The sequence below is a fragment of the Haemaphysalis longicornis genome, unplaced genomic scaffold (genome assembly GCF_048455015.1).
Source record: "Haemaphysalis longicornis isolate Haplotype H1 unplaced genomic scaffold, Haemaphysalis longicornis Haplotype H1 scaffold_2, whole genome shotgun sequence".
In the NCBI taxonomy this organism is placed as follows: domain Eukaryota; kingdom Metazoa; phylum Arthropoda; class Arachnida; order Ixodida; family Ixodidae; genus Haemaphysalis; species Haemaphysalis longicornis.
The window spans coordinates 50,053,679-50,124,874 of NW_027526295.1; the positions used below are offsets into that span (position 1 = coordinate 50,053,679).

Consider the following 71,196-nt stretch of genomic DNA (forward strand, 5'->3'; position numbering starts at 1 on the left):
ATGTGAAACCCTGTCAAACGCTTTTGAAAAATCTAAGAAGATGCAATCGGCATGAGATGATCGATCCAAGATTTGAAGCAATTTGTGAGTAAAATATATTAGTTGGGTTTCACACGAGTATGACTTACGGAACCCATATTCAGCTGGGGAAAAAAATGAGTTAGTCTCAAGAAAGTCAACCAAGTTACTGTAGATAATGTATTCTAATATTTTGCAACAGTTACTGGTGAGAGAAATAGCGATAATTTAAAGGAGAGTTTTTGCTGCCTGATTTAAACAGTGGAATCACCTTCCCTATTTTCCATTGTTTAGGGCGTACACATGTCCAAAGACTGTTGGAATATTTTTGTTAATGTAATACTATTAAAGCCGGGAAATGAGGAGTTCTTCAACCCGTCGATAAGCTTAGCAGCACCAGATACATACATTCATAGTGGTGGTGTATATTCATAATTCCACGCTTGTGATGGGGGAATTCGCTTTGAAGAATCAGAGGAAACGTTGCTGATAAATGTTTCATTGAGAAGTGTTGCACCGAGATTGTTGGGGATGCGTTTGTCAGATGAATAATGCAAGGCAACAGTATCATGAAGGAGAGGGTTAATGGTCCACCGAATTTGCTTTTACATTTGAAGCAAGCATCGATGGAAGGACGTTAGGTTGAAAATGTTCTTTCGGCGTTTTGATAGCTGCAAGATATGCTTCAGTTTCAGTCTTGTACGCATTCCAATGCAAGCTGGAAGGTGAATGTTTAGCTGCACAATAGAGACGCTTCTTCTTGTTCGATAACCGTTTATAATAAACGTTATAACGGCTGTTGGTACCCTTTATGTCGGTTTAGGTGCGGAGGCAGCCTTACAACACACTTGACTAATGTTCTGCCTCGTGCCTTAGGTGCCGAGCTCAGTCCCTACACGGGAACGGAACGTCGTTACAACCATATCTTTCCGAGTCTGTCCCGACAAGAAAGAAAAAAATGCGCGCCAATCCACTCGGTGAATGTAGTTCGAGAGCAAAACTCCAAACGGCACCCACAACGACTACCCATGCGACGTCACTTGGATTCACACACGTGGCTCTACAAAAAGTGAAACGAGAGACAATAGCCCTGAACCACACCCTTTATTACTTCAAAGATAATCATTGGTAAGGTTAAAAAGCATGATTTATGAACGGTGTTTGGTTGAGTTGTTTTGAAGAAGCACATGAGTGGAAACTCTTTTTCATAAAATTACAGAAAGCTCAAACCCGGCGTTTGACGATCTCACTTCTCCTCCGTCTCTGCTACCGCCTACGGAGGTGAAGAGACCGGCGGCAGATACATAGGACAAGTGAGATGCTATGCGTTGGTGTGGGCTTTCTTTACTTTTTATCACCCCTAGACCATCCCCAAGGCGCGTCCACGGCTGCTACACGTCACGTGGTGGAAGCGTACAGCAGCGTGAAAGGTCGCGTGGCGCTATCACGTGGCATTCTGTGAGAACGCAGGGGGTAGACATGCAGATGGGCTCGGTGAGTGCACCGTCTGTCTCCCCGTCTCCGCCTGGGCCCGTAGCTCAATAGGTAACACAACGGGCTCTCACTCCAATTCTCTATACATTCCAGGTTCGATTCCTGACACTGCCAGTAACTTCTTTTATTTGTTTGCATGAGTTTTCTGTTGACGGTCACGGCAGAACGTTTGGAAAATAGAGGTCTTTCCACCTTAACCAAGCCTTAAGTCCTTAACCAAGCCCAGATTTATGTGGCCAATTTGTGTAGCGCCTGCTTGTAAGGAGGACCGTACATGCTGTGTAACGAGATGTAAACCTGTTCTCTTACAGTTTCCTGGCTGCAAAGTGGCGTGCAAATTCTGGCAGGCCGTCTCACCGGGTACGTGGCGATCATTTCTGGGCGTCGAAAACAACTGGGCGCGTTACCGCATTTTCTGCCGCACTAATGCCTCACTATAGAAGCCGATCGTCATCGTTCAACGGATTTTTCTTCCAGCTGCTCGGACAGAGAGCGCCGACAAAAGCTTGTTCCCCGAAGTCCCGCGGCTGGAGGATCAAGGCGAGTACGTGCGCGTGTCTTGGTCGAGGCCCCTCGGTCCAGCCGACTCGGAGAGGCGGCCACACGAGGCGCTGGTGTACGCGGTTCTCCTGCGGGGACTCGTCCACCGGGAACACTGGGAAGGCGCTGGACAGGTGCTTCCGGCGTTGTCCTTTTCTTTTCTACGCTGCCTTTCTTTCTTTGCTACCCCCATTGGCCTAAGTGCGCTAGCAGAGGGTATGTGTAGCGCATGCCTTCATGTTGACTCAGTCACGCTTCCATCATGCTGCGGCCTTTGGGGATTTCGGAGAACGAAGAACTAACTTAGTGCACCGTTCAATCGTATAAATAGAAAGCTCCCTCTTTCTACTGCATCGGTAATCCTTTCGACTGGCCACATTGCACGGTGGGAGTGGTGTGCGGCGCGAGACGTGAAGCCTTAGGGTCCGCAAAGGATTATATATGCTCTACTTTTCAAACAATCAAATGGTGGAAAGCGGGCTGAAAGGGGTCAGCCGGCTAGGAAGTTTCCTTCAATTTCTGTATATCCGTCCAACATGACGGTAATTTTCGATAAGCAGTATGAAAACAGGATAACTCGTGCTGCAGCACACGTCAAGGGGGACACGTTCTCCGATCGGCCATTGATCAGGCGGAAACAAGCCCCACTGTGGACTTGCACTAAAGTAGGATAACGGAAGTGTTGCTTTCGGACATAATGGCTTGTGGTTTGGTGGAGGGAGCGTCACCATCTGTAATTATCTGTATCTCAGAGCTGTTAGGGAAACAACCTATGACGGGCGGTTGTGGGTAAAACGTGACGTGCAGACGCCGCACCGCAACACGAGCCTGAGCCGGAGCCAAGTGAAGCAGTCTTCGGAGCTCGTAATCGTCGCTGTGGGACAGCACGGGCAGTGTGCCAGTACGAGGCTCCCTCTGGGACCAGAGCTGGACCTCAGCGAACCCGCGGATGAGGGTTTCAATTCCGACCTGGTCTCCATGCTGGCGGACGAAGCCACTGCGCTGACGTCGTGCGCTCCACCGAGGCTGCACGCGATGCGCCTCAGCAGCGGAGGAGCCAAGGTGGAAGCCGACATCTCGTGGAACTGCGCAGTGTCGCCGCGGGTCAAGTACGAGGTGCGTGAACTCTAACCGTTTTCCAAAGTACTGGCAGTAACAAAAAACCGCTTTAACGGGATGCGGTCTTGGCCCACTTGGCGGCGCCGTAGATGCACGCACCTCCTGCCTTTTTGTGAAGAGAGCGCAGATGGCGTGGATGCCATCTCAGTAGTGAACTGGCGACAAGGTCACTTACGAACATTCGGGCAGTTCAAATTGTCTGCAGTTCAAGCGAGAGTGTACCCTCTTGTTCCACAGTGCATACCCGCAGTGAGCGGAGCACCGGACGATCAGAGTGCGATTTGTGCAGGTTACGTGGAGGATGCAGGACACCGGGGTGGACGTGACGGGCCGCCTGTACACGTCGCGGCAGTCAGCCACGCTGCCTCTCTGGCCGGAAAGCTCGTACACGGTCTACGTGCGGGAGCTCTCTTCTTCGGGGGACACGCACGCCGAGACGCAGCCCCTGTTCGTGAACACGGCCGGCCTGGTGCCGCCTGCCGCACCGCCAACCTTTCGGGAAAGCAACACGCGTGAGCCGAGTTAATTGCAATTCCTGTTCACCCTGAAGAGCTGGGCAAGAGGTTCCACATAAGGAAGAAGCCCTTACCCCTCTCTCTTCCTCTCTATGTCTCTGTCTCTATCTCTTTTTTTTTTCTCTCTGTCTCTCGCTCTCTCTAAAAGAAAGACACTTGAAGGTAAAACTACCCTGGAGAGCAAGAGGTACAGATAGAACGTTGGCTTGTGCAATTGCGGAAGGGGGTGCGGGTCCAAACAGTAAAGAAAGGGATAGTGTAGGGCACGAAGCAAGAATAAGATAGGAGGCGAAACTAGGCTTCCTAGGGCGGCCAGATAACGTCACAAGCGCTCGTCATACGTTAAGCTAGCGGCATAGGCCGTGGTTAAAGAAACTGCGCGGCCGCCGCAATCGGCATTTCACTGCTCAGCCGCGGAATAAGTGCGGCCGCTATCACTTCGTCCATTAGGTGCCGCTACCCTCTCCTTCGCCGTCGCAGCCACGACGCTTTGCAGTCCGCCTTGGTTTTCATTGTGACATTATCTGGTCGCTCGCCCGCGCTTGTCGCAATGGGCGGTTTCGCCTCCTATAAATTCTTGCTCTATGGTGTAGGGTTAATGTAATTTGCTGATTTCAACTTTTCCGTTCCTGTACTGTGGCGGGTCAGGCTTTCTAAACGAAAGAGTTAATGCTCACACATTGCTGAATATTACCCTCGACACCCATGAGAGAGCACTGACGCCGTGGAAATTCAAAATGTTGAACACATAATGTACGCCTAAATTATACTTGGCTCTTTCGTAGTCTGCTTTTTTTCGCACAGCGCTATATCACGCTTAGAAAACCATTCTTCGGTGGTCTTTACGTGAGGAAATCCGTCTTCCGCTGCCATCAGTGACAGTGTTATTAAAGTAGCCAAGTTAAGTGTAAATTTGCTTTATTAGGCGCATACATAGGGGAACGGAATCTGCCCATGCGAGTGGTAGTCCGCACTTTCTTGGAGAGGCGGATTCTGCAACACCAAGTTTACAACCGAGAACAGTTCTTACAATACCAGTTATTCAGAGAAAAAGGTGCAGGAATTTGAGCTTAATTGCTATAATAATACAAACAGAAAGCGAACTCGACCTCTTTGTGTAACTAAAGTCGAGTTCGCGTGGATTTTTTTTCGCGCCCACGAAGGCCTCTTTCGTTCTTTACAGCGCCCAACTGCGTGCGCCTTGATATCGTGACCGGCTGTGCAGCGGCTGTGTCCGCGCTAATGCTGGCCTTTGGGATCCTCTTGGTTGTCACGGTGTTGGGACGCCGACGTCGATCAGCCCAGCGCCACAAAAGCTACACGAGCGGACTTCCCGTGGCGTCCAAGAACAGTGAGCTTCTTTCTCGTTTGGTGTCGCTGGCAATGTTATTGCATGCAGTACGCTCTGATGGGACATACGCCGGTACTCACTAGTGGCACGCGTACTGTGTACAAGTTTTCATATCAACGCGCACTCACTCGGCACCACGTGGATGACAGAAGCAAATGCATTAATTCAAACAAAACCAAAGCAGCTCTGATGCGAAAGATAATGCGCCCTTCATTGGGTGCTCACTGCACGTCTAAGCATTGTTTAAATATATGCACGATATGAAGAGAAGAATCAATTCAAATCCAGATCGAGTATAGGGTGCAGCTTATATAAAACGGTGGAAGTGAAATAACGCTGGGGTGGAAAGCCGGCGAGAATCGCTATGACTACAGGAGAAACTTTATGGTATGTATGCGAGAGAAATTAGTGGTAGTCACACAAGAGGAGCAGCCACTGTATTTGGCCAGAGAACCGGCCTTCTTGTAGGTGGACAGCACGACGTTTTAAATGCAGAGCATTTCTTCAACTCCCGATGTCACCCGGCGTTGGCGTGCCTCGGCGTACGCAACAGCCGTTCCAGGTGCGCCCTCTCCTCCACTCCTCCTCTCCGGCATCACGCTACCCTCCTCGCTCTCAACAACAGGTCCGCAACCCTCCCCCTACACTATATAAAAAATAATACTTACCGGCGCCTGGTTTCGATCCCACAACCCTGCGGGCAGAACGCAAGGTACATGGTGCTCTACCCACTGCGCCACAAAGCCGACACAGAATGGAAGGCTACGAACGCACCGTATATCCTTGACTCATTCAAACTACGTCAAGAAGCTGCTGATACAACGCATTCACTGCCACCAACTCCCCAAACACTAATCGTTAACGCAATACACCCACCCCCTATGCGACGCATTTACTCGAGTCCCCCTCGCGGGAGATGGGCCCTTTAATTTTTTTTGACTGCTCGCCTTTACGACGGCGGGTACACAAGCCCTACTGAGTTGTGGGCGACGGATTCGGGATGTGGAAAAAGGAAAAAATTTTGCCAGGCGATGAGAAGTAACCGTAAACGGTGTTTATTAATTCGAGCGTATATCTTCGCCGCAGGCTCTTACGAGAGGCGCAGTAGACGCGGTTCCCAGCACTGCGGCGGACCCAGGGCCCTGTTCAGCGGAGTGGCTCAGACCGGCGGTCCTGCGAGCCCCGTGGGCGAATCGCGCGAGGACTTGCTCTCCGCTCACGAGAAAGACGCCGGCGCCAAGCACTTTGTCTTCGAGCCTCGACTGGAGTGAAGAAACCCGCACCATTTTTGATGGCGTGCAGTGCTAGAAAGAAGCGTGGGGGGCGTTGAAACGGGTGCATATTGTCAGCGTCTTTGATGCATTGCAAAAAATGCCCTCGCTTCTGAAACGCACACCACTGAGATATTTGTATGAAAAGAGCACTGAAATCTGCAGTTCGGTGAGGCATGCTGCCATCTACAGTGTGCACGTTAATTTGTATTCTATTTCATATATTGGGGATGTTTTTCTATTTCACATATTTATTCTTCGCACAGTGTTGATTATCTGTCAGCGCTAAGATGGACATTCACTTTTCAAGCATTGCAATAAGAATGCTATACCTTATAAGGACCAGAATTTATGGGGCAGCAGGACGGCACGCCTGCAGGCGTGCCGTCCAATCTTGTTCAAAGTTCATCAGGCTGCTCATATCGTGAAACCGCTTTCGTTTTCATGTTCCACACAGCAGTAAGACTACCCCTTACGGAAGAGGCGACTGAGGCACGTAATATTGGAATGGGAATATTCCCTGATCTATAGGTTTAGCAGTTTACATACGCCTGTTAATCGTTCCATCCAAATGATTAAAGAAGAGACATACCCACCTAGTGGCGAAAGTGTGTTGTGGTATCTTTTCAAGCAAAACCCTCTTATGACACCCATTGAGATATTCCCCAATCGTTCCAGGAACTACGTACATTCGAAAATTGGTAGCGGTAAAACCGGCTTCGAGGGGAGAAAAGAACACTGCATCAGTGGTTTCTTTTGCGTAAACCCTATTGCTGTCCGAAGCCTCAACTATTTGTTACTCTGCGTGTATTCGTGTTTTTGTGGATTTCTCTAAAGCCTTCGACCAGCTCTGCCACAACACGTTTTTCGAGAAACTTTGAGGATAAGGCATTCATGGAAAACCACTTCTTCTGATAAAATGTTATTGCTGTCGTGAAGAATGAGTAAAAAAGTAATTTCATATGTGCGTTTCAATCAATCATCATTGGGGTCCCACAAGGCAGCATATTAGGGCCATTGTTAATTATGTTGTAGATAAAAGATATACGCGTGGCACTGTGTACGCTGATGCAACGACTATATATTTTACTGGTAGCAATCTGCGGCGTTAAAATCCACCTGTTAAAAGAACACTACGGGACCTTAAATAATGTAGTAAAGCGATCTTCTGTCTTCTTAATACTAACAACACAAACGCGATTCTGTTTCATACGCGACAACTTGCTGTTTCAGTTGACGGTCGGTCATATTTGGGTAACACTCCTATTGCGTTTGTGGATTGCGAAAAACCCTTGGTGTGCATTTCCTTAAGAATATTTCATGGAATATTCACGCTTATTCCTTTGTAAGCAATCTGTGTAAATGCGTTAGTGTTTCCGCCAAAATCAGTCCCTTCGTTTCAGAGTCTATCAAACTACAAATTTATAACGCGCTATTTTTGCCGCATCTGACTGACTTTGTTTTGGGGTGGAGAACTACCACAAATAACAAACATAAATAAACTTTATACGCTTCAGATAAAAAAAAATTACACCATCTACCCGTAGGGGAACCCTGAGTAGTATGCGAAGCAGCCATGGGATCGACTGATGTTCCCATTAGTTTTCAGTTCGTCGTTTCCGGTGACGTTCAGCTTTGCGTGCCTTCGTTGTATCAGTAGCTTCCTGACGTAGTTTGAATGAGTGAAGGACATAAGGCGCGTTCGTAGCACATGCTCCCGTCTCGATTTGTAGCGCAGTGAGAAGAGCGCCACGTACCTCCCGTTGCGGCCAGAGAGTCGTGGGATCGAAACAGCGCTGCCTAACTATTTCTTGTTATAGTGGACTGCGCTGACGTCAGTCCAAACGCTGGCGGGGCTGAAGAGACGCGCATGCGCAGTAGAGTGCGGATGGCGGACAACGACAACGAGGGAGGGAGGGACACAGCCAGAGCATGAGATGCTTCGCATCTAAAAAAAAGAATTACGTACATTACAAACATTGTATACTCTGCGCCCACAGATGAACTGTTCACTCGTTTAAAATAGTGTCAGTCTATAGAAGTTTTCAATGTTTCTTGGCCCTTCGTTACATACGATCTGTCTATAAAAGGATGAAAGTTCATAGTCCATTTCATCTGAATAGGTTCTTCTTTTTATATTATTTGGAATTGAGTATATTTCTGGTCTACTCCTTTTTGTAGAACGATTTAGGTCGGCAATTTCCTCGCTACACTGTCCCACATGTAATTAACTACTCTAAAAGAAACCTATAGCCCCCCGCACGGGGCACCTTGAGCAATCTTGGTGACGGTACTGGCGATACCGCGGACCCCGAGCCCCCAAACATAAGCTGGATCCAACCGTGGCGATGTGTTTATAGGTGGAGGGTTAGAAACCACGAACGGTGGCCGTCGGAGCCCAGGTCAAGCTCCGGCGGATGGGCTCCCTGTCTGTTCACCAGGCAGGGAGCTCCGGGACCTCTTTGGCTACCAGGGTAAGGTCAAAGAAGAAAGTACCCCCGTCTCCCTGCTTTTATACTATGCTATATGGCATTTTCAATACCCCCCCCCCAAACGTGATCGGCCCCCTAAAAGGGGCCGCACCGAAGTATCGTTTCCTCCATTGCCATCTTTGAAATTTCCTGAACCAGATCATTACTCTCGATTTCTTGTCATGGAGTCCCTGAATCCAACCCACCCTCTTGCATCTCAGTCAGTCTTCTTGATCGCAAAATATCTTGAAGCCATAATAGGAAAATCATATAAGTGCAAAAAACAAAGGTCTGGTGAACTACTAATCGAGGTAAATGACAAGCAGCAGTCCACGAAGCTTCTAGCTCAGACTAGACTGGCTGATCAGGGTCACACCCCATCGGAGCCTCAACAGCTCGCAAGGTGCGATATCCGAGACGGATCTCTTGAACGAAACGGATGTGGATCTCCTTGCCGGCTTGAAGGATCAGGGCGTCACTGCCGTGAGACGCATCACTATCCTCAGAGACGACAAGGAGATTCCCACCAAGCACATTATCTTGACTTTCGACCGCGCAGTTCTTCCACAACACATCAACGCAGGTTTTATCCGTTGCTCCATCCGTCCGTACATCCCGAATCCGCGGCGCTGTTTTAAGTGCCAGCGGTTCGGGCACGGTACAACCTCTTGCCGTGGCCGAACGACGTGTGCGAAATGCGCGGCGCACGATCATCCGACTGACAACTGTCCATCCGAAACCCTCACGTGTGTGAACTGCGGCGGTCCGCATGCAGCGTACTCCCGCAAGTGCGAAAAATTTCAAATGGAAAAAAAGATAATTAACATCAAGGTCACGGAGAACATCACCTTCCCAGAGGCGCGAAAGAGGTTCGCCTCTTTCCCTCTGGGGAGGTACGCCGACGCGGCTCGCCGGGGGGCGGAGCGGCGTCTGGTGTCCACAGGGACCCAGTTCAGCGAGTCTGACCTGATCCCTGCCCCGCCCCCCCCCTGGGTTGCCTCTGGCCGCCCAACCCGCCACCACGCCGCTTGCTGAGGCAGCAGCGGTTGTGGTGCAAACGTCTTCCGTCGGGACCGGTGCCGCTCCCGCCTCTGTCTCCCCGTCCTCCAGTGCGTTGGAGGGTACCGAGGTGATGGACACCACGGGCCCCGCACCGGTTCCCACCGCACCGCCCGTGCCACCTCTGGCGCCCCGGACGCCCTCGGCGGTGGTGGCTCAAACGAAGGGCTCCCGAGGGGGGGCCAAGTCCGGGGGGCCCGGTCCGTCGGGCACCCCTCGGACATCCGACGACGACATGGATGTCGGGCCGTTCCTGCTTGCAACGCAGCGCAAGGAACGCGTCCCGACGCCAAAGCCTCCCGACAAGCCAAAAAAGGCGAGAGTCACAGCCCCAAAAGACCACACATAAACAAACACACACACTCCAGTAGCTCTCACACTAAATAATGGGAAGAGAAAACATAATTCAATGGAACTGTAGAGGCCTTCTTAAAAATCTTGACGATGTATACGAACTACTGCATGCTAATCAGCCAAGTGTAATGTGTGTTCAGGAAACACATTTGAATTCCAAGCACACAAATTTCTTGAATAGTTACATGGTCTTCAGAAAGGACAGGGATGGCTGCACACACTCTTCTGGCGGTGTGGCCATTATCGCCCGGAAATCCTTAGCCTGCCACCCTGTCACTTTAAACACTATCCTTGAGGCTGTAGCAATACGCTTGATAATATTTAATAGGTTGATAACGGTATGCTCCATATACATTCCTCCTGATGTTTCACTTTCGAGCTCTGACGTCGAGGCGCTGGTTGACCAGCTGCCCGAACCGTACATTCTAACAGGCGACCTTAATGCTCACAATTCTCTTTGGGGCTCTTCTCGTACGGATGCCCGGGGTCGCCTGATAGAGAGGTTTCTTACATCCTCTGGAGCATGCCTTTTCAACAATAAACAGCCTACATATCATAACATAGGACACAACACATACTCATGTCTTGACTTGGCTATTGGCTCCGCAGTTCTCTTTCCTCTTCTCGAGTGGGGTGTGGGAACTGACCCATATGGCAGTGACCACTTCCCCACCTCACTTACATACATAGGTAAAGGCCCATGCAGTCCATCTTCCCATAATAGGTTCAATGAAACACGAGCTAACTGGAATACATTTACAGAGACATCCAAACTACACCACACATCCATAGGACACCTACACGTTGAAGAATCTACCCAACTCCTCACGGCGCACATCCTCGACGCCACCGAAAAGTCCATTCCCCACGCCTCTGGTGCCCCGCGCAACCAGCGGAGGCCGTGGTGGAATGAGAACTGTAGGCGGGCGCGAGAGGCCCAGAACAAGGCGTGGGGTATCCTTCGTCGGTACCCCACGCCACTGGTGCCCCGCGCAACCAGCGGAGGCCGTGGTGGAATGAGGACTGTAGGCGGGCGCGAGAGGCCCAGAACAAGGCGTGGGGTATCCTTCGTCGGTACCCCACGTCGGGAAACCTCCTCTTGTTCAAACGGGCCAAGGCTTTAGGAAAACGTGTGCGCCGTGAGGCAAAACGAGAGAGTTGGCGTACATTCATAACATCAATAAACTCCTACACAGACACAAGGAAAGTATGGACACGAATACGCAAACTCAAGGGACAACAAACACACAGCCTGCCTCTGGTCAGCACTACAGGGGACACACTCGAAGACCAGCCTGACACACTCGCACAACACTTCCAACACGTGTCCAGTTCAGCACACTACACAAACACTTTCCTGAAACATAAAGCCTGTTGTGAAAAGAAGTCCCTACGCGACAACAACCAATCACAGACTTCTTACAACTCCCTGTTTTCACTACATGAGCTGAGGGCTGCTCTAAGCATGTGTAAACCCTCAGCTCCAGGCCCAGACAACATTACATATACAATGATACAGCACTTACACGCAGACACTCTTGTAACACTCCTTCACCTCTACAACAAGATATTTCTTTCGGGGCACATTCCAAAGTCTTGGAGGGAGGCCATAGTTGTAGCATTCTTGAAAGAAGGGAAGGACCCTTCCTCTCCTGCTAGCTATCGACCCATTGCCCTGACCAGCTGCCTGTGCAAGCTTCTCGAGAAGATGATAAATCGCAGGCTCGTGTACTTCCTTGAGTACAACGGTCTTCTCGAGAGCTGCCAGGCAGGCTTCAGGGCGGGGCGATCAACGAACGATCAACTCGTAGCTATTGAAACATATATAAAGGATGCCTTTGTGCATAAACAATTTTGCCTGACGGTGTTTTTCGACATAGAGAAAGCCTATGACACCGATTGGCGGTACGGTATCCTCAGTGACCTAAAGTCAATCGGTGTTGCGGGCAACATGTTGTACATCCTTTGTAGTTATATGTCGGAGAGAACCTTTCGCGTCAGAGTTGGTCGTGCACTGTGAAATGTTCACGTGCAAGAAAATGGCGTGCCGCAAGGTGGAGTGTTGAGCTGCACTCTCTTCATAGTAAAAATGAACTCTCTTGGAAAGGCACTGCCACCTACAATCTCTTATTCCATGTATGTAGATGACGTGCAGATATCCTTCAAATCGTGTAACCTGTCCATCTGCGAATGTCAAGTCCAGCTCGGCGTCAAGAAACTTGCCGGCTGGGCTGACAAGAATGGCTTTAATCTTAATCCCGCGAAGAGCTCTTGTGTTCTATTCTCCAGGAGGCGTGGCGTCCACCCGGACCCAGACATCACTCTTGCGAATGTGCCAATTCCTGTGAACAAGGAACACAAGTTTTTAGGTATTTTATTCGACGAAAAACTTACATTCATCCCACATATCAGACAGCTCAAATGCAAATGCTTAAAAACAATGAATATTCTTAAGTTCCTCTCACATCAATCTTATGGGGCCGACAAACAACTCCTGCTGCGCCTGTACACAGCGTTGGTGGGGTCTCGGCTCGACTACGGCAGTGTCGTGTATGGGTCGGCGACAAAGACCGCACTGAGATTGCTCGACCCAGTGCTGCATCTTGGCCTTCGCCTCTCATGTGGCGCATTCCGCACTAGCCCCGTTGAAAGTCTTTATGTCGAGTGCGACAAATGGTGCCTAGGGCATCAGCGGGAGTATGTTGACCTGTTGTATGCATCCAAGATCGTGTCACTGACCAACCATCCTTTTAATCCCATCATGAACGATACATCAAATTTACAACTCTTTTTTAAACAGGCCATCTATTCCCTTACCGTTCTCTCTCAGAGTTAGGGAGGAGGCTTGTGCTTCTGCACTCAATGTCCCCCTTTCAGACACGCACAAGACACCCATTCATAATTTTATCGCACCATGGCATCTTCGTCCTGTAACATGCGACCTGTCATTCATTCGTGTAGAAAAAAATAGGGTACCCAGGAATGCAATTCTGCAGCACTTCCTGTTCCTGCAGGACAAGTACAGGTGCGCAGAATTCTATAGCGACGCGTTCAAAACTAATTCTACTGTCTCTTGTGCAGCGCACGGACCAAATTTTAGAGTTATCAAAACAATGAATTTTCACAGCAGTATTTACACGGCAGAAGCGTATGGCATTTTACTCGTGTCAAATGACATCCTCGAACATAAGATTCCAAAGTCCATCGTCTACACAGATTCTCTAAGCGTTGTGCAGGCACTGTCATCAGGAAGGTCGTCAAAAAACTATGTAATCAATGTTCTTTTAAAGGTTATAATGACTGCATATGCTTCAGATTTAGAAATAACCATATGCTGGGTACCAGGTCACTGTGGGATCCCTGGCAATGAGACCGCTGATCAAATGCCTAGTGCTGCTGCTCTCATGACCACAGTTGACATAACAACAGTACCTTACACCGACCTAAAGACACACATCAGACGACAGCTTCGTAACACATGGCAACTACATTGAAGTCAACAGACAGACAACAAACTACACGTAATAAAACCACAACTGGGACGCTACATAACTGACTCACACAACAGATACACTGAAGTTGCCCTGGCTAGGCTGCGGATAGGCCACACACATGCGACGCACTCCCACCTCCTCACTGGAACTTCGGGACCCACGTGTAGCAGGTGTGGAAAGGGCCTATCCGTAGTCCACATACTAATCACATGCAGAGCACTTGACACAACACGACACAAACATTTCCCTGAATTATACAGACGACACATTCCTTTGCACCCATCATATTTTTTAGCCGACGAACCAATGTTTTCTAGTCAACGTGTTTTTAAGTTTTTAGCTGAGGTAAACTTCCTGCAGCTCTTGTCATATCATGTGTAATCACCCTGGCCCTATACACCAGCCATCTTCATTGTCTTTTGTTTTGCATCACCTTTACTTTTAGTTACATGTTTTAGTACTTACGGTGTGATGAAAACTCAATAACTTCTTTGGCGCTCTTTGCCCTCGTTGGCCTTGCGCCATAAAACACCAAACATCATCATCATCAGAAACCTATAGCCTGTAATGCAGTAGTACACCTGCAATTAGGTGAGCTACGTTGTAGGTCGTGTGAGAATAAGCCCTTTTTTACATAAGTGCTTCGTGTGAAAACACTTTCTTCAGGCTGCTTTCGATTAATGTATTTTTCCCAGGCTTTTAACATGTGTCCAATGTTTATTTACTCGTGCGTCCCGGCATTGCAGCTCAAAATCTCTATAATCTTCTACCAGCGCAATCGCGGTATTATGTTCCGGCTTATATTCTTCTTGCACGATTTTTTCCCTGTAGGTTTTTCGCAGGTCTTGAATTCTGTATGCGATGTACGAAAGTCTATGTTCGTGGTTGTTGTGTGCCATGTAACAATGGGACGCGGGCCTTCCTAAGTGACACCAAGTCGCTTTTTTCCCGTTTCTACCCTTATCTTTGTTGTGAAAAGAAATAAACTGAATTGACTGAAATTTAAATTGCATTCCAAGAAATTGTCGCTGTCGAAATGGTCGCACGTTTCCCCACTCAGAATCGATTCTTAGGATAATGATGCTGTCCTCTAAGTGTCTTACTCTGCACTAGTACAAAGGCTTGAAAAAAAAAACTGGCCGGTTGTATCAAGGTTCATATTTTGTGCGTGCCAATAAACAATTCAATAATAAAGAAATACCCTATATCGACATAGTGGGCCCAAACAATGTTGTAATGTTTTTGTGTGAATGGACATTTTGTGCAACCAATCAAGCCTTCTTATCCGTAAGACGACTGTGTTGTCTTCCGAAACATGACGTTTTTTTTTTCTGAATAACAGTTTCTAAAAAGTGTAGTTGCGAAAACATTAAACGTCTTTTGGCTGGCCTCGTTCACGCCTTCATTGGGACCCTACAACCGGGTTGTGGTTCCAGAAACGGGTTGGTCATGTGTTCTACGGGTTGGGTCTTGATACCACCTATTATGTGAAAGTATAGGTGGCTTATGCAGCACAAGAAAAAATTGGCTCCAATCCACGCTGTGAAGGTGGTTTTCAAGCAAAGTTCAAACGACACCCACAACAACTGCCCATTCGACGCCACCTGGATTCAAACACGTGGCTCTACAAAGAGCGAAAGCAGAGATTCTGCCAGCCGTTACCTGAGATTAGCGTCGGTGGCGTTCTTAACGAACGTGCGTCGGCGAAAACAAAACGGGGAGGAACGTCCTTCGAAGGGTGAGCGAGAGGCCGGCGCATGCGCTAATGCGTCTTCTCTCTCACTGCAACCCCGTTACCGTTGTTTCATGTGTCGCCTCCAAAGCGTCTTCCCCTCCCCAGGCACTGAATGAATACCAGCCCAAAACAACCGTCGTTAAAGCAGACGACAAAGCCGGCACGCTGACGCGCCTGCCGCTGTGAGCGAGCACCTGCGCGGGGAGCAATGGGTAACCATTCGCCGCACCACCTACACTGTGATCTGCGAGTGAACCCCCCCCACCCCTCCGTCGCCGCCGCCACCGCCGCCGCGTCGGGAGTTTCTTGTCTCGCACGTCACGAAAGAACCTTTGGCTGCTACAGGTAGAAAGCTTTGCTTTAATAAAGCGGGTGTGAGCCGGCCCGACGTCCCGGGTCACTGCGACACATCATGTGGCCCAGAAATTTGGTTACAAATATTTCTGAACGACACTTCACAGCGGAGCTATAAATACAGGCAAGACAAAAGGTGGGGCTAATTGGTTACTTCAAGACACATCAAAAGCGACACAAGGACGAATACGAGCAAACGAGCACACTGTACGTTCGCTAGAGTTCAACTGAAAGTTTTACTTTGCTAAAGGCAAACATAAAGTGGTCGCACAAAAATAATTGCTCGCCCCAGATGCGCACAACCCAACAAACATATGTATCATGCAAGCTCCGTTGCAATAAGCACAACTTCTTTTCTGTGAGTAATGGAAGGCGTGCTCACACATTCGTCTGCTTCCGTGTAAATGTGGTATCCCTCGTTATTTTCCCGGCTGGTTCGGCCGTGTCCACATCCTAACGAACGTGCTGCATCATATACTGGGCCACACCCACACCGTTTACAATGTTAGGCCAGGTGGCCCCCGCCGCAAGCAACGACAGCACTGTTCGGTGCTCCCCCACTCTGACATTTATAGACACTCGGTCTGTCCTACATAGCAGTCACCACAGCACAGTGTGATGCGGTAAATAACTTTCGCCTTCTTTGTAGGCGACAAACCTGGTAGCATGTTTGTGGATGCCTGATTGGATTGGCTTCACGTCTACTCCGAGCACGATGAACGCGCGAAGGGCGAAGGCGAAGGATGAAGGCACGATCGAGGCGGCAAGCAGGCAGCGCCAAAGCTTAGTCCGAAAGGCCAAAAGTGAAAATGACTATATTCGTTGTTGTGTGTCTGTGTGTTCAAGAAGGAGGCGTGTTTAGGGCGGCATTTCGTTTTATGAACCGCGTTGTTGTGGGGCCGAGTTAGAACCACGTCATGCGGCCGCTGCTTTATCAAACTTAGGAGATAAAACGTTTCAAGAAAGTAGTGTATATGGTTGTCGTTTACCATTCCATAGTCGTCCTAGGTGTCTTAAGGCATCTGTAACGTGCGCCGAGATTTCTAACACACGGGCGTTTTCGGTTCTCGCCTCCATCATAAAAACAGCCGCTGGAGCCGGTGTGATCTGCCGTGCCCCACACCTAATCCCACCTAAATGATACCAAACCCAAATACCAAAAAGCACTTGATTCCAAATGATACCCTTACTGAAGAAAAGAAAGAATGCGTGCGATCGAGCCAAGAGAACATTTAACAGTAAAAATACGGGTTCTTGCAAACATTTCTGCACTGATGCAGCTCTAACCCAGCCGGACCGCTCCTGAAACCCTGGTTCTACCAAGGCCTACATTGTGGAGCCTCTTTCAGCCGTCGCTCGAAGAACCTCAAGAAGTGTCCCAAAGGAAAAGGTAGGGGGATTTGGGTGCATACGGGAAGCGGCGAGCTTGTGGCCCTAGTGAACGTAATCACGTGATTCAGACCCCATAATGGACGTGGGTCGCAGTACCGTTGAGGAGCGCGAAAGGTCCTTTTTTATGCTCGTCCGACGCATTTTCTTGGGGCTTGGATTAAAAGAGAAGTTCGTCAAGTTATTCCTTCTTCCACCGCTACCAAATTCCCTTTAATGTTTATCTCGCCTGCTGCACTTTTCGCTCAACCAGGTTGATACTGATTGGCCACCGGAGAGGTGAAGGACACGCGGCCATGGTGGTGACTACGTCAGTCTTTTTCAAACAAGAAAGCATGCTGGTGATTCCCAGGCAGGTTCTGAACTCTTATTGAACTTATTGAAAACAAGCGTGAGCAGGCGACAAATAAGAAGCGTGTCTACCTCCGTCACGATGCTAGCCATTTCAGCCAAGTTCTTCAGTCACCGCCCGCAGATAACCTTCGTCCCAAGCTAGATAAAATATACAAATAGATTATTTTTTATCCCGGTAGTTAAACAATCTATTAACCAAATGATGTATTAACGAAAAGCCCTCCATTAACCAAAGCCTCATCCACGTGACGTATGTTTTTTTTTCTTTTTCTCTATATACATCTGGGATGAGGTAAAAAACTAAGAACCTCCCACTAGCGCGTAAGGCTTGAAGGTGGCGAAGCTGCACGCAACCTTCACAATGATCACGAAGGTTTAATTCGCTGGCGTGCGCTGTGCTCCAACCACGATTGGTTTATGAAGCCCAGTTTCAGCGTCTAACCGCATCCCAACATGCTAAACTGGAAGCTATCAATAGAGAAGCCATGCGAGCCATCACCGGTCTCCCTCGCCTCACCCCGATACCGGTCCTTCAGGAACAAGCTCAGCTCAACACAGTTGACGAGCTCATAAATCAACGCCGAGCTGTGCGACTGTCAAAGTATGCATGTCTGCAGGCAACCCGGGCAATTTGGCACCTCCGGAAAGTCAGGATGAGCTTCCACCCTGGGGTTATACGATTATAACCTCCAACAAAACAAGCCATCTGCAGAGAAGGCGGACCAAGGAGGGTAAAGCGCAGCTCTTTCCCCTCCCAAATCACCCGGGACCAGATGATCAACGCCTCCTCTACACCGACGCTTCATGCACAGGAACGCATGGAGTCACTGCGTGGACCAGTCCCACTCATCCCAGCATCGAAGGCAGTATATTCCCTACGCCTCTGCCACATGCACCCCAATCCTGCTGGAATTGCAGGCTGTCCACGACGCCCTACTATGTGCAGCCGCTTCCAATGAAGACTTGAATACTATCAATCTTCGTACCGACTCTACGCAAGTGATCCACTATTTGAAACAGGTTGCGCAGACCCCCATCATCTGCCGACGCATCCACCAGCTCCACAGTAAAATGCCATCCAAAGTGGTTGTGACATGGGTTCCCGGTCACACCAGTATTGCAGGAAATGAACGGGCTGACTTTCTGTCACACAACTGCCCGGCCCCATCATCCCCCGCCCAGCTCCCAAGTGACCCATGGGCCACAAGAATGGCTGCAAAGGAGGACCTTCGACGCCGAACGCGTGCTCTCATACCTCCGTGTTCGGTTCTCCTCCCCCTCAATCTTACCGGGATGGAGGAGGTTGTACTACGAAGGATCCGACTGGGCGTGGCTCTTACTCCTGCCCGCACGAGTGGATGGAAAGGGGACTGCCGAGGACATGTGAAATGTCTAACCTGCTGTGAGGAAACGCTTCCGGCAGACCTTCACCACCTACTATGGACATGCCCTGGAACTAAGGACATTCGAAGAAAATGTTTGATGGCAGCAGGCCTACATTTGCAGAAAGACACGCATTACCATCGGTGGCTCCATGGCCCTGCCTACCGTTCCCTACTGGACTATATCCGGGAGGCCAACCTAGTTTCCTGGATATAGATCGGACCCGCTTGGTGTCTACTAAGCCTTGAGGCTATTAAATAAACGAACAAACAACAACAAGTCCACAACTGCATCCGACTTTCTTCTCCTTCGCTGCATGAGCTTCGTGAGCTTCTTTCATTTTTTGCGGAAGTGATAATCATTGGACACCACCCTGGAGGGGCGCACGCTATGACGTGCCTTTTTCGCTCCAAGAAAGTGTTGGAACGATTACGGCGAACGCTGGAGTCTTTCCCGTTCTAAGCAACTGTTGCGGCGATTACGGCGAAGTCTGCAATTTTTTTGGTCATTCTTGGCCAATCTCCCTAAGATGGCATGCTTGGCTCGACAAACGTGCGCAGGGGACGCTGGGGAGTCGCCGTGAGGCACGCACACTTAAGCGCTCGGCATTTTCTTGGTTTTTTTACGCGGACGGGCGGTCGCCGCAATCTTGGCCGATCTCCCTAATTGGGTATGCTTGGCTTGACAAACGTGCGCAGGGGACGCTGGGCGGTCGCCGCGAGACACGAACACGCGAGCGCTTGGCATTTTCTTAGTTTTGCTACGTGCCGGGCGGTCGCCACGAGATCCGCGCTGACGTGTGCGCGCTCAATCGTTTTGCGCTGGGAACCTGCAGCTACAACGGACTTCCCGACTACCGCTTCTGGCGGATCTGGGAGACCACCGGCCTCCTCGCAAATGTCTGGTCTGAACCCTTCAACCGAGTGGTTCGAGAGGAGGGCCCTATAATGGTGGAGAATAAACTGTACGGTCGTCTTTACGACGATTTATGTCTATTGACACCTGAGCCCCCCAACCCGCGACCATTTCGTAGAGCAGATATGTTAATAAATAAATAAATAAATAAATAAATAAATAAATAAATAAATAAATAAATAACACGCATTCACTGCGTAGTGTGGCTTTCGTATTTAGCGTAACTTACAAGTTGTAGGGATTTTCCAGGACTACTTTTGTGTTTGTTTGCAGGGAGTTATTGTCACCATATAAGACAAAACCTTTAATATTAAATTAAATCTAGACGCCTTTAACGTTCGCAACCGCGACAGGGCGATTACTAGTATACGCCGTAAGGTGTGGCCTTTGGAAATATCTGGTTGAGAAAGGGATACAGATGGAAAATTACGAGGAAGCAATAGTATCAATAGAGCACTCGGCAAGCACGACAGTTATGTTCAGTTCAGTGACCCTTTTTGTGAACCAACGATGATCTATTTTACCCATCACGCTCACGGTTTCTTGCATCAAAGAGCTCTACATCACGTTAACAGTAAGCTGCATGGAACGAACGCAGGATGGAAGGTCTCTGTTCTTGTTTCTTTTATTTTTTTATTTAAACGTGAGGAAGTATTAAAGCGCATCTACGAGCAGCAGGATATCATAGGTACTTATAAACGGAAGTATTGTGAACGAACGAAACGCAATGCAAGGCATCGCCTTCTCACAACGGCTTCTTGTCAAGTAGGTGTTTTGCACGCTTGTGGTCTGCTCCTCCGCAGCTCCTGAGCAGACGACACACGCGCCGACTTGCAGTGCCTCAGCGATTTCATAGCAGATGGTCGAGGTGTTTCAAAAAAAGAAATTCTATAAATTAACGTTAGCAGACAAAAAAACTTTACTTAGATGCGGTGAGAGAATGTTATTTCTACAAACATTTACTAGAAGCATTTTAGCGCTGGTCAGAACCCCTCGGACGTCCGTACACCTCTCCAGGTAGCAAACTGTAGAGACTACTACTTTATCGTTTGTGCAAAATAGAGTTTCAGCGTTTGAGATTTTTCTTTTTTTTTGTTGTTTAAACATGCGATTGCACAAGCGGCACAGCTCATTTCATTATCATCATCAACCAGCTGTGCATGAGTTTTCTGCGGGTTTTCGGATGTTCTGTTTGATACAAAATCTCCCTGTTCTGTGCTTGGTCGGCTTGGTACAGCGTTGCTGTTGTCGTCCGTAGAACACCACTTGGTCGCGTAATATGAGGTGAGCGCCTTGCACGAGCTGGCCATGTTCAAATCTGAGCACTGTTCGTTCGTAAGGACGCACGCGCGGACGACAGTGCGCTTGCTACGCGCAGCAGCTCGAAGGTGAGCGCGAGTGCTACGATGCGCTCGCACGCGCTGAGGGGCTTTTTCCTTGTTGCTGCAGGGTGGTTCCCGTGATCGAGGACGCCGCCGTCCCTGCCACGTCGGTGCCTCCCCGCGAGCCGGCCGCGAAGCAGAGCCAGCCGCCCCGAACAGCCGACGACGAGCGAGAGACGGCCGAGGCACGCCGTCTGAAGCTGCGCGAGAAGTACCGCGCCGATGACGACAACAAATGCGACAAGTGAGACACGGTGCCCTAGGGATCGCCGAGGCCCAGGTGCGCTCTTTCACACTCGAAAAATTGGTTTTATTAGGTGTGTAATCAAATATCAGTGCTTTCTACTGGTCTTATTTTCCTGTCCATGGCAGTTCCTGGCCAGTCCAAAACTCCTCCAGCGATAGAAATTCCACGGGGAAATAAAATACACAGCTGCTTTCGGGTAGTTTTGAGCATTCCGAAAGGACCAATAAAAGAGGCCTTATGAATCCTGTATCAGGTGGTGCAGAGTTGTCAAAAGGGTAAAAAAAAATCTTAACCTCATTTCTGGGAACTGAGTAACGACCACCGTTGCCGGCGTCATTAGAGCAGGGGGACAAACGTTAAGCACCGTCAACAGCAGAGTCAAAACCAGTAAAATGTTTTCGGGAAAAGCTCGCGCCAGGTGGAATATTGCTCTCGGTGTCGGCCACATACCGCAGGGTTTTGACATGCTGCTGTGATGCTTCCAGGCCATCTCTAATAACTTAAAAATGATGAACGCATAAAAAAATGAGCCAGATCGCTTCTCTGTTCCCACTTGGCCTACCACAGGGGCTGTTTTCAAGGGTTTCGAGGAACAGGGGCTCCTCAGGCCCCTCCTGTATCCATGGACACCATTGTCAATGCAACCCTCTCTGCAGTTGCGCTGTTCTTGAGCAGGTTTCTCATCAAGTTAGAGGAGAGTGCTGTGCTTCTAACAGGCAGAACTCATTGCGTTGGATGCAGTAAGAGATGTGACAGTGGCCTAAAGCAAAGCAAAGCCAGTCTTGGGCAGTAACTAGTTACTAGTAACGTGTTACCGGCAATTAGTTACTTTTTTAGTAGCATGTAACTGTAACAGTGTTACTTTTTACAGAGTAACTGTAACAGGAAATACTGTTACAGTTACTTCCTTTTTTATAGAAACTATCTAATAGCAACACTCATTAAGTCCTGTATACAGTTTGTGCTTTCTACTGTTCCAGACTTCTTTCTCTACACCATTTACCTTTCCACAACACGACTCCCCTCGCACTTTAGGAGCGAAGGTCGCTGAGAGGATGAGGTCGGAGTTTGTTCTTAGAGATGGTGTCTTAAACTATTCTGTCATCTTGAGTGAACAGAAACAAGAAAAAAAAACTGACAAAAGGAAACTAGAAATTAGAACTCCGAGAAGAGGGAATCTCTCGGGTATGCCAACTTTGAGCAACAACTCACCCAAACGGTCCGTTCGATTCACCCTGCACCTCCTGAACCAGTTCACAGGAGTGCAAAGCCGGTTCCGCCATCCCGCATTATCGGCGGAACCAGACCTGCACTTTTCTCGTTTGCTTCTGCACCTCCTCCGCAGGGAGTGCAGGCAAAGCCATGGACTCGTTCTGCACCCGTCGGCACCACTGGTGAATCGAGTGCAGTTCAGGTGCCAGGAGCTGCACCAGTGAAACGAATGGTGAAGGGCTGCACCTCCTGAACTGGTTCTCGTGGTGCAGGTGACACGAACGGACTTTATGCTACAGTTAGTTTTTCTAATAAATTCCCCGACACCTAGTCTGCATCACCAAAAAGGCTCATGCAACAAAATGAGGCGTACACAATGATTGGTGTTCGGCTTGAGTGCGCCCTTCCTAGGTTTTCTTTGTCTAGGCTTTTACCAAGTGCAATTTTGACTACCTGCGTGCCTTCGTACATTTAACCAAATAAACTCTACCATTTTGTTTGTGATATATTTATTTATTTTTATACAGTAACAGAAAAGTAATGAAGTTACTTTTGCATAGTAACTGTAACCGTACCATGTTGCTTTTAAAAATTCTGTAACAGCGACTGTATCAGAGTTTTTTTTTTGGCTTTGGTAAGTGTAAGTGTAACACTGTTACTTTTTACTGGTAATGTTCCTATGACTGAGCAAAGCCTTCCGTAATGCACCGCTGCAAGCAAAGGATGGTTTTCCTTTTTTTATGCGAGCCTTTCAATGTACTCGTGGGTGAGCAAATTTTTTGAGTGATATTGTTATTGAGGGACTATGCAGCCCCTTGCAGATTGCTTGGCAGCTTATGGGTGGCGTCAGTGGTTCCTTGGTGCCAATATGATAGAGAACTCTGGCCCTGTGAAATGTTTTATGGGACTGTAAGAGGTGTTCGTCTGCTAGGTGTCCTGCGCAGCGGTTGATGCTGGCATCATTGAAACTTCCCACACCAGTGGTCTCGGTCTAGGGTGCAACCACAACCTTCACTGCTCACGAGTAGGGCTTGGTAGCGGGCTTGGTAACCTTGTATAGCTGAGCAAGGCACGGCTTGAAGTTTGCAAAGTACAGAACAGGAAAAACACAGTTGCTGCATAATGTGGGTGAGCTCTGCCACTGCCACTGACCAGCCCTCCTGGCAGCTCACTTTTGGCCACTGGTTCGTGCCCCAGAAAAAGGCCAGTTCTTTTCTTTTTTCTGTAGAAATTCGGGGAGTCAAGTTTGCTTCTGTGAGGCTTGCCATTCAGTTATAAAATTTATTTGATTTTATTTGTGCATACTGGGGCTCTTCGTGGGTGCTTACAGGTGTGCTTACATGAATGAACATGGTAGAATACTTAACGCAATTTGAAAAAATTTCAGTTGGCGTGTTCCTTAGAAAGCAGTCAAGTGCAAGATACGTAAACATGAACCTTCTGACTAATAAGAAAACAAACAAGAATACATACACTGCCCTGCAGCAAGCTTCTTTCTTGACATGAGTTTTTGGGAACAGTTTACAGAGAAGTCAAGTTTTTTTGAATGCACAACATTGCCTCGCAATTTGTTTCAATTGGAAATGGCTGTAAACAGAAAACTGATATCAGTGCTGTCTCAAAAAGAACTTTGCAGTCAAGTGCACAGGGCTTTCCAACTGACTGAGTGAAATTTGGGTTAGCTGAAAGTTTGGCAGCACGGTACTTTAGCTGGATGGTAGTGTTCTGCAAGTTTATGTTTACTGAAGTTTGTGTAAAACTCAGTACGTGTTCCTTTCGAGCAAATATGATGCACTTGGTTTTGGATGCTTTGAGTCTCTGACAGCATGCATGATATTGCACATGAATAATAACTTATAGCATTGCAGCGCTCATTCAAGATTATAGACGCGACACAGTCATCTGGCACATCCAAATGGTGATTGGATATGGCACGGGGTATTACTAATAAAATTTAGGAAGTTGAACCTGGGGGCACTCGTGCTTGTGGGTCCAAATGATCAGGATTGTACGTACTATCACAGCACAACTCTGACATGCAAACAATTGAGTGCATCACTTTTAGTGCATGCTGTGTGGTGCAGTGACGGGAGGCATGTGGGGATTCCTGTGCAGCCCCGAGTATGCCTTGACAGTTCTTCAAAAAGACACTGGCTTGCCTATCTTATCAAAGTGGCCATCTTAAACAAAGAGTAACAATGAAGTTGGTTGGGGTGACGCCAACATGCTGCCCAGCCGTTGTGGGGACGGCCTGGGAAGTTGTGCCGATTAGTGTGTTGTGTGCCCTGACATTGTTGCGTCCGTGTTGCTTTAGGTTGGCCGTGGTGGCGACACCGCTTGAAAAGTACCCCTGCAATGAGCTACTCTTGGTGAGTGGCCCTGTTTAGGGGTTATATGTTGCGGGTGTAAGATGCCGGGGACATTCTTTTCTTCTAGACGTAGATGCCTTTGGCAGTGCCCTGATTGCGGTCACGTGCGGATGCGTTCTAAGACAGAATCGAAAAATAAAAGGCTTTGTAAAGATGTCAGTACTGGGCGTTGAATTTGGCCATACTGGTCTCACCAATGTGGAAATTGTAACCAGTTGCTGGTAAAATGTGATTCAGGAAAAGAACTTTGTGACAAGATGGCAAAGCAGGGTATAGAAACTTTTGTAGAAGACGAAGAGGAAGCTCGCACCAAGCTCAACAGACACCTGGACGACGAAGAAGAAGACGACCAGGCGAGGCGACAAGATGGCTGTGCATTGAACGGTTCTCTGTAAATAGTGTGAATATATTTGCTTTCTACAGACGACGCCCTCCTCCCTTGCCTCCCTGGACGTTATTTCACAGGGGAATAAAAAACTGCGGATGTCGTAAAAAAGGAAGGAACTTGCTGAGCATTGAGGCAGCTGGCGTCTTGTTGCAAGCACAGTGCACAGACACTGACTCGGGGGACCTCACTCGTGCTACACTTTAAAATACAGTTTCTTCCTTAGTTTCTTTTTTGTTACAAATTCCACGTTATGTACCTTAGGTAATGCATGCCAGAGTTTAGCACGTGCTTGGTCTGTGTGAGGCTCATGAGTGGTAGCCTTTCTGCACAGCTGTGCGGCCGTGTGGAAAAAGCCAACTGACGGGTGTGGTGCGTACGACAAACCTTAAGGAGACACTAAAGGCAGATTAACTCTTGGTTCCAACTGAAAGATCACGATGCCTTGTTTGCTGAGAAAGAAGTAATTAGAGCTGGCATTTCTCTCTGCCATTGCCCTTCTGTTTTTCCGGGGCATTTCCGAGCCTGTCACAAAGCGGCCGGAGTCGGCCGAGTCTGGTAATTACTCGATCTGTGCCCTTTTACTGAATGCCCGTTCTCATTGGTTTTTCACTTGCGTAGCAGCCCGTCAGGAAGGGTTTATTTACTGCCATTTTGGTGCGATGGCATGCAGCAAAATTGCCCACCAAGTGCACGCTCGTTATTGCCGGGGAATGGGGATGTCAGCGAGGCCTTCACAGGAATGTCCAGAATGTGAAGTCCCCGTGAAGTCATTGTGAATGTGAATCCATGAATGTGTGTGCAGTTCAAGTACGAGGACCTGCAGAGGTGCCTGCAGAGGCTGGGCTGCACCAGCCCAATGCAACCTTCACCCCCTGACCCCCAGGGGCTGCCCTGCCTCCTGTGACCAGTGCTGCCCTTGGTGAGTGCTCCCCTCGACCCCCCGGGTGACTCCAGCTGGAAAGTGTTCGGGGGAACAGCCAACCCTTTGGCCCCAGAGGTTTAGAAGACACGGTGTCAGGTCTCCACAATTCCTTTACTGTGAGCGCGTGTGCGCTTGAGGTGCTCGCTGAAGTCAGCAGAGTACTTGGGGGTGGGGATTCGTGCACTTGGGCCGGTAGCTTCACCACTCTGCTCTGGCACGGAAACCTGTTGACCAGCAGAGCTTAGATGGGGGCTAGCACGTAGGTTAAAATGGAAGACTAAGAGATCACTGCTATGCGTGCAAGCAGTCACGAGCCCACGGAGTGCTTGTGGAGCACTGCAAATAATGCAAGTGTGTCCTTTTGTTCGATAATGTGTACATGTTGGCAGAGAGTACAGAAAACATGGAGAGAGGGACTACCGAAGCTTAGTACGTTTGCACTGAAGCTGATGACTACATCAGTGCACCCGCTATTGGCTTGTTCCAGGGAGAGACAAAGCATGTGGAAAACAACATGGCATAACGAATGGTACGTGGGAACAAAAATTTATTTAGATGTTGTTTCCTCACTCCCACCTCCACCTTCTTATGGTCATCAGTGTTTTGTGCGAATAAATCAATCGATAGTGTTTCACTTGTCTTGTGTATGTTTCTGTGTTTTCTTCGTTTTGTTTAAACAGTAACTGCAGTCAAACATGAGCATGAATAGAATCCTGGTGTGCAGGTCTGTTTGTGTTGCATTCGAGTGCATCATCTCTATGAATTGCAGTTTTCAAACAAAATTGATTGATTGATTGATTGATTGATCACGTGTTTCAGTGTGTTTCATTGTTATTCCTCGGGAAACTCTACCGGCCATTTTGAGTCAGTCCAGTGTGTGTGACAGGGGCAAAGGCAGGCATCCCTGGAAGCTCCTTAAAATTGCCTTGGATGCAGCATCTTTTAATGAAGTGTCCAGCATCCCTCGTGTAGCTGCACTCTGTCCTCATTCCACTGAGCCACAAGAAGGGCTGGCCAAGGTGCTGAGAACTAAGTCAGTGCCCATTTCTTTTCTCTGTGCTTTGCAGTTGCCTCAAACTGCAGGCATGCATCGTGCATCCTGACATTGCGGTCACATCCTTATTGGCCGTGGCAGCTGAGGTGCTTGTTGCTGGGTCTTGTGTGCTGCCTTTCTAGACATGGCTTTACTTGACGGGAAAGTGTGATACTTTTTGGGCCATTTTACCGAGACGTGTCCTTTCAAGATGCCGAGGACAGTCAGTAGTGTCTACTGATAGCTAGCAACTTCGGTGCTTTGCTTCTGTCACTACCCCCAGCTGCACGTGCACGCATGCGTCGAGGCTTCAAATTGCGAGGCCTGAACACACTGTGCATTAAAAAGTGTCCGGCATGCTTTTTTCCTGGCAGTAATGTTTGGTGGTCTGCGCTCTCACAAACGACGGTGACTGCTCTGTGCAGCCCATGGTGGAAGGGTACGGCAATGAGGACAAGTTCGCTGTCTGTTAGAGGCCGCATGGGGAGCCCAAGACCGTCGGCTTCCTGGTGGGAAGCCCCACCGGTGAGTGGTGAGTGCCTTCTGCAATGCAGCCACCTCTACATATATATAGAGGGGCCATGAAAACAAAATGCAAGTTTGGCTCGTTAAAAGGACTGCATTGTCTCGATAACAGCGGTACCTGTTTCTACTGCACACTACAGACTAGTAATTGACGTGTTAAGGAATACATGCAAAGCAGTGGTGACTCCCTAGCAGCTTGCGGTTGACTTCCCTACAATGTCACAGAATTCTGTTTGTGCGACTGGCAAGCCGCCCACCAAAGCCACCAGCAGGAGTGTGAATGTGTGATTGAAGTCGGGCCTCCAGTTCGTTTGACCGTATCACTTGGATGCTAGCAGGCAGTGAATACATGGAATGATAACTACGGTTTTAGCGTGGGCCCATATTATGTCACTCCTGCGTATCGCAGTGGCGTAAACTACGAAAGTTTTCCAATATTTCTCGCTTTCTTTTTTCGGCTAAGGAAGCGTCTTGCATGGTTGTAATTGAGCTGAGTGAGTTACCAAAGGCTAGCTCTTTCAAATTGAAGAAAGGCGTATTTTGCCTTCATGGCCCCTTTAATTAAGGGGGACTCACCTGTTAACATTCCTTTGCGATTTACAGCTTCATGATGTATCGGCTGAAAAACCATTGTGCACCAATATGAAAGAATTTACAAATGCATAGAAAGGGCACAACAGGCTAGAGTACTTATTTAAAAGTGTATCACTTCTGTGCTGAAGTAAAGAAATAGAACTCTCGCATGGTTGACACTGAGTGCCATTGAATGAAGACTAGAGGAACTGAAAGGCATTTCTTGTTTATTTTTTATTTCAGAAAAGATGTGCTCTAGTTGTAAAATAAGCAAACTAGGCTGCTAGGAACATTTTTGTGGATCTTTAGAACTTTTCGTATATGTACACGAGGCTTTTTAAGCCCGTGGGTGACGAATTAGTGAGTCCCATGGGAATGGGATCAGGTGAGTCCTCTTTAGGCAGGCCTAAACGTAACGGAAAGCAGTGTGCCAAAAAAGTTGTCTCATCCTGGGCTTCGCGAGGAAGGGAGGATAGTGCAGCTCTTAATGGACATGAAAATGTGCACTTGCAGATTTGGACCGTGTGGTGTGCGTGAGCCCCGAGCACGATGTGGTCTGATAGGAGAGCCACAAGCAAGTCGCCAGTGTGGGTGGCTTCTTTTTTTACTTTTTAACATAGAGTGCTTCAGTGTGCTTGTGGCAACGCACACTCGCACTGGAATTGCACCAGGAACATGGATCCACATACATAAAAATGCTGGTGGCATGATTTCTCTGTAGGGGTGTGAAAATACTTGTATATTGGAATACAAGTCCAATAGTACCTCCGGAAATTGAATATCTACTGCAGCCAAACCTCGATGTAGCAATGTCGGTAAAATTCGTAATTGTCTACGTTACGTGGAAATTTCGCTACAATAAAATTTGCAGTTAAAATGAAGTGTTAACTGCGTGAAGCGCTTCCTACAAACGAAAACGTGGTGTGCACACACGGCTGACACACTGTTTCTGTTTCTGTCAGAGCTTAATTGTTTACGCGGGCATCAGCGTGAACTGCGTGGAGTGTTTTCAGCACGCAAAAACGCGCCTTGCAAGCCACAGGCGCTGAAACGCAGCACGAAGAGGCAAACAAAGTTGTTCATGCGGCAAAAAAAGCTGATAATGCAGGCGAAATTTCCCCTCTTAAAACGTCATACGTTCCGCTTAAGCGGGATTCACACAATGAAGAAACCCTGTCTTTGTGGCCCGCGAGACCCGCTCACGTGACCGGTTTTAGGCTCCGCCGCTCGGTGGGGACCACCCGTGGATGCTCCGAGAAAGAAAATGCCTCCACACGTTTTGGCTCGACGGCGGTGGCCCTCCACGGGGAATGGAGCCTGATTGTGGCACATAGGGCGGCACGGACCGTGGCAACGCGTGCTCACTGCGGTTACGTGGTTTTGTGTCGTAGCACTCGTAGCAGGTGGAAGCGGGTGGAAGGGCGGCTTTTTCGACGCGGTGTGGTCGACACGTGGTGAAGGGACAGGTGCTGGTGCCGCTTGGGATATCGCTATTACAGTCGAACCCTGCTACAATGAACTCAGCTTCGACAAAATTTCCGCTTCAACGAAATATTTCCAATTCCCCGTCAGCTAGCCATGGAAGTCAGTGCAACAAAGTCCTCGCCACAACGAACCATTTGCCAGTGACAATTCCTTTATTTGAAAGGACTAGATGGAAAAACAAAACAAAACAAAATAATAAAATAAAAACAACATTCCAACACTGTTGCTTTGACATTACATGCTGCTGCACTAGTGTTGGAAGAATTTCTCACGTCACGTGAGATTTTGGCCAATGCGGAGAGGCTGCCAGTATAAAAGACCAGGGTTTGCTTGCCTAAAGCCCAGTAAGACCAACGGGTGCAGTCTGATTTTGTGGGCAGACTATTTGGGGGTCTAAGCTTCCCTAGCTGCTACTAAACGCTTTCCATAAACGCAAAAGACAGTGAATGGGACTCTGAATAAGAATGTGCTAAGAGTTCAAACTACCAAGCCCTGCGTAGCCTGGTTCACAGACCTATGATCGATGCTTATGATAACTTGATCAGCCATTTCATCGAAAGTCGGAGCCTCTTTCGCCACTGCATGCATCATGGGCGGGTTGCCCCTCCACTCCTTTCTGAAAGGGGCGCGCAGGGCTGGAGGGAGTGGGAGATTGTCTGCGGCATCAGCAGTCACTACAGTGGCTAGAAAAGGGTGGCACGGGAAGGACCTCACGGAAGTGTATCATAAAATCACGCTCATTAACTCAGAAAAAAACAGTTACGCATTCAGAATAAAGCTCGTTGGGATAACGAAAGTGTACATTACAGCAAAAACTTAACAGTCTGCAATCGCTCTGCCCGTGAGCGTTGAATAAAACCGCATTTTCAATGAGAAAGCAGCTTTCCTGGCTTTCCTTCACTATTCTCGAGGGTGGCGGTTACGTCACTCGGCTGTTTGCGTTTGTGCTGTAGTTGTGCATTTGGCTTGGGCAGTGAGGTTGTTGTGCTCGTAGAAGCATGCATGATATCAACAGCTGCTGACCTGGCAGTGAGAATTATGTGATGTCCCACGCTTTATGCACGTCATGGGTGCACTGGTGCAGTCGATGGAATTCGTAGTGTACTACTTCTGCCGGTAGCTTAGAAAAAGAGGGTCCTTGCGACCATGTTGCAACGTTGCTGGCAGCCAGCGGCTGGAGTGCTCACTGCGTCTGAGCCTACGACAATGAACCCGAAGCCAATTCACAACTGTCTACTTCACAGCAAGATGAACAGAACGATAAGTTTGCGACATTGCGAGATCTCGCTCCGAGAGCCTAGCGTTATTCTGGCCTCCTCGGGAGTAATTGTACAACACCGTAGCTCCTTTTTCTGTCAGTCCAGCGGGCTTCGCAGGCGCACGCCACGTAGCAGGCAATCTTTGTTTGTGACTCGCAACAGCGTCTGTGGCCTATCGAGGCCTACTGCGTGAGGTGGCCTACCAAGGGTGGTGGGTCAATGCAACAAGTTCACGACAGGGCCTAACTACGCAGCCTGATGAGCCACGTTTCTTGAACTGTTTTGATCATGCTTCGAAACAAACACTTGGCAGACACTGGTGACACCAAACAGGCAGTTTTGCGGCACATTCCTTGTTCTTTCTTGATTGATTGATTGTAGGGTTTAACGCGCCGACGCAACGCAGGCGATGAGGCGCGCCGTAGTGGAGGGCTCCGGATTAATTTTGACCACCTGGGGATCTTTAACGTGCGCCGAAATCTCGTATACACGGGCGTTTTTGCTTTTCGCCTCCATCAGAAAAGCGGCCGCCGCGGCCGGGAATCGAACCCGCGATCTCTTGCTCAGCAGCGCAACGCCTTAGCCACTGAGCCACCGCGGCGGGTCCCTTGTTCTTTCTTAGAGGCACCTGCCGTGCACAGCTATTTACACGTTGTCCCTATAGTCATCACTAAGACTGCTCGGAAGCCTAGCCTGTGCACTTTCGGGAAAGTGCAGTAGTCGGAATGTAACTCGCAGACTTATTGCAGTCCATAAACTAGACTAGGCTGCCTATAAGGCTGCTGCCAGAAAGTGGTTTGTTCGAGCAAGGAAGCCCAGGTGTTTGACAGTGCTTCTCTGAATCACTAGCTGTGAGCATAGGTGCACCAAGAGGCTCACGTCCGTGATGTGTGTTGGCTCTGACTGACAATCATCAAGGCTTCCCTTTGGATTGCCAATCAGTCCTCCTCACTGACTGGCCCCAGCCATTGCAAGCAGAAAAGGGTCCTTAGAAGACGGCATGGTTTTTAAAGCATGGCGGCCAGTGCAGGGTGAGCTGCTGCCTGGGCCACGTAGTGAAAACGAAGGATGCTAGAAAGACACTCTGCGCCCTCGTAGGGAATCTGGCTTAAAGCGAGGAGTCTTTAACTTTGCTAGCCGCCAGTGCCACCATGCAAAGTGTACACCATACACTTTGGCATGGACTGAACGAAGCCTTCCTTCAATAAAAAATGCTCCATGAGTAAGCAGACACTGAACCAGTTGCTGCCTCAACTGAAAAATAAAAAGGAAAATGAAAATTTAATAGGATGGATCTGTTCTGCACAATCAACACTTGAGCCCAAGGTCTATCGTGCTTTCAAGTTGTGTGCACTTACAAAACTTTTTTTCTTTTTTTTCCATATTTGGCTTCTCTGCATAGCTGCGATGTTGTGCAAGAAAGCCATCACAACGTCGCTACCATGAGGGGAATGAAGCAAAGTAAAGCTGTATAGTATTATTCTTAATTTTGTAATCCTATTTGTACAAATCAATGACTTTGAACTGTAAAAGTTCTAATTTTACAGTTTGAGAAACAAAAGAAGTAGGAACTGGATGACTTCGTGTGAAATATCTGATGTTTATCAATACACGAATTGAAGCAAATGCTAAGTAGAGGGGTGCTCATTCAAATGCCTCACATAACTGATTATGCGGTTGTCCATAGTAGTCCTTACACCTAAAGAAATAGAAATGCACTCAGTCAATTATTCAAAATAGCTGATTATATGGAAACTATAACACATGACCAATATTTTTCCCCAGCCTTACACCGAACAGCAACACAGTTTTTCACCCATTGCTTGACCATATCTTTGCATTTTGCTTGCAATGTTGGCAACAATGCCTCTAATAAAGCTTTCTTTCCCCATTGAAGAAACGATCACCGTTGTGGATAGCGACCTGCTCACGCAGCCATCTCCTGCAGGAGCCAGCATGCCGAGAAGTGGGTGGTCATCAAAGGGCGGTAAATTTAAACCTAACAATTACCAGCTGTGCTTTGCCCAAAGTGCAAGCTGTGACTTTAGCATAAAACTAGCAATCATGCCATTCAGCACCGATTGGTACAGTTCAGTTCCGGCGCATAGCCATGCAAACACAAATGTGTGCAAATAAACTGCATTGGTAGTATATCCATCTGCTCAACTGGCATACTTTATTTCTGAGAATTTGTATTCGTCAAATCTTTCGGAATCTCTCTCATCTTTGGCTTTGTGTTTCCAAATTTTCGTTCTGCGTGAAACTCCGTCTGTCTGCGTGCAAAGGGTCGAGAAGGGCCCCGTAAATTTGTTTCGAAGCAGCTCCAACCGGGCCATTTTGTGGGTGTGGAGCCCCGTCATCTTTGCATGAAATCAGAGGGTTTTTCGGCAGTGAAGGTGGCATCAGAAATGTGAACTTCTGTAATGGCTGTAGCTCTTTCAGAAGCATGCGTACCACACTAGTAATAGCTTTTTTAGGCGGCTGCAAGCTGAAACAATGGCAAAGGGGGGTGTCACAGCCCCACTCCTGTCTATGCTTCAATGAGAGATGTAGTGATCTTCGAGATGCATCTTTTTAAACCGCTGCCCACGTACTGAAGTGACGGGTAACGTGTGAAAAGAAATTCCCTTTGCCAGCCAACTGCTGGTCTTGCACAGTGGTACACAGCCATACCCGTTGCGTACAGTGATGTGCTCACGGATAGCTTTTCCATTAAGGGGGCCATGTAACAAGATAAAACTACCGTATTTGCACGTAAATAACGTGACCTCGTGTATAACGCAAGGGGGGCACTTTTGGTTCGTCCAAAAACGGAAAAAAAATGTATATTAAAATTATAACGCGAACCGATGCGAAGTTGTTACGAGGGACCCGGCATAACGTGCAAGCTCACTGTCTTTGAGTTGCACAAGCTCAGCATTTACAGGCAATACTGGCCACAACGTTGGCGGATGACTTCTGCCCGGTCGTTCTCAAGTTTGGGGTCATTCTCGAGTTTATGATTTGATTTTAAGTCGGTGCTGCTTGCATTATGCGATCACGACACTTCCTCTAACCGTGAATGGTTGACTTGCCTAATTCGAGATGTCGCGCCGCGCTTGAATTTCCCTGCTCAAGACGGCAGCATCGCCAGTGTCTTAAAATTCAGTGGTGTACTGATTTCGCCAGTTCATTGCAGCGGCTCAGAAGGCAGAAGCAATTATGAAAAAAACAAAGCACAATGAGGAGCCAATGCTGCGTTGTGTGCGTGTCAGCTCTCGCCTCCGGACCAGACCACCTGGTCATGTATCCACTAGCAACGTAGCCAACAGCATTATTGGGAGCAGCCAGCACCGAAGTTGACGCCGAGAGCAGCGAGCTCTCGGTCTCGACGGCAAAAATTCGAGGGTAGAACAGGGGGTTCGCAGCAGCCGTTCCAGACATGATAGTAAGAGGCGAGTGCAAAGGATGAGGGTACTTGAAAAAGAACACCGAGAAAAATAGCTCGCGCTATGTTCGAGCCCGAATATAACATGAGGGGCGTTTTGAGGGCAAAAATCGTGTGAAAAAAAAAATGGCGTTACATTCGTGCAAACACGGTACATTCAGCTTGAAAGGACTAACCTTTGGCAGCTCACTCAGCTCCACTCCAGCAACGACAGACGTTTTTTCTTTTCTTTTTATGGAAGAGACGCGAGAGATATTGAGAAACTATCACAATCTGCGCTACAGGGACGTCATATAGGGACCGGGCGGCCGTTGTATGGCACCACCGTCGTTTCAGCGAACAGCGCCGTCCGTGGCGAACCGCTCGTCAGTGGAATGCCGGTGGCGGTCAGCGCAGCGTAGTTGTGCATGGCTTTCTGTCGTTTTTCTGTGGTGCGGCTTGCAAAGCGAACGTAACCCCGCGTGCATTTTTCAGATCGGTAAATCTTGAGTGTGGATGTGACGTTTACAAGGTATGCCATGTGTGTTATTTACGCCCATACTCAGTATTTACAAATAGCAGACGACGCTCAATGCGCCAAACTGGAAGTCAAGCTGGAAGTGAATGTTCGTTGCTTCATGCAATTTTTTCATGCCTGCATGCAGTTTTGCGAATCGAGGAGTATATTCCCGCTAAATACTCCCACAAAGCCGGTGTGCACAACCGATCTAGGAATGCTGCGGCGCAGGCCTTTGGCAGTTGATGTCGAAATGGCGCCGACGTCGTGCACAAGCGAAAGACAACGTTGGAGGGTGTCTTCGAAGATTTACCTCAAAACAGAAATTGTGACGGATGACGCTTCCGCATCTTCATTACCTACTGCTGAAACGTGCTTCATTTCACAGAAATGTTCTTACTACAGTCATCGGGAATCGTTGATAGAATAAATACCGCATGACAGTAGAATGTTTTTGCTTGTCGTGGAGAAGCGTTGCTTTACAAGAATTGTAATGGTTGCTGGCTAGTTGGTAAATGGTTTTTCAAAAACCAATTCCCGCGTGGCTGAAGGACGCAAGACAGGAGGGTGCCCGAAACCTGTACTCAGCTTCACAACTGAATGCTGCGGTCGGTTTACAAGCTGCCACCTACGCTTGAAAAATCATGCGCACCTTCGTCTAACGACGATGAGGGTTTATCGCAAAGTTCTATCGTATGGGTTTCCTTGGTGGCCTTCTGGATTTAAACTTTGACTTGTTAAGCGTCGAATTTGACCAGCACGCAGTTTGGTCTTTTGGTCGCAGCATCTTTGACTTCGACCATTTCCCATTCAATTTCGCACGAAGAAAGCTTTGTGTTCAACCATCATAATCATTAGATGATTTTGCTGTTTAATTTTGAACTTCCATGCTCCCTCTCCAAATCTAAACTTTTTCCAGTGTGTCGGAAATGTGTCTGTGGTGGAGGACTCGGGCTCATGCACCCATATTTGAGGCAACTAATCGCGCGTTTTTGGTGTCTTCACCAGGCATCACACGATTTTTTAGGTACTCTTTAAAGAATACTTAAGCATTAAAAAACACCGGCTGACGTTAACACTGCCACATTTTTTAACTATCGGTGCCAGCCTTATTCTACGCAGGGGGTAAAACGGGAAGGGGCGGAGGGATATATGGTTTGTAGCTTGGGCTGTTGAGTTGGTGAATAACTTTGGCTCTTGATATAATGACCACCACAAATGTGGGATTTCCACTTCGGATTTCAGGCTCCCATGCTGTCACAGTTGCGCTCACCAAAACCGAAGGTACAAAGCTCACAGTTACAGAAAGTGTAAACTACCGCAACGTTTCTACGGCTACACGGTAATCCATCTCGTATGCAGGTGCCTTTCTATTTAAAGCACACGTATCGAGGTATCCCAGCGCCAAGGCTTGCGTGGAAACCGTAGTCATTGAAACCAGTGAAGAAAGGGGTAGAAATGAATTGTAATATTGCTACGTAATAGTTTGATTCCTACTCAGATAGCGCGGAGCCAGGCGCAGAGCGCTGCAAAAGCGCTCGTGTCACTGTAGCCCTTCCCCAACCTTACAAGCATCCAATAAGTTTGCGTAGCCGTGAGTGCATTTAAGAAGAAAATAATACTACTAATAGTTTTATTCGTACTCAGAACGGGTGGAGCCAAGCGCAGATCGCTGCAAAAATCGCTTATGCCATTGCAGCCGATACCCAACTTTAGACGCGTCCGACAAGTTTACGTAGTCATTACTGCATCTAAGAACCCAACACATCTGTCTAGACTTTGTTTAATCTCACATGTCTGCTCACAACGCCACCAAAACATACAAAGCACCGAAGCAAACACGACAAAAACAACGGGAGGCTGTGTAGTCCAATGTACCGGCTCATTCCACTGACGAGGGGAGCGCCGAGTGGTGGCGCCACCCGTCCAGCTGCCCGGTCCCTATGGGCCAGCAGTGCAAGCACTCATCAGTGTGTGAATAACTGCACACTAGCACTTATTCAAGTGACGGGGTCAAACGACGCCAGAGTCCCCACTACAATCCACCAGTGGCATTCCTTGGCGGTTGCTTAGGTTGGGGGCCACCAATCGTACAAACCAAATTGGTGACGTCATGGGTAAATGGCCGGGAAGGGGCCGTGGAGCTGCCACTTCATCTGGTTCTTCTCGCTTCTCTAACTGTATCTCGGTTTCTGTTTCTTTCAAGTTTGGAACAGAATTGGCATCATTGTTGTCGGGACTAGGCAGTCTTCTTATTTGAACAAGCTTGTTTTTTGTCTATGTACCTTTTAAAGGGGCCATGCAGACAAAACACAAGTTTCGTTCATCCGAAAGAGTGCCTCGTTACAATCCTACTCACACCACTTTTAATGCACACTTCGCTCAAGTAAGCTGCATAATTAGGAAAAAAAGGGAGTAGCTCATTTCCCACAACGGAACCTATGATGTCATATGGGCCAGCTCTGCGATTGGCTGATGCCGGCAAAAGCAAACGCAAAGGAGGCTGTGCTTATAAGCTTGATGAAGGAGCCATTTGCACTTAAAGGTAATGTATAATCATTTTGCAGCAGTAAGAATGGTAGGGTAAAGCATGAAAGGTACGGAAATACGTGTAAACAAAGAAGTACCGATGCACACTGCTGTTGGTACTGGGCGCACTACGCTTGTTTTAGCTGCACAGCAGTCTGCCGCTTTGGAGTTGTCTTGCATGACACTGGCCGATCGGCGTAAGCGACGTTGTCCTACGTGACCCTGTTTGTCGAGCATACCCCATGTTTTACGAAACTATTACTTTCTGCCGTAACAAAAACAATCCAGGTGCAAACACGGTCACAGACAAAGCAACGGCGGACAACGGTCTGTGGCCTAAGGTCCCTAAAATTACTAAGGTAGCGCCATCTTTAGATCTCGCCGCTTTTCGCCCTCGCTCCTCTCTTACTTCGTTTTTTGCCATTTTCTTTTTCGCCGGCGAACGCCGCGCGCCATTGGCCAAGGGAAAAGTCACGTGGTTTTATTTTTTTTGCTCCGCCGCCGGGTCGCCTCGCCGATGCCTCGCCGGCTGGGACATTGCGCAACGCCGCCGCTGCGACGCCATTGCTGGCTTCCGAGCCACCGTCGCCACCGTGCTTCAGTACCGGAATTAGCTGCTCGCTTCGAGAAAATGTCGCACCGGTGTTGTTTTAGGTTGCTTCTCGGTGTCGATGTGTTGTGCCTTAGGCAGCGCGAATATCGTCAGGCAGGGCACAAGACTTCGTTATTCCGTCCGGGAAACGCGACGCAGAAAGGAGAAAAGTTTGGTTGCATAGATTTGAACGGGCATACTTCAGGCCGACGCTACCATCACTCTTTTGCGAGGTAAGTTTCTGAATGCTTGTTCTTGCTCTGTTAAATTCTGCGCGAGCTTGAGCGGTCACTTACGAAGAAATGCGTATTCCCTTCGCGACCGTCGTCCACGCTTTGTTCTGAGTAGGCATTGCGCGCAGCGCCGAGTTCGTCCCGTCGTAAGCTTTGGTTTGGATAAGAGGCCGTGTATTTGTCATGTGCGCGCTTAACTTCCAGCATCAATATCAGCGGCGTAGCATGTTCAGTCAGTTGTCGTAAGGGTTTCGTGACGCGAGAATTGTTCACCTGAATTCATGCTTGTTTTGGCCGACGGCAGCTTGCGTCTGACCATGTATCGTGTGCGTTCCGAGTGCGTGTACGCTCTTTTTTGGCGTGAAGTCATGTTTTGTGTGTTAGCTACCCGGGTGGTATTATAATCCCGTTGTTATGACATCGGAGTGATTTGCTGCGTAATATGGGCTTGGTCGGTGCGGCGAAAATTGAGGCTGTTGCGAGAAAAAAAAATTGCGGCTAGGTAAAACAATTTAAGGTCAGCTAATATAGTGACCGCGCCGTTGACGTACGTTTGATGCGCAATTTCTGTTATCACTTTATTAAATTCGCGCACGTTTGAATGAGCACTTCAAATGCATATTCGCACCGTAACGGCTGTACGCCCTTTCTTCCGTGTATGCACAGAGGAACGTTAATTACGACTTACGTTTGCATTACACGTGATGCCGTACATTTGCAGTGTGCGCGCTTACTTCATCTTAGTAGTCAATGGCGCAGCGTATCCAGTCATTGCGATTTGAACCAAAACACACTGGGCGACTGTATTATTTTCAGCAGACGTATTTTTGTCCAGCAAAGCGCTTGCTAAACGGGTTTAGTGTAGCGAGTTGAGCGGACGCGGCACTGAGCAGATGCGCGAACACGAATTTGACCATGCTACGGTAGAACAGTCACTAACTCCCTTCTGCAATGCATTATTGCCTATATTTGCGGAGTGTTTGTGGCGCATCTCAAACTCGGTGGCGACATTTCTTTTCCCTTCTCAATAGGATTATTTCACGGATCAATTTGAGCAACGGATATTGGAGAAGCTTGGCGTTAAAAAAACTAAACCCAAATGCCACTCCCAACATTTTTTCTCACGGGAAGCCACGTCAGCAGCACAAGCCACCTGCACGACGTCATTACGGACGTTTGTTCCAATAAAATATCTATTTGCTGGCACCAATTCATTTTTGTGATTTATTGTTTTCTCTTGATAATCATCGTGACATTGGTCCTCTTTCGAATTTCTTTCGGGTGTATCCCTGTGTTAGTGCAATGTACAAATCTGCCGGAATATATCCCAGCACAAAACAATTCTGTCCAGGCGCCTCCATTAATAACGGCTGTAAACGACCGCGCCCGGTGAAAAAACGTATTGCATGATTACTTAATGCAGTAACTAGTTACATAATTTGTACCTAGAGGGACTGTAATTTCAGTTTACCCGATCGATTGATCGCAGTCTTCTCTGGCGCGTATTCCCAGAATTACAAGTCTGCGTTTTTCACTAGGTTCGCACATGAACGTACGGCCGCGAGTGTAGTTTAGTGTATCCGGCTGCGAAGTCGGGGAAGCAGGGGCTTTTCACGTCGCTGTACGTGCACACACGCACAACAGCATGTGTATGTTTTTAGTCTACTCACAGCAGCCTATAACGACATGAAGGTGAAGGAAACATTTCTACAAAAACGGCAAAGCACTCTAAACTGCGCGTAATTAAGGTAGGCTGTAGGTCGTTAGTAAAAGCGGGCGCAGAGTGAACGCCGCTGAGGATACACAATTATCGCAAGAAAAGCGAGTGCAAGGACGCCAGCGCAGCGCTCGAACTACGGCATTTGCGAATGAAGCGCACTGTATACTGCCGCGAACCGTGCGCAAGACCTCTGTGCAGTGATTGCACGACCACAGTCACGCGAATGCAAGAACGGAACTACCGTAACAGAGCAGTTTGAAATGTCCACGCTCGATCCTTTCGCATTCACGAGCTATCCTGAGGTGTTACAGAATGCCGCACACGTAAACAAAAACCGCGCTGTGCGTATGCGCCAGCGGCATCCGCCCCGCAAATATCCCCTTGTAGACAAAAATATAAAACAAAACACTATCACTCAGTGCGGGTTGGTAAAACGGGGCTCTAGAAATCCTATAAATGCTACCAAAGAGCGATTTCGGCGCGAAAACAAGAGCAAACTGCAGCGAGCGCCCTGAAGCGTAGCGAGGGCGTCTGCTCTCAAGTGGCCAACAAATATGGCGGCCCCGCCGCGGAGTTAAAGGGACGGCGGCGCCGCGGGTGAGGGGAGAGGAAAAAGAGGAGGGCAGCGGAGAAGGAGGGAGCAGTTGGCGCTACCTTAGTTCTTTCAGGGACCTTACTGTGGCCGAGTATGTAGCGCCATCAGGCAGGACTGACAGCAAGCAAGGCTGCAGAGCGTAATGACTCACTGGAAGTTTGTTTGAATACTTGCCCTCATGACATGAAGGCAGATGTCACGAAAACACAGAATTTGGCGGGATAACCACAATTTTAATCTAAATTGATTTATTTCTCAGTGAATACAGCACCGTTTGCTGCCGGACAAGTGCTGGGGGCACTGTAAAACGCCAAATCTTTCGAATCAAACAAACTTGTACTCTGTCTGCATGGACCCTTCAAACACACAGTCCAGCCCTCAGTGTGCGTGCATTCTCTGTACGAGGAACTGGCATAGACCGACTGCAGTGACTCAAGAAACAGAATGAAATGACAGTGGAGGCAGACGGAGCTAAAGCATAGCAAGCGAAAAAGACACTCAGCTTGTCAAGTGAGGATGAAATGCGCCGCAAGCTGGTGTGGGAGTGTCCTAGAGAACTAAAAAAGGTGTATAAGTGAGGGCAGATGTGGTGCAGAGGGATCCCTGAGCATGGGCAGGTCGTTGTCCATAAAGTGGGTTGTGGCTTAAGCCCATGGAATGTCAACCCAGGGAGGCATTTATCGCAAATGCATTGAATGGCCGATTGAGCGGAAAAGCTGGCATCTGGCCAAGTTGGTGTGTGCGGCAGCTAAGCAGCTCCTAAAATGGCTGTCGGTGCAAAAAGAACAAAAGTGGAGAAAACGTATCGAAGAGGAATATGCCATTATTTTTTGAGTCAATGAGCTCCCGAGATAATTAGCCATTTTGGGAGGAACCATAGACAAAAGATTGTTAGTCATAAAGCTGTAATCTTTATATTTTCCAACGCTAGGAATCGTGGCAAATGCAATAAGGCAATCGGTTTTTTGATGCACCACTTGGAACTCATTTCACAGCTCATTAAACTGTGGTGGCACCAGTGGCAAGGAACCATTTCGAATGCCCATTTCAAGCACCTCTTGGTTGGTTCTGCCAAGTCAGTGGTCATCCACAGTAGTGCGGAGATGTGGCATGCTTTGGGGAGCCATGCAGTGGCACCCACTTGACTGCTGGTGGATGCTTACAAGGAGTGTCTTTGCCCCCCCCCTGCCCTGTTTCCCCCTGGCGGTGATCTCTTGCTTCCATGTGGGTAAAGGAGCCCTGCGTTGTTGTAGGCGCCAGTGGGCTGAAGCTGGCACGGCAGGCAGCTGCACACGGTGCTGGGCAGGGACATGTCTGCCCAGGCCATCGATGACGCCACACACAACGCACAGCTCAGTGCAATGGTGAGTGGTTATTGGCCAGGACTAGCCAACATCGAGGGCTGACACTAGTGCGCAACGTTAATGACAACATTTGGTGACGGGCAGCTTTCTTGCGGGGATTTGACAACACAGGCCTGAGGTCTAGTTTAGTTAACGCCACTGCAGTCAACCCTTTGCTCAAAATTAGCGCTGCAATTTAGGGGTAGAGGAGGAGGAGCAGGGATAGCCTTATTGTCAGAAGGGGCATGAATGCCCTGGTGGGGAGGGAGAGGGACACTGAGGGAGGGAGGGAGGGGATAGTGAGAAAGATAGCAGCACTGTTCAAGGTTCAACCACCTGAAATGGCGGGTGCCATTTTGAAGTCAATGGTTCCGTGGAGATATAGTTCGTAGGTTTCGTGAAAAGACAGGTGCTACGTTTATGACAGGAGTCGGCCTAGGTTATCACACCAACTTGTAGAGACCACTGGTCAGTGAGTGTTCAATAATGTCCTCTGGAAAAAAAAATTCACTTTGTGACAACGCCATTTTTTTTGCTCTATAAAACGAGTTCTTTTTTTTCTCTCTCTTCAAATTTTCAGCCTGCAAAGTAACATGTGAGGCTTTCCATTTTAATGTATGGTGGCTGCAACATCGTGGTTTGCTTGCGCTTTCTGCCTACTGCACCTACTTCTTTCGACCCTGCAGTCTGGAGAGCAAGCATGATTAGCCCGGTGTTTCCTGTCATGATGAAAAAACTCTCTCTTTTTCAGAAATAGTTGCAGTCATTTGGCATCGTTGTGTTCATTGTGTGCAGTAAGCCAGCCCTTCCTCCCATTCATGTCCACTTTTCACCTGGCCTTGCACACACCAGGACTTGATCAGCATCATGGCTGTGCACACATCGTATTGTTTCCACTAAATGAGACTTTGCAGAAGCCACTACGGTGTTCGAAATGGACAGTCAGTTACACAGTGTGAGCATGTCAGAACCAAAAGGACTTACTACATATATCAGGAGGTCTGCCATGCATTGGAATGTGCTGAAAATTTGCAGTGAAGTACTTGTACTGTGTGGGGAGTTATTGGCATCAGGCCATGTTAAAAGTGGTCAGATAAAAGCCATGCCAACAAGCTATAAAGAGCTTTTCACGAGGAGCGGCTGTCTGTAATTAGGCGAGTGAAATAGCTGTGGTGCAGCTTTTTCCCAGCTTTTTTATTCAAGAGGTCGCCACCTTCCAGCCCATTTGTTAGGCTGCCACTTGTTATCTTGAATCCTTGTGTATATATTCTGCACCCTGTAAACGGTGGGGCTTCTTTCTCAGCTCGCCAAGCGGGCGTGCACATCGTCTCTTTCTGCGGGCTCGAGCCGCTCGTGCTTCCGCACGCTCCTGCGGCCCCAGCAACGCGATTATCTTAATTTGCGCTGCATTTATGTTGTAAAGTGTGAAATTGCCCAAATTCTGTTTAGGGTCATGCTTGGAGTGAACTTTAATTGTCATAATCTGTGCCTTCAAGCGTGTGCATAGACTTTCGCTCCACATGTTGGTGCCAGGCCTCGATTGCGAGGGAGGCAGACTTGGTACAACACTTTTTTTGGTAATCGGGCCCACAAGTGGACTGCCTTTGCTCTACTGGGTGTGTGTGTTCTGCCCCTTGTGGGGTAGGCAGAAGGTTGGCCAGCACGTACTACCAGCACACAAGCAGGCCAACCCTCAATGGGTTGTTGTCTTTTCTGTTAGGCTTAAGCACACAGAAGCCGAAGGGGCCAGTCACACCTACAGCGATGTCCTTATTGCAGTTTATGGGGCTATCATTATGATTCTGACAAGGAGCTGTGAGGGTTGAACCGTGGTGCGTCAGTGTGGCCCTGCTTTGTGTGCAGCAGAATTGCATATCCATGGGCAAGTCAGAAATGTTATCCCTCTGGGGTTATGTTCACAGGAACATCTGTCCGCACTGTCTGGCGGGGATCGATGCTTGAGGTGTAAAAGGAATCACAGGCCAATCCGGCCTTATCCTTACTTGCGTTGTCCTTTCCTGGACTGGCAAAGAAAATTTTCAAAACTGCCACATCCGAAATTTGGGTCCGACGGCTTCTGAAAATCATGTCCGCATCTTGTCAGGTGTCAAGGTGGTGTGCATTATGTCAGCATCCATGATTGAGGGAGGCTTCCAAGATTGCTGCAAAGCATAGTGTCTCTAAGGAAAAGAAAAGGCAGGTTATTTTGGGAACCTAGAGGAGGGGGTGGGCAGTGCTTGGAGGATTGCGTTTTTTCCTGTTATATTCAAGCGATTTATTCGGTTGTGGGTCACTGCGGTACTTGCACGCTGCTGATATATGCTAATCCGCCAAGCCTGCAACCGAGTGCGTAATGCACCACTCAGTGCTGTTTGTGCATAGAAGGACGACGTGTTTGGCTTGGTGTGCACGTCACGCCTAAGCGAAACAAAGTATACCAACAAACCTCCACACCTCGCCACCTTGATAACTCTTTGTGCCCTTGTTAAGCGGACATTGCCATGAGGGAGGTTAGAAATGCTGCCAGTCAAGAGCACCACAAATGCATTGTTTTTTTTTGTGTGTGTGTTTGCACTTGGAGGAGAATAGTGGTCCCTGCAGTTTTGTGCTGATGTGTGTCATCATCATCCTTGCGCAGGCATCAGCAACGTCCGCTACCAGGTTGGCCGGGCAGAGATGCTGCTTTCCAAGCTGGGCGGCCAGTTCTTTGCCGACGACCTCTGCGTCATCGTGAACCGGAGTCAGGTGGGTCTGAGTGAGTGTTTCCCTGCATGGCTCATATTTCAATATCTGACAGAGCCTTCTGCAAACAGGTGCAAGAATTTCCTCAGGACTGGACATTATCTGTTTCATGGCTGGTCTTGCGAGTGTTAGCAGCAACAGTGTTGCATCACTGCTGCTTGCCAGCGAAGGTGTGCAGTGCAGTCATGTGCAGATGCATGCCCTTCTTTTCTTACTTGTGCTGGCAGGAATACACAAGCTCTGACATTTCCTTGCTCACCATTCGTCAGAGTTGGATGCTTTCGAAAAGTTTCTCGCTGCAGCACTGATTAGCGAGTTCTATGTGCTCCTCTGGCTCAGTTTGGGAATGAGAGTCGAAAACTGTGTGACATTTGTGTTTTTAGTGCCGGGGAAGGGCCACTGACAGTGCCGTCTCTTCTTTGTTTTGTGCTGATGATTGTGAGTGGGGAGGAGCCTGTCCATGTCGCTGACAAGCAAGGCCTACAATGAATGCGGGCTGTTAGTGAACACCGATTGAGCAAAACAAAGTCTAGGTGCCGTAGAAAGCACTTACTTGAATCAGTTCAGAAATCCACGGAATGAAACATGTGAAGTGCCACACTCAGGGGAAGAAAGCACCTGTTGTCATGTGTCAAGGGCACCCCCAGAAAAGGGATGCATTGAAACCCCCCGAAAAGAAAAAAAAAGAACAAAGGAATGGAAATTTCAAATGCGCGCCATGAACGCACCAGTGAGAGAACGCCAGCGCCTAAACCCCGAAGCATCATGGTCAAATATGGCAGCGCACTGGTCAGCCAATTAGAGAACGCCGCGCAGGCGACCAGTGGCGTGATGACCATATATGGACATGGAAGAGGAGCCAAGGAGCCAATGCGGGTGCGCCACGGGAGAGCCCAGAGGGGATAAAAGCGGGGCGCACAAAGAGAAACGGGAGGCAAGGAACCAGGAGGCGGCAGGAGCATGTGAGCTTCATGGAACGAGCCTGGGGGACGCGGCCAGGCCAGCGACTATGCCTGCCAAGCCTGGGCGGGAGCGGGCTGTCTTCTCATCGGCTGCAGCATCCTAGGCGCACCGCGAACCTTTGTTTTTGTGGCCCCAGGGGTGGCAGTCGGACACCTGCGACCAACATCTACGCTCCACCGACCTGTGTTTCGACGGCCCCGAATGGCTACGTTCATGCTCAGCCTACCTGGGACCTCCAGCGGCAGCAGGCCACCAGGGGGTAGCCACTGAGGAAGCACACCGCCGAAGGGATGACCGCGCGCATCGAACGCCGGCATCAAGGACCTCCAGTGAGAGCGGCTACCAGGGGGTAGCCACAGAGGAAACAATTCAGGATGCGCGGAGCCCACGCCATACAAGGAGTGACCGCACGCATCGAACGCTGGCACTGAAGCGAGATGAGGACGGCTACCACCGAGCCGGGGCCACACAAGGGTGCGACACGTCAGCGCCAACGACCGGGGTAGGCCAGTCCAATAGGGACGCAGTCATTGGACACAACTAGGAGGTTGTGGTGGTAGAGAGACCACTTAGGACATGACGAAATGAGCTGATTTGAACTAGTTGTGTAGAACTTTATTGTAGTGACATTTGGGCTTGGCCTTGAATTGTATTTTGAGATTTTTGATAAGGGGTTGAATGGTTAGCAGTTTTTGTGTAACTTTCTTCAGTGGTCTGTGTCAGGGTTTTCTAAGTGTGCATTAAATGTATGTTTTGTTAAACACGTCAACCGCTTTCCTGCTGTTGAATCTCCCGAAGGGTATGCGCCACTCAATCACCATCATCATGTAGATTTCCCGTGTGAGTAAAGTTGTCATCCCCGCTAAGGGCAGCCATGTTCACGGTCTGCCTTGCGTCGTTCTTCCGTTAACATTTTGGTGCCGTTGAACCCGGGAAGACGACCGCACGTGACGAAGGAGACCACCGACGTCCCCTCCGGCTTGAGGTTCGCATCACCCCTCTCCCTCGACTGCTGTTTACGCTGCTCAGCCCCGCCCTCAGCCGGAGGACAGCATGGCTGGCCCTGACCACCGGACGTCCGACCGAATGCGTGCGATTGATAAGCTGCGCCGGCAGCAGCGTATCCTTCGCGGCGCTGGTACCCGACTGCTCAAGGCAGCGACGGATCTTTTGGAAGCCGCCTCGACGCATCCGCATGAACTTAAAGCGGCCATTGATCTGCTCGAGAGAAATGAAGCGGCACTGTACGAGACTGAAAAGAAAATAATTGAGCTTCTGGACCATGATGAAGTTGAGCGAGAATATCTCGACGCACTGGCGTATCGAGGAAGCATATGTACTGGCTTAAACCACCTGCGCTCGGCCTTGAACTCTCGGAAGGTGCCCGGCAGGAAAGTCACTACTAACGGCACTGCGGGCAAGCCAAATTACCTTCGACCCTTGACCGTTGTGTGCAACGCTGTTCGCCCAGCCACCCATGCAAACCATCCTCCTCACTGCGGCTCACACCCATCAACATCGGACGGTGCCCTGCCGAAGTTGCAGTCTTCAACGTTCAAGGGTGAGCCACGTGGGTGCAAGGGGATTCTGTTCCGTGTCGAGACGACGGACCACACCCACCCGAACGTTCCAGGTATTGTCAACGTGGGAGCCAGCTCGGAGGTAGCGTTGAACGTCCCAATTCAGGAAGGGGGTGCGGAACACGAGGGTACGCCTGCCGCAGCCAATGACCACTCAGCTGTTTCTGCTCAACGAGACGACAAAAAAGGCAAGGTAAATGACGTGAAAGAAATCATAGAGTCACCACCGTACACTTCCGAGTATATCTTCGTCCCAGACTTCATGAATGAGGAATCCTCACCGAAGCTTCCTAAAATCCCGCTATCACCAATCGTCAAGTTAGAACGGGACGCTGCACCCAGGTTCGAGTCTGGTTCGTTCGGTGTTCCTGATGTCAGGAAATCTGAACCGCTATTGGTGACCATATCGGGTCAATGTAACGAAACAACGAAGCCTTGCCAAGAAACATCAATAACGCATATTGAGCTAACACCTCGCCCAAAAGCAAGTTCGACAGAATCGGAATCCGCCCAGAGGAAAACCCGAGGAAGGGACAAGACAAATCTGAATATACTGGCTGACTCGCTGCTTAAGAACTGCAGGTACCATGAGCCACTGAGACCTTCTGGACATCAGATTCACGAGAATAGGTACATAACCGGAGGACAGGAAACGCGAGCCTGGAGAACAGTTTGGTTGTCGCCCGCTTCACCTTGGCGGCGCTTAGCTGTCGTGAAAGCTGCGAAACGCCGGATGCACCGCTGGAAGCAAAAGAGGTGACAGCAATTCAGGGTAGCTTTCGAAGGAATGACCTTATGGAAAGAAAGACACTACACTATGATTGCGGATTAATTCGTCAACCCCACAAGGATTTTCTCGCGGGTGGGAGAGGGAATAGGAGGAGCTGTTTCGACCTGATGTATTTCAGCGTCCTGAGGAGCAACGGAGCCAAAGCCACCCGTTCGTACGCACCGACAAAAGACGCATTCGTTGTTCCCAGCTGCTGAGTCGCCACAAAGAAACCACCGTCGCACACAGCGAGGGTCAGGACGAGCTGCGAGATACGCCGAAGGTTGAGAAGCCTGTGAATACTTCGCCACCGTTCAGCTCCGTTTGCCCTATTAGGTTGCACAGCCGTCGCGCCGGAGCGCAAACCTTGAAGTTTCGTGAAGCGCCAAAGAACTAAAGCTGGTTTTACTTGAAGACGACGTGTACCGGATCCGCACGTGTAACTTATGCCGCAGCGCAGAGGTGTCCCAGACGCGTCAAAGCGGCGCCTCCATGGCTACTGCTACGAGAAGCCCATTTGCCGCTCAAGATTTTCGATGGACTGCGGGACTACCTGCGCGAGAATCGTCCCGAGGCGAAAGCACTCAAGCAGCGCTTCGAGAAATGCATCGACAAACGTGTACGAGAGACAGAGCCAGCTGGTGAAGCTATTGAACAGCTAGAAAGTTCGGTCTGTGGGACAGCGTTTGTGTGACAACAGATACGCACGTTGCGGGCGCGGGAGGATGTTGAATCTCCCGAAGGGTATGCGCCACTCAATCACCATCATCATGTAGATTTCCCGTGTGAGTAAAGTTGTTATCCCCGCTAAGGGCAGCCATGTTCACGGTCTGCCTTGCGTCGTTCTTCCGTTAACACCTGCGTCCATTTCTCTGAGCTGGTAAAGACGACCTCACCATCCGTTCACGTGACGCCCATCATGGTCACAGAGCAAGAACACTTGGGAGGTGGAAATGCCATTGGTGTGGGCACATGCGGGTGACCAGAAAGCATTACAAAAGTAAACCGTGCGCCACTATGCCCCGACGGAGGCTGACAAAGTAGGGTGTGTGGTGCAGGTTGTTCAGCTCCATCACAGTACAGCCACGAGGGGGTGCCAGCGTGCTACCACTTCAAACACGTCTGACGTTATCAAGTTGCTTGAGAATGCTGGGCTGCTTCACCTGGAATGTTGTTGCTTCATGATCGTGGATTAGAGAGTGGATTGGGATGGGGGTCATTGCGGCTGAAATGAAGAAAGGAGCGAGGGAGCTTTGATGGCCCCAAGCTTTGACTTGGGGTGCTGAGTTTTCACTGTGAACAAGAACCGTGTCCCTGACTCGCCGACAGTGGGGGGGTACTGGAATGTGCCTGGTGGGGCAGACCTTGGGAATATCGAATGTTATCTCCACCGCCATCACTTTATTACTGCGTGTTTTATAGCACCTTGGGGTGGCCCCCACCTGCTGACGTTTATGGGCAGGCATCGCTGACTTGTTGAGCGAGATGTGTGAGGCTTTGCAGTCAGTGGTATGGCTCACCGGTGTCTGTTAAGCACCCACTGTTGACGTCTGCCTGCAGTTTGCACCGCGTGTTGTGCAGCTCCTCAGCTGGCAAAGAGCTGTGCCTATAGCGACGAAATAAACCTTATTTAGCGGCTCTAGCTGTACCATAGTATCTTCTATTTCCACACTCAGGCGCGCTTCACCACAAAGCCTTCTTAGTGGCAGAATTGCAAGCAATGCTGTGACAGCTCCTGATCTTGTCGGCCCTTGGCCTGCTTTTTTTCTTTTAATGGGCCCAGGAGTGTGTGTGTTGCAAAAAAGAAGAAAGGTGTAAATAATTGAATAGTAATTTGATAATTAAGGTCAATAATCCTCCGAACAGCACAAAAAAAATTGGACAAGACATAAACAGGGCACTGCACTGTGTCCTGTTTAAGTCTTGTTCACACTTTTGTTTTTTCCACTCTTCAAGAGTAAAGATGGGTTCGCTGGTGACAGTCTCTTGCTGAGAGAATCTGCAGATAGCCTGCAAAAAAAGAAAGAAAAAAAAAAGAAGTGGAGTTCATCTCGCTGCTTCTTGATGAGAAGAGAGGAAGGAAAGGCAAGGTCAGTGCACGTGAAGAAGTGAGGAATGGAACAAGGAGCCCCTTGTAATGCACATTGCTATACTTGTGAAGCAGAGTCATGTTCCAACACCTCACTAGCATCAATAGCAAAATGGGTCAATAGGTCACACTCGCTTATCTTGTGGAGTGTGTTATTTCATCCTGCTTCCCTCAGAACGGAGTTGTAGGCACGCAGGAACTCATGCACGCATCGAAAATTTCCTGCAAATACCCCAGCAGTGCTTTTTGACGAAACATGAAGGGCAAGCTTAGTAGAAGAAACGTGGTGAAATCCAAAGTGGTTGTGTTACGAGAGGAACTGGCAAGCAGTTGTTCAGTGCAGGTGATGAAGCACAAGGTGCACTAATCTTGGGCAATTAGTCAGCAGAAGCCACCAGCCATAAATGAGGTGAAGAGTCAGCTTGGAATAAGAAGCTTTATGGGAGCACTCAGAGGCATACCTGCACTTGCAGCCTGCCTTGTAATTCACCATTTCCAGGACTATCCCAGCCCTGGACTGGTACTAGCATGTTGTACTACTTGGGTAGCTGTCCCCTCCATCAGACCATTGCAATGTACTGGGCTCCCTCTGTCCTTTACATGGAGAATAGTGATGTTGCTGGCATCGAATTGTTCATCCAGTCCTGTGCCACAGAAACTGTATAGCTCACAACTGTGGCACCAAATGCACTGGACGGAAGACGGGTAAAGGTTTCATCTCTTTCATTTTCAGCTGTATTTATGACCTATGCCATTTCACCAACTAGCCGAGACTTTTCGTTTTTTTGTTCCCTGTTTCTAAAGCCACTGTGCTTTTGTTTCTATTGTCTTGGTTTGATGGCCCAGGTCTTCTCTGAGTCTACATATTAGCATGGATAGTAAAGCGCACTCAGGCCATCCACATTTTTATTTTTTTGTTACAAAGGGCTTTCTTTCTTTTTCGTTTCGTCATAACGAATCGGAATGGTGGCAAAGCTGTGACATCCAGTGTTCACCCCTCGTGTAGTTGTACAGCCCCGGCATGCAAAAATGAGAAAAAAAATTACAGGCTTCCTAACAGTTGCGCCTGAGGTACAAATCATTGCTGTCGAACATTGAGATAGCAGTGGCAACCGGACTTGTGAGGTGAGTTTTTGAGGCCTTAACTCTTTCGTTACTGCGCCTATTCACATCGATCACGGGTGATCGATGCTTTATATTGCAGTTTTCGACATGTTGTAGCCTTTTCTCATACACCTAATGTGCCCCAGTCGTTAGTCTAGGCACTGCGCTTTGCGAATCAGTTGACATTTTCCCGCTCCGGCGACATTGAGATTTTTGATGGCATTTTTTGCCAGCTTAGGTGTGCACGCGTTTTTGAGAAAGGGGGCGGGGCTACTGCAGTGACAAAAAAGCATGCCACTTGTGGTTATGCAGCATTACTGTGAATATTTTTTTTATCAAAGGGCTCCTTGCATGTAAAATACTGAATTATGTTGTCAGCTTTGTAATCTGACAGCGTTGAGAAGTGATAATTACCTGAAAATGACACCAGCTATTCACTAGTGATCTTTGGCTCGGACAAAGGGTAGCTTTACTCTGCCATAGCTTATTTCTGAAGGTCCCTCGCGTATCCAACTAGTGGATATGGCATTTTCATCCAGTTTCCAGCAGTTTTGGTTTTGTAACTTAGGCTTGTGCGAATAGTAATATTTTAGGTCGAAGCGAATTCGAAGCAAATAGTCCTTGGGGTCGAATATTTTCGAAGCGAATTCGAATAGCTGTCAGGTGTCACTGACAGCTGTTGCTGAGGCGGGACCTTCATAAGAAAGTTCTAAGTAAAATCTCGATGATACGAATCTCGCGGGACCGCGAAAAATCTTCGTATCATCTGAAATTCGTATGAACCAGCACAGGCTAAAAAACTGAGCACTAGAAAAAGTTGTTTATTTCTTTTCTTATTTTCGCGTGGTGAAATCCGTGACGTTTTTCCGCATTTTTTTAACCTCCATGTCACCGAGCGGTAAATTCTGGACTTTCGTCTCCTCACTCGCGGTGCCCAAGCTCACTACAGGAGCGTTTTTACACGCAATTCGTGCGCATAGGCGTTGCCCACGCGAAATTTCACGCCCGTGTCGGCGATTCCACGCTCGCGGTCGCCTGTGCCTCGGTCAGAGAATGACGCGCGGGGCAGTAGGAGGAGCTTGACGATTTGCGACAATGGGAAGGCGTGCGCCTCAGGGCGGCAGTTTTGAAGCGCTCGAGACAGCTGACTGGGTCCGCCGGAGATGTTTAGGCTTTGCACCCCGGCAGATATTTCATTGGCGCTTTCTCTAGCGGCGCGGATGATGTTTTATATCACCGTTTTCGCCCACATTATTAGCTCATTTACCGCACAAGAAACTTCGTGTGTGCTTTGAGCGGCATTTTAAATATCAGTTAGAAGTGGTGGCTCCAGCGCCCCGCACCCACCACTTCACGACCGAAGCTGCCGCCTGGTTGCCGCGGCCGGCCGCGCCCCGCACAGCATGCGGGTGGTTCCGCGGCGGCGCCAGCGCGCCTGTGGAGTGCGCGGCGCATTTTCGCGAACAGAAAACCCAGAAAACAACAGCCTGGTCGTTCCTGGAGAAAGAGCGACAAAGATAGGAGAAAGACTCCATGGAGAAAGAGTCCGTACGTCGCCGGCTTAGCTTGTCTTGGCTCCACATGAAGTCAAGGTGTATTACTGATATCAATGGCACTGTGGCTTACCTAACGAAACCGAAACTTAAACGAAGTTTTGATAATCGTTCACCCCGAATACTTCGAAATATCGAAAATTTAAAATTCGAGTCGAAGCGAATTCGAATACTGTAATATTCGTTCGAATATTCGAAGCGTCCGAATATTCGCACAAGCCTTGTTTTGTTTTTGCATTGCAAAATTCATATTTGGCGCTGCACTCAAACCTCGTTATAACAACGTAGAAGGGGAGTCACAACTATTTTGTTATGTCGTTATTTCGTCATATCAATTATAACAGTTTACAGCAACGCATGATCGGTTGGATGCGCGCCTAGAAGCATGCAAAGAAGGAAATTGCCTCGTGGCCCACTGTACTGCTACGCGACCACGCGTGTGAAAGAAATTGAATAGAAGGCAAATATTTTGCTTGCTCAGTGCACACACTGCCTAGTTTATTGTCCGCTAGGCACAGCTGGAAAAAAGTCCGTGATGCTCCTTTGTTTCTGCATCGAGTGCGTGCGACGACACTGGCATGTCGAACGCGTGGGCATGGTAGACCACGGCGTCTTCGTCGTCGCTTGCGTCAGTTTGTCCGGTGACATGTGCGACAATGGCACGTCGGCATTGGCGTTGAGAGAGCCATGCTTCGTCCCGCTGACTGAGTGTGAAGAATGGCTGGCTCAGCCACGCGTGTCGACGCAGGAGTTTTAAAACAGCGGCGCCGAACGAGTGTGGAACTCCGGGGAGCACTTCACGCACCGTGGTGGGGTTTTCATTGGGAGAGGAGACGGATATTGTTCGTTGTATTCATTGACAGGTCTATTTTACTTCGTTACAATGAGGCTTCAAATGCATGGTTCTCTATGGAGATTTCAAGGGGAATCTCATTTGCTTCAGTGTATACATTATTTCATTATATCCGGTTACTTTATATCTAGGTTCGAGTGTACTATGTAGTTACACAACTTCCTGCCGATTTGCCATGGCACCTCCGTTGCCCGCTCCTGTTCCTCGAAAAATGCACGCCGCTCGTGATTCCATTTCGCCCACTCCTTCCTTCTGTGATAGCAGCTTCAGCTGAAAGTCAAAAGATAACACCAAGACGGCGGATATCAGTTCAGACGAGGAGAGTGCTTCCAATCGGCCTTGAACACCGCCAGCTGTTCACCGCCCAGATTCCTTTCCATACGAGGGTGTTTCCGGGGGTCTAGTTTTGCTGCTTAGTAGAACTGCCTATTTTCACAAAGTCTCCAACAGGCTTGATATTGTTTCTCTTTAAAAATGTTAGGTGGTGCTGCTATCAGGAAGCTCGTAGTGCTGAACTCCCTTCATAGCGCGGCAGCTACTTGGTAGAAGCTTGCTGGGCATGATTCTAGCACATCGAACCTTATTCCTGCAAGCAGGGCTACCATAGTGAGTCAGTAGGTGATATTAAACTGCAGATGAATGTTCTGACAGACCAGTGACGATCAGAGCGTCAACAAGCATCCGCCACTGTGTTTCGTTTTTGACTCCAAGTGGATTTTCTCGCATCACTTGCTTGCCTTGAATCTTCTTCTGGCCACAATCATTGACGAAGTGTTTTTACATCACGTGGGGACTAAATGGTGTCTTTAAGGATGTCAAACCACCAGATTTCTTCCGAAAAAGCATCCCAAAGGGCGAAATTTGGAATAGAGGTTGGGCTTCACTGCAAGGCACGGGTACCATGCGTGCTTAGCATTTTCTTTGACGTCTGGCAAATTGTAGTGAGCAAATAAATTTTTTTTTCTAGGATGGGTTTTTCGAATGTTTACCTACAAAATGTATATTCTAAATTTTTCCTAGTACGTACTGGTGGTTTGCTACATACAACTTCCTGTTGTCCATTTTCTTTGACGGCTGGACGAAAATTTCGAATTTGTTAATGTTTTTCGCAATCGTCATTTATGAAACAATTATTAGAACTTGTGTCGTTAGAAAGGACCTTGAATCATCTGCATTTTATGTCACTGCAATATGTGTCTACCCAATATGATTACCGCAGAAAAAATGTTATCTTAGACCCCTAAAAATCGGTCAATTTTTCACGGTAATGAAAGAGTTTTAAAAAACAGGGCGAACTGCACTCAAATTTTATCTGGGCCAAATCTACTTTGAACATAGAGTACGTGCCACCAAACCAACTGGGACATGACTGGTAGCGGCGTGAAATGCGTGGTTAATTAGTTAGAAATATTTAAAACAGCTCCGTCGCAGGTGACGTTGCACCGGCCGGCAGATTGCGCAAACAGCCGTGGAGCGGAAGTGACATTGCGGCCGGCTGGGTGATTTTTCCTCCGGCCAACCAAGAGAACCAGTTGAGCTCTGCTGGGCGTGCTTCCCCTAGGACTGCGGCGAGAGTGGAGCGTTGCGCGCAGGTTCGCTCCAGCCAGCTAGCTGCGTGTGGCCACTCACTCGCCACCTGGGCTGGCGGGAGCGTCACTTTAGCCTGGCCTTAATGGCCGCGCTTTTCTTAACTTCGGTTTCAAAATCGATGATCTATGATGGTCGCTTGCGCCGTCGATACGCATATTTCAGCTGCCATATTTTTATCTAGTGGTATTTTAAAGCAAACTAAATGAAAGTAACTTTTTCAAGAGGTTGGAATTTTGAGTGCAGTTGGCCTTTAATCGTGCCCGTTCTGTTGTTGTTGTCCGGTTCTGAAAATGGCCACGACTGTAAAGAATAAAAAAATAAAAAACACATGCGTGGTGTGATGGGATTCAAACGCTGGTCCCTGCAGTGGCTGCCCGATGTGTTACCACTCTGCTATCACCACGTGTTGCCAACCGTAGAACAAAAGCTGTTGTCATTGCCCCTTTTTCTTTCTTTGTCCCACTTGGGGAATTGGCCAGGAATCAAGAGCGCTGGGGAGATCACGTGCCTGTTTCACAAAAGTCTGAGTCGAAAATGAAAAGTTGCAGAATACTGTATTTTGAAGGATATAACCCACACCAAAAGTGCGAAAATTTCAGTGGCAAAGTAGGGGTGTGGAAAATATCCATGGTTTTTCCTTTAGCGCAGCTTCACGGCAATGTGCGTTATGCCATGAAGCTCCTCCGTAGCTTCAAAGAATGCTGCACCACAAACAACACGAATGGAACCAAAGATGACCTTGTGTACAGCAGTGAGGACTGCGGCTCGAACGATAGCTCTAGCGAGCGCTGTGACACTGAGTGAATTGTGACTTTGGCCTAGCAGTCGGTGTATTTCGCTTGCTAAGTATACGCTTTTTCTGTCTACACAGTATGTGATGTGTTGCTTGAGCAGTAGCCTTGGTGCAGCGTTTGCTCTATCAAATGTGCTGGCAATACGGGAAGATTTTTCTTTTTTTTTCCAGCGGGCTGGAAGTGGGGGTGTGGATTATATGCAGGGGTGGGTTATGTGCACGAATATACAGCAGTGTCTGCCACATAATACCTGAGTGCGAAGTTTTGTGAGTAGCAGAAAAGAGCCTGCTTAAAGTTGGGATTTTCGCCAAAAGACAAGGAAATGAAAGCAAACGAAGGGACGCAAATACGATGTACTAGCAGTAAAGGAGTCGTAGTAAGTATCGCCAGGCTTTCAGCTTCGAAATGCGTAAGCAGGCTTCAATGCCCCAGGAATTTTTTGACAGCTTGTTATACAATGCGTTCGTGTGTTTTATGCAGGTCGTGCAGCCAACCTTCCCCAGGCAGGGAAAGTGGGAGTGCCGTTCCGCCTCCTCCTGGCCTGTCCGATAGACAGGTTCCCACAGACTCAGCACTGTGAACTGCTGCTGCTGTTTGGGCAGTAGAGGACGACGGCTGCGCTGCGCACTGTGCCATCGGCTCAGTTGTTGTGGTGTGCTGCAATTCTGAGAGATGTAGAATAAATTCACTCTGCACTGCTGCTGCATCCACTTCACCCTCTTTCTCTGTTTTCCGTTCTTATTTTTTCATATTTTTAAGAATTGGTGGCATGATGAAAGGGCTTGAACGTCCTGAGGCCATTACTGTGGGGCAACACAGCTGTGTGATGAGTTTTACTGTTATTTCAGTGAGTACAGTTCTGGTTAAAAGTTCCATCCTTGGCGCCATCCGCAAAGGAATTCAATTTTTTGGAGAGGAGAAGGTGGTTGAGCGTGGGCGATGGATGAAGGCTGTTCACACGTGTGTGTTTAATTTCTGCCATGTGACATGGGCCGGCGCCATAATGGCCTGTGATATGAGCGATGATGATAACCCCTTCAAATAGCATGTACTTATTGGTGTTTTTCTGTTTATTTGGCATAAACTCTGTTCAAGTTTTAGCATGGGGTTCGTCTTTTCTTTAGCTTTCGCTAATGTTCGCTAGTACGATGAATTCCTTAGATGTTCCCAGGCTAGGTATAATTAGGGTAGAAGCTTAAGGGGACCCAGAAGAGCCTTTTGTAAAAGTTACAAAAGGCCCGTATTGTCGCGTAGCACCAATATAGCGATGCAATGCCGTTGGAAATATTGATCTACATTCAGTATTAGCTGCGCCAGAAGCAATTAAGTGCACCTCTCTCCCCCCTTGCCGACCGATTCCTCCTCCCTCTCTGCTGCTTTCAAAGCAGCTGGAAACACCGGGAATAGTCATGTGACATCGCGATGCTTGACTTCCGTTCTGCACTAGCTACATTCCTGCCCCTAGGCATGCGTCAATCGCTGCGGACCCGCCTTTCATTACCTTTGCCTCGGGATCGCACACGAAGGAGGAAGAGCAGCCGGAAGCCAATGGCAGTGACGTTGCCGGCGGCCGACCTCGCCGGCGATTGGGTCAATCGGGGCAGCGGCTCGAGAGCCAGCGGCTCGAGGTGGCTCTCTCCCGGCAAGTGCGAGAGACTGAGCCTGCGGGTGGTCGAGGACACGTCCCCAACGGCCATCTGCGGGCTGGTCCAGCGTAGGCTGGGGAGGCAACATCACGAAGACGCCATAAACAAAGTCGGGTGGCGGGCGACCCTGCGTGGTCCCCCAACCACCTCCGCAGGACATTTTCAATAAAGTTCATTTCTCTCTCTCTCAGGGGGCAGTTCGCTGTTGCGTCAGCCATGATCGGCTCACTGTAACGTCACGCTCATCGGCTGAAAAAGGCTATCTTCAAAAATGGTTTACAAATTATTCATACAACGTATGGGGCTCACACTTGGCTCAAAGATTCCCCGTTATGTGTTCTACCACCTGAATGCATTTGATTGCCACTTTCACAAAGCTTTTCTGGGTCCCTTTAACTCACGAGTGCTACCAAAATATTTTTGATATTCAGTCTTGCCCACTTATAAGGAACCTGGTTTTAACGAAATCTTCGCTATAAAGAACAAAATCTTTGTTTCCCGATGCCGTTTGTACTCTTATATTTTATGTTCAGCTATAGCGAAAAACAGATATAACGAACTGATTTCTGTTTTCCGATGTGTTCGTTATTAGTGGGCTGGACTGTATTACAACAAATAATGATTTTCTCAACTTTACTGTATAAAAGATCTTATTTTATTTGAATGGTTAGGCTGCTGCTTTGAATAATGCCAGAACTACTAATGATCGAATCGGCTGTCAGAACTTGTCCTGGGGGCAGTGCAAGAGGGGGGGGGGGAAACGAATTTTAAGGAGAGGTGCTTGTGGCTGGAGCAGTTCTTGCGGTGAACCAATTGAAATGGAGCTCTCCTACCCTACCAGCAACACTGGCTCCATAGTGATGCGCCGATAACACCAGATGCTTTAAAGGGCGTGTCTAGGCATGGTCCAGTAAACCATCACATCAGCTGCTCATTCCGCCTGTGGGCTACATCATCGTGGTCTCTACGACGTACAAAAGAAATGCTGAATGCTTTCCAGTAAGCTTATCAGGGGCATCAAAGCTGCATTGCAGGTCTTTTTCTTTCTTTCTTTCTTCTTCTTTGTGGTCGCTTACTGTTATCTGCCAGGTTCTGCGACACAAGCATACTGTCGTTTTGGCAGGCTGAAACTCGTGTTCTCGTGAGTGGTTCTCATCGAGCTCCTTGTAACGTACATAGACCACAGGTGCATTTGTCAGATGCAGAAATGGAAGTTGAGTTTAACTGTACGGTAGAGTGTGATGACAAGGCTGTCACTGCATCTGCCGTGTTGCAGTACAACTGGCACTCCACCTGCACCAGCAGCAACATCAGCACCAGCTCGACCCTTCTTGTTGCCAAACCCGTAAAGTGCAGATTGATTGCTGATCACAATGTTGCCCAATGAATCTGTCCGTCATTGGATGCAAAATCGCAGATATTCATGCAATAGTCAAATCGTACACTCAGAGACCACCATTTTATGATCCTTGCCAACATCATTCCACCTCTGGGAAGGAGCGCAGTTGCAAATAATAAGAACCAGCAAGGGGTTATCTCGTGAGTGTCGTTCAGTCATTATATTTAGAGAGAGGATTAGAACCTTTCTAGGGACAATTCCGTGTAACCAGCCCCTGGCTTGCAAATTGTGGAAGGCAGTGATGGGTCATCTCGAAAATGGCACCCCTCCTCTCCTCTTTGAGTGGGTCACAGTCTCCACTCGTGGATGCATTGGCAGGGCTGTTTCGCTTGGCTGTTCCGTATTTGTATTAGGCGGTGCGCACTTCAATTTTTACGTTGTAGCTGCCGCGTTATGAGGTCGTCATTGGCAAGAATGTCGCCTCGCAAGGGAAAAGCCAGCAGTGTCCACATCGGTGCAGATGATTAGAAAGTGGTCATCCTTCACCAACACTTTGCACATTTGAAATATAGCACCTTTTGAAAGGCTCATGGTTGTGGCGGTGGTAGAAGAAAGGCCAGTAGTGGTCGGCAAGGAAGTTCGGTCCGTGTGTGGTCTTGAATGTGGGAATGCTTGATAAGTCCCTTGTAGAAAGGTGAAATACGGACACAGTTTGTGACATAGGTCGCGGCTAAATGGCTCGTACAAGGCCGCTTTTCGTTGTATAAATGAATTGAATACGGTGTTGATGGGTATGTGTAAGTTATGGCGTAAACATTGAAGGGGGGGGGGGGAGGGGGGAGCGAGAAAATTCGGGGCAGTGCCCTGTGCTTGGGGTTGACTGTGGGAGCCGAGCGCAGTTCACGCGTTACCGAGGGACTTCCCACCTTGGGCGGCGCAAAGCTCGCCTTAGCCCTCACGAGGGCCTCACCAAGCCGACGCCGAGCGGTTTTCAAAGGTTCGGGGCGTAGCAGCAGAATGGGTATCCCGAGGAATGCCCCTCAGTGAGCGGCCGCATTTCGACCCGCGTGGCGACATGATCGCCGCGCAAAGTTTCTTCGCTCACACGTCCGGCTGCGCGTACACGAAATATTCCGGCAGAGATGCCATTAGCAACTTCGCCATTTCGATCATGCGCACAGTGATTATGGTGTAATATTCCGGCCGAGATGCCATTAGCAACTTCGCTGCAATATTTGTGCCATTTAGATCATGCGCACAGTGATTATGGTGCAAAACAATGGAGCATGCGCCTGGCACCAACGTTTTTAGAACTATTCAGTTTCACAGCTCCGCTCCCGAGGCGGCCGTGGTGGCGGTCACGCGAACTAGTGGCGCTGCAGTCACGCTTTTCTTCACCTGCTCCTGCATGGGCGCGCGGACAGGCGCCCGCTTTGGCGGGCGCGCGTCGTTCGAAGCGATTTCGTTCCCCACTCGTGCGCCTGAATTATCCGTTTCTGAATGTTTACTTTTGTGTAGTGGAAATGCCTTCGTGTTTTGCGCCGGGATGTACGAGTGGCTACAGAATTGACGCCACAAATCATCATTTTTTTACCCCACCACGTAAGGCCACGGAGTTTAAACAATGGGAACAATTGATTGATTGATTGATTGTAGGGTTTAACGCGCCGACGCAACGCAGGCGATGAGGCGCGCCGTAGTGGAGGGCTCCGGATTAATTTTGACCACCTGGGGATCTTTATCGTGCGCCGAAATCTCGTACACACGGGCGTTTTTGCTTTTCGCCTCCATCAGAAAAGCTGCCGCCGCGGCCGGGAATCGAACCCGAAACAATGGGAACAAATGCTGCACCGCAAGGACAGGCGCCTTACTCAAAAATCCAAGGTATGTGAGAGACATTTCGAAGAGCAAGACACTGTAAAGTATTTCAAGCATGTTGTAAAGGGCCAGGAGGTTTTAATTCCCCGTGGTAACTGGAAGTTAGTGCCAGGAGCGTTGCCGCGTCTCTTTCCTGGCTTGCCGGAGCGCATATCTAAGCCAAGAACGACGACATGCACGCGAAAATCACCGAAAAAGCGGCACGAAATCGGCTTTGAAGCATCGGCGGAAAGTGCGTCTTGTTCGAGTGGCTCGTGTGGAGAGGCCTCTTTGTCCTTAGGCGATGCGCTCGGAGCAGAGGGCATCACGCCACCACCTAGCACCTCAGCAACTAACTCCTCCGGTGTTTGTCTGAATGAACTGGTGACAGTGCCGTTACCTAGTAGGGACTGGAAGCTTGAACTCATCGTCGATGAATGTTCTGGGCAAACTTGCGGTGTTTTTTTCGACAGGCGACTTGTGGCAGGGGAGCTTAAAGTGAGCAAGACCGTTATTGTGAAAAATGATGGTAGCTGTGTTGTGAACTGCTACAACAAGATGCACAAGCAACTGCATAAGACTGTAGACAGCACTGCTAGCGTCGAGCACCTGCTCAATGAGACAGACAGCTTGAAAATCTGTTCAGGCATTCAGGTAGCTCACATTGGTGTGACAGGAAAATTAGAAAATGTCCATCACAAGCAGTGTTCTGTCCTCACAACCCGACCTGTGTGTGCTCGGTGCCTACGCCTTCAAAGGCAAATGTGAGCAAGAAAGCCAATGAAGGCAGCGGTGAACAAAAGGAAAAAAATGCGAAACTTGACCAAAAAAGTTTTCCGAGCTGCAGCTGCAAGGGAGAAGGGGAAGCAAGAAATCACACTGCTCAAACAGGAGCTCGCGAAGGCTTCTTACCAAGGAATAGAAGAAGCTTTAAGTAGCCTTCCTCACTTGCAACGCCTGGCATTCCTGACAGCACTGAAGTCACTCAAAGCAAAAGCTCCGTGTGGCATGCGGTATAATTCTGAGTGGATTTTGAACTGCTTGATCCTGAGAATTACAAGTCCACGGGCATACAAGCTGATTAGCGAGATGAAAATGTTGCCCCTTCCTTCTCTTAGCTGCTTGACACAAATTTTGAAAGGCTTGCCGTGCAAGTACGGCTTCAACCCCATTTGTCTGGAAGCTATACAGAAGCAGTTCCATGGAAAAGCAGATGAGCAAAGGTTGGGGTCTTTGACCTTAGACGAGATCAAGTTGCGCCAGGCATATGACTTCAACAAATGCAGCTACAAGATGGATGGATTTGTTGGTTATGGAGGCGTCACGAATGAAGGAACCAATCAGCTAGCCGACCATGCACTAGTATTGATGTTTGTTCCTCTGTTTGAATCCTGGGTCCAGCCAATTGCAGCGTTCGCGACAAAAGGTGCTGCTCCTGGCAAAATTCTGGCGGAACTAGTCCTGGAAGCAGTGGTGCGCCTTCACAAGCATAATGCTACAGTCATTTCCATTGTGAGTGATGGTTCGGGAAACAACCGCTCCCGATCAGTTCAACTCCGAGGAAACACAGCTCAACCAGAGGCGCCTGACTGAGTTGAGGTCATTCAAGCCAGAATGCCTTCGAGAGGCCTCATTTCGGCTGTACGCATTAATTAAGGAAGTAGAAGAGGTTGTGCACGATACGCTTGAAACGTCGGCAGTGTTCGGGGATATTTTCTGGGTGGTATTAGACAGGCTTCATGCGACTGCCCTACCTGTAATTGATTGTAATGAGCACCATGAATTCCTCACCGCAAAGATAATCAAATGCTACTGTTTGATGCGCATGCACTTCTTCTCTCGAAAGAAGAACCGTGAACTGCTTGTCACAGAAAAAGTTCAAAATGTAGGAAAAAAAACTATGCTGCTTTGAGCTGCCTTTCTTGCCCAGGGAACGATGCAATACTATTCTGGATGTGCAAGAAAATATATGTTCCTTCTGCATTTGCCATTTTTACTTTCTCAGTATTATTATTCTCACCATGTTATCTTCAAATAAGATTCACGGGAATGGGAAAGGAAAAAACACCGAAATCGGATTGACGAGTCTGTTCGGTAAACGGCGCATGACTATGTGGCATCAGAAAGGAGCACTGTGCTTTTAAAAAGTTTTACTGTAGCTACGTTTTCTTTGAAGGGTTTTTTTACAGTTATGCTCGCGCGAGGCAGGCCGCCTATGCCCACATAAGAATGTACTGGCGACGGTAGCTATAGATGTAGCCCAGACACGTAATTCCACCAGATGAAAACGGGCGCAGCAACAATGAAATGCATGTATACGAAGAAACTGCTGCTTTGGCACGAACTGTTCCGCTAGCAAAGCGACACGCTTTGAAATGCGAGCGGTAACACGGTCGCGCCGCACCGCGTTTCCTCCGGTGTAGCAGACGACGCGCGGAGTGCGGAGCAAAGCATGCCTACAGCGCCCCTAGCGCCCGTGACACGCTATGCGGCCGCGCCGGATAGTGGGCGCCTATGGGAAGCTACAGTGGCTGGAATAGGGAAGTGTGACGAAGGCCCGGCGGCTCGCGTGCGCTTCTTGGATGCAACCGCACGGTGGCGATCATGCTCGCTTTCACGTCGCCCGACGGTCCGGTCAACGCGCGTCAGTTGCAATCGGATGAGCCATAGAGCTTCTCTTTGGGATTGGCGCTTTAATTTGCGATGCGTTTCTTTTACATCAAATTCGTTCAAAATCCAAGCAATCATGCAGTAATGTAGGCGCGCTATTATTTCCGCGTAGAACACGCTATTAGTGTCGCAATCAAGGCTGTCTACGTGTTCTCCTCGGAGGCGGTCAGCCTGTGAGTTTCGCTTCATTGGAGTCGTATTTGGTGCAGAAATTAGACCGTGCAAACAGAGACTCTGAAGAGACTTTGAACCTACTCTGAAGAGACCCCAACCAAAAACTTTGTCGTGCTGGCAAAGTTGAATATCAGCCTGAACTGCTTGTTCTTGAAAGCTGCCTTGGGTCGCTGAATATTTTCGCTTCTGCGCGATTCATTAGCAAATTTCCTACGCGGATTATGAATAAGTTTGGCCGGACATAAGCAAAATATTGTAGGAATTTTGACTCAATGTTTTCAGCAATCACTGCCTTTTTTATGCTGTGAAATGTAGATTCATTAATCTAAACCATATTAGTTTCGGGTTCGTTTCCTACAACGAACTATTTTAATTTCAGTTAGTTTCGAATAAACAACACAATACATTCAACAAGAATAACAGGCTTGTTTGAGGCAATGCCGGTTAGAAAACAATGCCCAAAACAAACTCTTAATTATACACGTTTTTTTTTAAACAGGTTTGCCTGAATAATGAGAACATGACATGTTTCATTTCATGCACTTGCGCATTTTTATTTGGGAGGACCAAGGAAAACAAGTGATAGGTCGTCAGCACATACACTTAGAGGTGGCAGCATAGGATACAGCAACACAGACAATTAAAATTGCAGCAACACTCATTTAATTGTAATTACCATGTCATATAAGCAGAAGTATCATTTTATACAAAATATATGCAAAAATACAATAACTATGTGAGACCTAGACAAAGCATACATGATGGACAAAGAACTGACTCTGAAATAGCCTTTTTGTAAAGCAGAAATTAAAAGTAGATGGACAAATGCTAAATCACTAAACAATCTGAAACAACATCTAATGCAAAGGGAGGGTAACTGAATGCCTCATTCTCTTTCAGTTCTCAAGTCACCCTGCGAAGCTTTAAGTGCTTCTTCTTCTCTCTTTTCGATGCTCGCTCCTTGTTGAGAGACTTCGTGTAAAAGTGAAGGCGAGTCATCATGAAAAACTTCACAATGCTGCTAGTCAGTGCCTTATTGTGGGCAGTGCAGCCCACAAGCGGCAAGTTATGCAAAGAGTCCATCACCTCACTTATGCTGTCCCTGTGCAGCTTGTTCCAACTAAACCAAAGTGTAAAAGAATCCTCAAGAGCTCCTATGAAGGAAAAGAGCTCTTGTGACGGGTACAGCAGCCCGCCATTGTCACAGAAAGCAGTGAACGACGAAATGTCCTTGTCTGCATCTTCTGCTGATGTGAGGAGGTCCTCGAAGCAGTCACGGCACTTTGTCGTCAGTATCTTACGTCGGGCAACATATCCAGCCAAATAATATATCAGTCTTGCGTCGCTTGTTTGCTCTGGATATACATGGTCGGGGACTATTGAGGAAGCTTTCAGTGTTTTTGATGCCTCATCCAGCTTCCCAGAGTCTAGAAGAGTGTCTACATGGCCGGCCACGTCACTTGTTCCAACTAATGCCACGAGTGCTCCACCTGCACAATTTCCAGTGTCTGGAGCTTTGACCAAATTATAAAAGCTGAGGCAGTTCACTGCCGTCAAAAACTGTGCAGAAGTGGGGTGGTCATTGCAGCCAAAAAATTGGCGAATGATACCAAACAGCTTTTCAATGGGATCTTGGCTCAACCGGGACGTCAAAAGGTATTTGTAGCCAATCTTCTCGGTTAGGTACGTAAGCAGATCCAGTGTAGCTTTTAAAGTCACTCTGAGGCCCAGTGCTGTGCTGTACGACAGGAAACCTAGCTTTTTAGGTCCAGTGACGGCTTCCCACTCATCAATGTAATTAAGGGCTTCCAAAAGCACCTTTTCTTCTCTGGAGCCAGGCTTGAGTGCACCAGATGGTAGCCTTGACGTCATCACAAGAATTAGCTTCTGCATGAAGCTAACAAACTTCCCAGTTTGATCTCCATAGTCGTAAAATTTTGCGATTTGCTTCTTGTAAAAAAAAGGCCACGTAAAACCTCTGCACTGAAAAGGTGGAAGGCAAAGTTTACTTTCATTTTTTCGAAGTCATTAGGCTGAACATGCACTGTAGTTATTTTGGGCATTACCTTCAACGTGGTAGCACACTTGTCATTTTCATGAGCTACTTTGATAGGCTTGACGTCTACATGCCCCTCTGGTGTCTTGTAACCGTGGCTAACGAAACCGTTGCGAACACATTTCACAAGGTGTGGGAAGTCTGATAGAAAAAAAAGACGCCTGTCATCTCCACACGGATGAGGCACCGATGGCTTGATGGCTTTTGCTGTTGCTGAAATGCCAAACTTCTTCCACATTGCACGATTCCAGCTTGCCCCATCACAGGTGACATAATCAACCTTAAGGCCAGCATTCTCTGCTAGCAGCACAGCTTTCATGACTATCTTAGAAAGCAATGGTGCTTTAACATTGCCTTTGGAGGCAAACACACCGAGAATTTGGTGCCATGATCCCGAAAGTGGTTGAAACATAATCACTAGGCCATGGTCACATGTCTGAGATTTGTCAGCCTCGGTCGTGAATGGTCCAAGATCAACAAAGCCGTTAATTTTACCTGTGCCAGCTGCGACAGCGAAGTTCTCATCCAGCTTCATCTCATCTAGGATGATGCCACCATGACGTCCGAACTCGGTCATCTTCTGCGTCTTTTTTGCTATCCCAGAAAGGACAGTACCGTTGAAACCGAAACTGCTCTCGTACTGCCTCATGTACTTCCTGAGACAAGTGCGGCTAGGAAGCACGAGTATCTTTTCCCTCCGCACATGCTCATAAAGGCGGGGGCTTTTCATGCGCATAATAATGCACTCCAGAAGCCACTCTGGGTTGTACCGCATCCCTTTCGGTGACTTGCGGTTTGCAGCTTCAAAGTATTGCAGCACCGCTGCCTTCTGTTTTGGCGGGAGCTTGTCGATCTTCTTCCTCAAAGCGCTTTCTTCAATTTCTTCATTTTCCTGCTTCATTTGGGCGATAGCCTGGTCCAAGCTTTTGACTTTGGCTCTTAAACGGCGCACTGCTTGACACTTCGCCCTCAGCTTCCTCGCAAGCTTCTCTTTGCGCTTTGGCTGCCTGGCACGACATCTCTGATTTAGCAGAAGCCTTCTGAGATACTTGCAGGAGATGCAGCACTTCTCAAAGCCACTTAAAGCCCCCTTACACTTCGTGTGGTAAAGGCTTTCATTCCACTTTGTCATTTTGGCATTGCGTGCAAGAGGGAACTCTGCCGGTAGCCCTGCGCCAGAACAAACCTTCATGCTGTCAACAGCCAGTAAAACTGACGCTGGCTCACAGTGCTCTTCAAGTGAAAGTTCGACACCGCGCACAAACACCTGATGTTCCACCCCGTTGTCCCCGCCACGAAACAACACAAGCTTTTGGGCATGGAGGAGACCCATGTCAGGCCCTGGCAGACAGACACTATAAGCGACACAAAGCGGCTCTTCAGAGAAGACGTGCTTGCCCCACTGATCTGAAGGAAGGATGATATTCCTTTAGTCTACTGAGCTGGCGGCACGCGCGGGTGCTTCGCTGAATCCGTCGGGTGACGACTGGTCGGGTGACGACGACTCAACCATTCGTGACCTTTTTTGTGGAGGCTCAAGACGTGGGTCTAACCTTTCCTTCGGTTGTCTCTTCTTGGGCACTGGCTTGGACAAATACTTGGGCACGTTCGGAAAGATGGTTGGAATCGCTTCCGGCTTAAGAAACGGCCTGCTCCTATCCACGCGCACAATCTCACCTTGAATGTTGTGCTCAAAGTGACGCGACACAAACTGCGGATCGAAGTGCAGTTCGCACACAGCAGCATTTCGTTCAAGTGGCTTGTCGGCTCGAGGAATGTTCCGCTGCCACTTGCGGTATGTTTCTTCATCTTTCGGCACCCCGAAGAGTGACAACTTCTTCTTGCACGATTTATACCCCGTAGTGCAGCCGGGCACAAAACAGTGGCTTTGACGGCGGCTCATCCCAGAACAATAGTGAGCACCTCATCAAACATAACTGTAATCAAGCGGGACAAAAAATTCAGAACGAAGAGATCGAAAACAACGCTGGCGGCCACGTTTCGTGCGTTCAGCTTGACGTGTAAACGACCGCAGGCGCCACCTCGCGGTTGCATCGCAAGGCGGTGACGGCGGTAGCCATAGGAGCCGCCAGGCGCTAATCACACTTCCCTATTCCAGCCACTGTAGGGAAGCTGTGAAACTGAATTGTTCTAAAAACGTTGCCTGGCACTTTGACTTTGCCGCCAGTGCGGATTTGAGCGGTTGGGTTTCGGTTTTGCGACTTGGCTACGGCTGCAGATGGGGCTAGTAATGTGACTGGCTAGGCTTCGTTATCCTCGTGGTTGATATGGTCTGTGATATGGTGCGCAAAACAAAGAAGCGTGCGGAATCTCATGCATTGCGGTTAAAGTTGCCTTCGAAATCCTTCGTTTCTCTACGCGTTTCAACGGTGACAGCGAGTTTTTCCTCACGTTGTGTAACTCCTCTCGACTGCAAGCTCCACGGCGTCTCGGTCGCGGCGCGCTTGACAAGATGTCTGGATTTTTATCACCGGCTGGGCGTTATGCATCAGAACGGCAGCACTCCCACATGGAAACGCACGACAGGGAGACTGACGCCCACGTGTGCATACGAGGCCGTCAATGCCCCTGCCGCAGCGAAAACTCCCAGCGGTGCTTTTTCGAAAGACTGCATCTCCCTGCTCCGCGAACATGTCGCTCCACAGCCCTGCCGTTTTCAACTCCCAGGCGAGTCCGTCGCCGCTCTCGTAGCGGCTTTGAAGAAGCTGGCGGCTTACTAAGCTCCTGTGCCGCGAGGGCTGACAGCCTTGCCGCAAAAACTCTGCGTTGAGCTTCGTTCGGAGCACAAACGCCAAGGAGCATCAACGAAAACATCCAAGGACGTGGTCGGAACAATTTCACGGCTCACCCAACCGCTTTCACAGATCGTGGACTACAAACTGCTGCACCTTGCTCATGCCAGGGTCGTCCCAGCCAACTCAACATTGCAGCCATGGGTTTCCTGAAGCCTCTTTGCCTTCAGTGAACACGGCAGCGTTTATGGGGCCAGGTGTTTTCCGCCGTAGTGCTGGTCTTGGGGGCCGGAGCAGAGCACACACAAGTGGGCCCGCAGTATGCGCTCGTGGTGCCTGTGTTACCGCATTATCGTCAAGAGCAGTGCCCAGTGCTCCGCGATTCTACCCCACATTCAACCCTGTGACAAGAACGTCGGCTGGGATTTGTCAGTCCACACCACGGAGCACATAGTGAAGCCTTGGGCTTGAGCTGGCAGGCTTCCGCCATACTAGCCATGGCGTTGAATTGTGTCTCAGCGACAGCGAAGCCAAAAGGCATCGATTTCATCGAGAACCTTGTAAGGGAAGGCTGAGCTCTAGACACGGAGTTGGAACACCCCATTGCGCCCGTGGAAACACTGCGTCGTGAATTTGCCAGGACACTTGAAGGACACGTTCTTCGTAATGTGGAAACACTACATCGGGAATTTGCCAGGACACTTGAAGAACACATGCTCTTGATAATCACTACTGCATCTCCAATTGGCTGGATGCACACATCTTGGTGACAGCGACATCAGTTTTAGTTAAGAAGGAGCTCCAATTTCTCCTTGGGCGCTTTATGAAAGGGTTGTGTGGGACAACAGAAAGGTCTTTGTGCCCTCAAAACTGTCAGTGCAGTTGCATTTTTGTGGTTTTTAGTGCACTTAACTGTCCTGCTAGTAATGGTTAGATAGGACATAGGTTTGGTTTTATATTGTAGGGGCGATGAAGACGTTAAATCATGTTTGGCCCCATATCTGTGCAAACAGCAGTCCGCCGAGCACTTAGATCGATAAGACACCTGCTGAGCTTGTGCAATGTTCAAGCACACTGAAGCGAGCATTCCTGCTGGGTCAGCATTCCATTCCTCTTGGACTTCTGTGTTCCAAATCAGAAGATTTGACCTGTTCTGCATTGTGGACAGTTGATTCGTCTGCACAAGATCCTCTTCAAGAGCAGCCTGCTACGTCTGCCTGTGCTTCAATCTGCATTTCATCTGCAGGAGTTCCACCTTTTGGGAAGGACACACAGCCACATCATAGAAGACGGCGTCAGCACGTCCATGGCTGGTGGCCGCACCGCAGAACCCAACAAGCTGTTGACGTGATGTCAACATGAAGTGGGACGTGATTGTGGCTGTAGCAGATGGCGACAGCCTGACGTGATTCTGTTGTTGCCACATGTAAGGTCAGTGCACTTTCTTTTTCCTGTGGTGTCTGCTTTGGGGTCTGTTGGGAGTGAACGGTCCTGAGGAACTAATGTGCAAAACTATTTATTCTTGGGATTGTTTGTTGAAGCCTTCACCAGTTGATTAGTGGCTCTGTTGAGCTGCAAAGGCTGTTAAAGTGTTTTTTTTTTCAAAATGTTTAGGCAGGTTTGTACAGTTGTGAGATACATACCACTGCTAAAAACGGTGAACCACTTATCACCAGTTTAGAGAAACAAGGCGTGTCGTATTTACAAGCGAATGCTAAGGTTCTACTATCATAGATACTGTCTGGCTGCCTTGACACGCGAAAGCAGCCATGATCCTGGGGTGGTATATCTGCTCACAACCTGGAAAAAAAAAACTGAGTTGACCTCAGGGGCATGGGTTGTAAATCATTGAATTCATCAGTCATTCAGCAAATCGTCCACACGCATTTCCTTCTATTAATCTGTCGAGCTGCCTTAGTCCTTTGTGGAAGTCCACAGCCATTTATTTTGGCAGCTCCGAAAGTATTACGTCTCTTAGCATTGTCAGATATGATGACTTGCTAATTTTGAGTCCTTCAAGTGTACTATCGGCGTCAAATGAAATGCGAACTCGAAAATATGAATCTGAACACACAAATAGTGCAATTTCTTTCCATGCAAGCCAAAATGACGCGTGGCTTAGTTATAAAAACAAAGATGGGAAAAGTGGATTTCCAAATATACCAATAGCGTGCCATCATATGAACTCTACGAACAGTATTTTTCAATTTTGCTCGTTCTGGTTTATATTTTCGTGTTCACGTTTCACTTGACGCCGATAGTACCAATGTAGGTCTGCACATGATAATACAAGTGGCATGGCCGGCATACGTCTTCCTACAAAGATATGCTGGGAACAGCTCTCGGTGTGGCCACGTGCTCTTGTTGAATTCTTTCTTTATCGCCAAATCTTTGCTGGCAGCATCTTCATGACATTCCTCTACTGTCTGCACTACAGCCCTTTTATTGCTTGTCTTGTAAGCAGTGATCTTAAATAGTGGAACTTTTCTGTCTTGGAGAGCCCTTTGTTGCCTTACAC

At 48.6% G+C, this 71,196-nt stretch overlaps 2 protein-coding genes and 1 pseudogene across 10 annotated transcripts in view; 2 read left to right on the plus strand and 1 right to left on the minus strand.

Annotated features, from left to right (window-relative positions):
• Positions 1-7,732, plus strand: part of LOC144167097 (uncharacterized) — a 17,194-nt gene extending 9,462 nt beyond the window's left edge. Inside the window, exons 3-8 of the mRNA XM_077696480.1 lie at positions 1,824-1,872; positions 1,990-2,186; positions 2,860-3,168; positions 3,461-3,683; positions 4,870-5,037; positions 6,124-7,732. Coding sequence (XP_077552606.1) covers positions 1,824-1,872; positions 1,990-2,186; positions 2,860-3,168; positions 3,461-3,683; positions 4,870-5,037; positions 6,124-6,308 — 1,131 coding nt within the window. The 3' untranslated portion in view covers positions 6,309-7,732. The remainder of the gene's footprint in view (positions 1-1,823; positions 1,873-1,989; positions 2,187-2,859; positions 3,169-3,460; positions 3,684-4,869; positions 5,038-6,123) is intronic.
• A 13,244-nt stretch (positions 7,733-20,976) lies between these two features.
• LOC144168874 (uncharacterized) lies at positions 20,977-57,086 on the plus strand. 9 transcript variants are annotated; one of them, XR_013322266.1, is made up of 9 exons: positions 21,277-21,478; positions 24,972-25,026; positions 26,217-26,333; positions 26,824-26,865; positions 27,795-27,901; positions 28,981-29,054; positions 42,057-42,167; positions 44,785-44,891; positions 56,664-57,086. XR_013322266.1 is itself a non-coding variant. In XM_077697868.1 (5 exons), exons 1-4 carry the CDS (start codon positions 21,125-21,127, stop codon positions 26,316-26,318), a joined length of 414 nt encoding a protein of 137 aa, XP_077553994.1. In that variant the 5' UTR covers positions 20,977-21,124; the 3' UTR covers positions 26,319-26,333; positions 27,795-27,901. The 9 variants fall into 9 exon arrangements, 1 of the variants encoding a protein (XP_077553994.1); XR_013322269.1 differs by having other exon boundaries at positions 27,795-27,894; XR_013322271.1 differs by having other exon boundaries at positions 21,277-21,442.
• Positions 57,087-66,353: 9,267 nt separating this feature from the next.
• LOC144167953 (uncharacterized) lies at positions 66,354-68,044 on the minus strand (annotated as a pseudogene).
• Positions 68,045-71,196: the final 3,152 nt, after the last annotated feature.

What these genes read in the sequence shown, in the direction of transcription:
- LOC144168874 (XM_077697868.1), top strand. Translation starts at nt 21,125, where the DNA reads ATGTTCAAATCTGAGCACTGTTCGTTCGTAAGGACGCACGCGCGGACG. An exon ending in CTACGCGCAGCAGCTCGAAG is followed by an intron (nt 21,205 to 21,265) that starts GTGAGCGCGAGT and finishes TTGTTGCTGCAG; the next exon opens with GGTGGTTCCCGTGATCGAGG. An exon ending in CCTGCAATGAGCTACTCTTG is followed by an intron (nt 25,027 to 26,216) that starts GTGAGTGGCCCT and finishes ATGTGTGTGCAG; the next exon opens with TTCAAGTACGAGGACCTGCA.